This window comes from Ctenopharyngodon idella, chromosome 24 (assembly GCF_019924925.1).
Source record: "Ctenopharyngodon idella isolate HZGC_01 chromosome 24, HZGC01, whole genome shotgun sequence".
Taxonomy (NCBI): Eukaryota; Metazoa; Chordata; class Actinopteri; order Cypriniformes; family Xenocyprididae; genus Ctenopharyngodon; species Ctenopharyngodon idella.
Window position 1 is genome coordinate 21,188,698 of NC_067243.1, and position 50,974 is coordinate 21,239,671.

A 50,974-nucleotide genomic window follows, 5' to 3' on the forward strand; every position below is an offset into this window, starting at 1 on the left:
AAATTCTTATTTTGGTCATACTTCCAAGACGTAGAATCTGTGATTCTGAAGTACAGTATCACCGATGTGGTGACTGACAGCAAACATTAGATTCATTCGCGCTGAGGAGCCGTGCCGATGCACAACCCACATAAAGATGAGAATTCTGCAAATAACTGCAATTGCAGGGTTCAAACAGAGATGGCGACAAAGAGGCAAAACTTACGGACTGCAGCTTTAATCATTCTTTTAACTAAATAAATAAAGTTATAGTGTGATAAGACGTTTATTATAATTATTATTGTTTATCAAATTATTTTATACATCTGTTTCAAAAAGGACCGACTTTTGATTGGCTGCGCCACAATTCAAAGTGGGTGGGCCCATGCTTCGCCATTGGCGGGTGGATAGTGCCACGGATAACCTGAAGGAGATAGTCGTGTACTTTTACACGAGAGGAGAGTACATCGCCACCTAGGGCTGTCGCGGTAAAGGAATTTCCCTTGCGGTGATTTTGAGTGTCTCAATATGGCGATATTATTGCCATTTTTTTTTTTTTTTTTTTTTTTATATATATAAATAAGTCTTATAGTGTGGTCCGCAGCCATGAAGACGATGGAGATTCAAAAACAAAGCAGGCTTTTTTAATAATCCAAATACCCTGAATGAACAAGCAGAATAATAATGGCGGACCGCAGTCCCGTTCCAGACTCCGGCTTGATTCCATCTGGACCGCAGGACATAAATTGAACCATTTTACCGTTTCTGCAGATTAAAGTGAGCAGCGTGTCAAAACAACAGAGCTGTTCACAACACAAGCACTCAGGGTTGTTTATGGTAATGATCTTTTGGCGCTATATCCTCTAATATTTTTATCTTGAGCCAAACCTGCTTTATTCAAGCCATTTCTACTCTGTACGCATTGCTTCTCTCTAAAGACGTAAAGTGCCACATTAAGAGCTACAGATGTCGCGGTTATTTTAACAACAGCAGAAGAAACACAGTGAGCAGCAACATATATACTTTTGCTAAAATACTGAAGAAAATGAGAATGCAGCAAATACAAGGGCGAGATATTAACAACACCTGGACACTGACTGCTGAAAATGCAAATATTTCTAAGCACATATTATGACAAATTCGAAGCATACATGATGCCAAAGAAAAATCACATCTTCTCACGGTACAAATTCCATGAGAAAGTGCAAGCGGATGGAGAGAGTTTTGATAATTTTGTCACAGAACTGAAATTGCTGGTCAAAGATTGTGGATATGCCAACACAGCAAAAGTAAAGGAGCAATTGCTAAACTATGGACTGGACTTATCACTAGAAAGAGCTGTAGACATAGCACGATCTCACGAAATAGCACAGGGACAGCTAAAATCTATGACCGGACCGCACAGTGTAATTCACACGCTGCAGGTTGCGCATGCATGTTCAAACAAGGCATTAAACAAGACCGTAAAAAAAACTTCCATCAAACCCAAAAGATAAGCCACGAAATCCACAATGTGTGGACAATGGGAAAAGGAGAAATGCCCAACCATTGGTAGACAATGCAAAAGGCGCGTAAGCCAAACCATTTCACAAAGGCTTGCAAAACGCAACAAAAAAACTGAGGAGACAAAAGAGAACTGTTTAACAAAGGAGAACTGTGGTAAATGAATGTGGTAAATGGAATTGAGGAAGTCTCAAAACCACACAAAATTATATTTAAATTAGACACTGAGGTGTAAGTAACAAAATCAGATAAATCATCAGAATTAGTCAACTATGCCCAGCAACAAGAAAGCTGTCAAGATATGGCTGTCATGGCGGTGTGTAGGCAGACTGAAGAAGCAGGCAGATGATGAAATATAAAAACAAACTTTAATAATAATCCACAGATAATCCCCATACAGGCAGGAAACACACCTTAACACCGTGTCCTAACCAGACGCAATGCGATAAGATTCCAGTGACAAGCAATTTGTCTGTCCACACCAGACGTGACTACGAGATGCGACTAATGCCGCGTTCCAGGCAACCCGTAACCCGTGTTTTTCCAACCTTCTACCCGTGAACCCGCAACATTCAAATCTGCGTTCGTGCTGTCATGTTTAGATATAAACAGCTTCACAAACAATCTTTTCAAACACACAGTATCATTATTTCTGAGTTACAAATATTCCAATTGTCAGAGAAGTATACAAAAGTTTATTGTTCAGATATAAATGCTGAGCTCTACATTACCGATCAAAATAAAATATATCACCTTTTGAAAGTAACTGGGTGCTTCAAATAACGAATGTATCGCCACTAGGCGTAACAAAGCAATCGATGAATCCCTTTTTTATGAATCCCTTAATGAATTCAAACTTGACTTTTTTGCACTTTAAAATTAATACCTAATCTACGAGGTAGGTAGGTAGTAGCATAGAGAATGTTAGAAAAAAAAATAGATGTTACCTTTGTCAAAGAGTTTTAGGTCATTTCACCCATCTCATACTATACCTCATACATCTAAGCATTAGTTATGATTAGAGGATAAAGAAAAGAGGACAGGCTATGACAGGGTTAATTTGTGCATAATTGTAATGTTCAATCATTGTTTAAAGGTGCAATATGTAAGAATTTTGCAGTAAAACATCCAAATAACAACAGGCCAGTGTTATATATTTTACTCACTTTAGTACTTACAATATCCCAAATGTTTGCAACTATTTGTAAATCATGAGAAAATTGCAATTTTAACCAAGGCTCCGGGACATGTAAGGAGTCGCCTGTAAATTGCGTCATACCTGCCTTACCCTCGTTTTCCAGTTTTATTTTGGAGAAACCATGGAAACACCAAAGACGCTTTAATATTTACATGTTTTAATAGACAAGGGAACAACTGTTTTGATATATTTTTAGACAGAATACTAATTATTGTTATATAGCTCAACACTTTTAGTATTATTGTTTAAATCTAATTTTCTTGATTTTTTTGCGAGTACCATGCTTTTACCATGCCTCAGAGAAAAACACTATTTTGTGAAATAGCTAACATAGCATAATCAGATGCAGATTTATTTTTAGTAACAGCAATACAGCTTTTTCTCCATCATACAATACGTTTAAAAATTGCATGCCATTTATAAACACAAGCCATCCAGCATTTAATATGATATTCTAAAATCGATCTAGCTTACTGCAGTGTACAACAAGTGTCTCACAGCAGCCACTGAGCGAACGCTATAACATTAACGTTATAACGTTAACGTTATAACATTTTCAACACACTCAAATGTATCTAATATGATAAACAACTGCGTTATCTTATACTCATGACTGGAAAAGCGGAAGCAGCGCCGGGGACTGTGGCATAATAAAAGTTCCGCTGCTCGTGAGGCGTGTGTTGTGCAATCGCTCCAGCGGCCTCGTTCAGCTCCCACAACACTCGGTCCTGCTCTGCTTCATACTACAGTAACGTTAATCGCATCCATGAACATGATTTCTTCCCAAGTCCTATCCCGATTATTTTCCACCGGCTGTGAGGTGAAGACCACACGTCCCAAGATTCTGCGCTCAAACTTGGCGTCATCAAGCTACGCCTTTGTTTTGAATAGGCCTCTAGCGGACAGAAAATCTTACATATTGCACCTTTAACACTTATGGCCCTTTTTTCCCCCAAGTCTCCATTGGTCTTTTTTTTTTTTTTTTTTTTTAATATCACAATAAATATTGTACCATGGACTTTATACCGAGGTATTATCAGTGAGACTGTGAGATTTTGATATGGTTACATCCCTACAGCATGGTAAATGTAGTACGTACGGATTACATTCATACTATATAGAATGTACTTTTTAGCAGTCGTGAAGTAATTACTTATTCAAAATAAGTACCTCAAGAGAGTATGTGATTTTGGATGCAGCCCCGAAGAGAGGCGAACTAATCATTTCTGTTTCCGCTACAGACCGCATAGCCTGGATCAACGAACGACTCGGACTCAAAGACTCAGGAGGTGAACTTATAGGCTCGTTTGAGATAAGCAAAATCTGCACAGAACCGATCACCGGTGATCACCGCAAGATGCATGCCGGTAAGAAATGTGTCCTGAGCGTGGGCTGCCTTGCTCTGATGTCATGCTGACGTATATCAAAATACTCTCGCAACAGTAAGGCAGCCATGCGAAATTGCGCAGTTAGGCACAGTTGCTCTCCACCGACTGCGCTAATCAAAAGCAAGATATGAAATGACTTGCTGACGACACAGCTATACTCCAGTTCGGACGCGTACACAGACTACTTGTATTTATACAACTGAAAGTGTATGCTGGGGTCCGCTCGGTGGATTATTGCACATCAATATTATTGCACATCTGGCTGTCTTCATATTGTTTTAACGACAGATTGTAAAGGTGCGGGTAGTGACGGACATCTTGACACAGCCTCTCTTCATATTTGACGTTCATGTTGTTTTTCCAGCATATGCACAGTTGGTGCTTTTGTAACCTAGTGAAAAAACGGGAGGCACGTACGCGAATGTCCGCAAAGAGCCTCCGCATACACCCTCTAATGAAGATTTTTACGTCACGCGGACCCTTGCGCATGTGTAAAGTATAACACTAGCTTAACACTAGCTTTAAAGGGGACCTATTATGCAAAATTCACTTTTGCATGGTGTTTGGACATAAATGTGTGTTGGCAGTGTGTATACACAACCACCCTATAATGATAAAAATCCAACCACTCCTTTTTTTTTAATCCCCATCAATCATAAGCAGTGTCTCAGAACAAGCCGCTTCCAGATCTCTGGCAGTGTGACGTCACATTAGCCACAGGCCCCGCCCACGACTGTTGACAGACACTGCCGTTTTAACATAGAACCGCCCTGAGCGAGTTCACAGGGAGTTGTACAGTCCGCCATTGCTGCACTGACGAGAACGTCTCCCAAGCGTTTCAGGTGTTCTGTAGCTGGATGGATTAATCCACATAGCTCTCTCCATTTACTCCTGAAATCTGAGCTGCTGAAGACGAGGTGGATTAATTTAGTTTTCGAAGGAAATGCTCCCTCAACTCTACCGAAATTCGTTTATGTCTGCGCAAATCATTTCACACCGGACTGTTTTGTGAACGAATGTCAATACAAAGGGACAAAACAGAGGTTGAGCTAAAAAGTTGTTACTCAAGGATAGATCAGTAACTGTTCGTGATCCAGCTTACAGTCTCCAGAGTGATACTGGATATGGCAGTAATGAAGGTGAGAGCACTTTATTACAGTTCATTGGAGTTGATTTACGTATATTAAGTTTACCAGTTTATTAAGCACAACCCGAAAAGGCATAAGGTCTTTATATTTGTTTACTGTTAGTTGTAACGAGTGTTTCTGTGTACTTTGCTATATATGTTGATAATGCAAGGGAGAGTTTATGGATAATGTTTTAATGCACACTTGCACTGTGTTTTAAGCTCTTACAGTGATTTTCTAGAGTGAAAACAGACGCTTCATATTTTGTGTTAAGTACAATAAACCTTATAAAACTCATCGGTAAACTGGCTTGTACTAATATAGTGGATAAAAACAAGAAAACAACATAAGTTATAACCGTAATTAAACTAAACTATACCTGTTCTATCTCCGTGCAGCATATATTCGCAGTTTCTGACATTATGCGTCCTGACTGAATCCTGACACCGGAGAACGAGCTCTTGAAGCTCCGCCCTCTTAGGCCAAGCGCAGCAGCTCATTTGCATTTAAAGGGCACACGGCGCGTTTTTGCTCAACCCCAAAAAGTGGCAATTTTAACATGCTATAAAAAAAATTATCTGTGGGGTATTTTGAGCTAAAACTTCACATACACACTCTGGGGACATCAGAGACATATTTTACATCTTGTAAAAGGGGGCATAATAGGTCCCCTTTAATGCTCATTGGTTTAAAGAACTACTTTGAAATGAAAATTAGCCCAACCTTTACTCACCCTCAAGCCATCCTAGGTGTATATGACTTTCTTGTTTCTGACGAAGGCAATCGGAGAAACATTAATAAATGTCCTGACGCATCCGAGCTTTATAATGGCAGTGATAGGGTTTAATAAGTACTGAACAAAGTGCTTCCATCCACATCCATCCATCATAAACGTGTACTCCACACAGCTCGAAGTGTTAATAAAGGAATTCTGAAGCGAAGCGATGCGTTTGTGTAAAATATCCATATTTAAACAAGTTATGAAGTCAAATATCAAGCTTCCGCCAGACCGCCTTCCGTATACACGAAAAAAGTGTAAACTGGCGTTGCGTCAATTAATAGGGAAGGCGCATGCTTTGTGAACTGCAAGAGGTTTACACTTTCTGCGTATGTTGAATACGGAAGGCGTTCTGACGGAAGCTCGATATTCGACTTCATAACTTGTTTAAATGGGTTTTTTTTTTTTTTACACAAACGCATCGCTTAGCTTCAGAAGGCCTTTAACACTCCGGAGACGTGGAGTAGGCTACATTATGATGGATGGATGGATGTGGATGGAAGCACTTGTTCAGCTTACTCATTGAACCCTATCACTGCCATTATAAAGCTCGGATGCGTCAGGATATTTATTAATATTTCTCCGATTGTTTTCGTCAGAAACAAGAAAGTCAAATACACCTAGGATGGCTTGAGGGTGAGTAAATTGGGCTAATTTTCATTTCAAAGTGAACTAATCCTGTAACAGCCGTGATGCATCGATTAAAATGTTTGATTTTAAAACTCTAATATCATGTTTTTATGTGTATAAATGTGTGAATATTCCCAAACTCTCTGACAGTGCGATCTCTGGGTTATGTGATTGTTGTCATATTTATAATATATATAAAAAACATCTGTAAGTAAAAATTATTGATAAACACGTCTTATATATATATAGAACAACTGTAATTAAAGTAAAAATGATTGATAAACATGTCTTTCGTATGAAAATAAATAAGTTATTTGGGTGTCTTGATCAATATATTTATTTTTATATAAAAGAAAGTACTTAAAATACATCCAGTTTATCAGCAACACAGCAGCGCACAAGTGTGAATCCCGCGATATCAGCCTTTGATCTCGTAGGTGTCTGATCCACTACGAGAAGACAGAACTGTGCGGCGTCTGCATCTCAAACGAGCCTAATCATTTGTTTCCTGTACCTAGGTCAATACAAAATGAACGAATCACTCTCTGAGTCAACTCGTTCCCGAGTCATATTGAAGATTCGTTCGATTGACCCATGACTAAAATCAATGGCGTGTTTACCTTGGTGGATTTGGGTGCGAAATTTTAAACAAGGAGATAGAACAACATGAAATGTTATACCATAGATTTGAAACGCGCTAAATAGTTTCTCACATTTAGCCTAGCTACTCATACTACTAGTACTACATTTGGATTTTGATAATTTAAGGACCGAAATGTAATGCCTTTTGATGATTGAAAATCGTCTTTAGGTTTGTGAGGAACCGATTTATTTTGTTTTACCGATATGGATACAGTCAGCACAGAAATAGATGATGTAAAGGAGTTTAATTTCTATATAATTTCCTTTGTATTAACTGTAACTTTACCATGAACTCCATTAACTCGGATCAACACAGCCAGGCGCGCACACAATGGAGTTGATTATTAAAACTGGAATGACTCTACTAGTTACATGCTATACAAAGGCACGGGTATATGTAACCCGCCCTCTCTCTGAGCCTCTGAAGGAATTTGATCACACTCTTTCCTCATTAAACTAGACTGGAAACGTCGCCTTAGATGGTGTCGTTGAGTTTCTAGAAAACAGGTAGACTACCGGGAAACACAAACGGACAAAGGATTTGCTCGTGGTCACGGATGTCTCATGAATAAGTGAATATTGTGGGACGATGAAGCGTGCAGGTGAGAGTTTATTTATTTATTCATACTAAGTCACAACTACAACCATTTTATTAATAGGCTACAGTAAGCTGATGTTAACTTTTTAATTCAAGTTGTATCAATTAAAGTCACCACTGGAAAGTTTCGTTTATTTTATGCTTGGTTAAACTGACTTTTTGAAGGCAAAAGCAAAAAGAAACTGACTAGTTGTCACACGGATAAGGTGTCAAAATATTTCTGTAACAAATGAGTTTTCTCTATAAGTGGTTTGTTTGAGTTCAAGCACCTACCTTGAACTGAATTGAAGTGAATTGAACTATTCACTGGATTAAATAGTCTGACAGCTAGTCCTTGTATATTAAATGTGTCTTTTGTTTGTTAATTTAACAGAGTTAAATAGTGGAATATGCTATATAAATCTTGCTGAATTCCATTACAGCTAGGGACTTTCCATGTAGCCTACAGTACATTCCTTCAATGTAGTTATGAATGTAGTAACTGACAATGACAGCACCTTAAAGGTTGTTAAAATAGTTTTTATAATCTATCCCTATCCTTTATGTTTTAGGTTCTGACAGACCCCAAGCCTAATGTTTCATGTTTCAAAAAATACATCAACAATAATAATAATAATAATAATAATAATAATAATAACAACAATGACACTTAATGACTTTTCCCTATTTTTAAAAGTTAAATATTTATATATAATACTACTAATAGAAAGTTCTGAAAATGTTACATTATGTTTCAGGCAAAAAAGAAAAAAAAAACAACATGAATTTTCTATTGTTTTGCACTGCCGTCTGCTGTATTTTTGTAGTTTGTTTTTGTGGTTCTTGTCATGATTATTCTCCTGGATAAAAATCATCTTTCTGAGAAAGTACATTGTGAAACATGTTAAGTCTTTTATTAGATTATAATTCAGAAAAAATATTTTTTTTATTATTATGATGGTAGGATATTTAAAAAGTACAATTACACAAACAGCAAAATGTGTCTTAAGCCCAGGATACACTGCACAATTTTTGGCTGTCCCAGACGAAAGATTGCCATCGTGAAACAATCGTGGTGATTTCTGTGATTGTGGCTCTTAATCGGTGGTCCTATATCGTATAGTGAGAGAGGTTCAAAGACGGCAGTTTTCCCGGTCTTGCGACCAAAGATAGCCTATGATAATTTTCTGACATTGTCAGAAATTCAGCATGATCAATGCACAGTGTGTTTGCTGCTACGACCTACGTCTACTGACCAGTGACCAGCCAATAAAAATGCGACATGAAATCAACGAGACATGGCGCTAAAACTTAAAACTGCTTACCTCAAGCTCTTTTCACCGTCTTCTTTTACCGCTTCCTTTTTTTTTTTTTCAGCATACATAAAAACTACAACTGCCAAAGTGTGATTCAACATTGTCTTTTTGTTTACCACTAGCGCATGCTGATGATATTCTTCTATAGATCGTAGCCTACGAGTCAGTAGGTGTCATCGTACAGTCTACATGCATGTCGTACCCAAGTTTAATAGATCCATGTCGCACAGTGTGTTTTGTAATGATCTTATAGGATTGCTAAAATCGCGCAGTGTATCCCGGGTTTTAGGGACAAAATTTGGTTTTCGCAAACTAGCAAACTAACTGTGTTTCAACCAGTGTGTTCTTTTCTTGTTTTTATGTCTCCATGTGCTTTTTTTTTTTTTCTCAGCGGGTGATCAGAAACCACCTTTGGCTCCAAAACCAAAGGTTCTCCCAGCACCAGTGCAAACAGAACGTCCACCTGCTTCCAAGTTGTGTGTTTACCAACATACCTCACCAGCTGTTAAAAGTAAAGTTAAGCCTGATGTAGCACCAAAACCATGCCTTTTCAAACCTCCCCCTCCTTTCGATTCAAAACATCTCACATCCGAGGAGGGCCATCAGCCTATTTTACAACAAAAGTCTGACATCACAAAGAACGTTGGTGTTCTAAATTTCAGAAATGGAATGCACACTGGGAATAACAAGCCGGAGTGGGATTACATAATTCCAATTTGTGTATGCAATGACCGAAATTGTGCTGATTGCTCACCAAAGGAAAACAACCAAAATGTTAATCAACATGGGAACAGCCTTGATCCATGTAAACCAGGAAATGCCAAAAGTCCCAAAAAGAGTTCATCCAAATCTCCGCCGAGAACACCAGAGGAAGAAAAGCATTTGGTGACACCTACTTTGTCAAAGTGCATCTCTGGACACACCTCGTCCAATAATAATCATTTCCATCCAACTGAAAAACCTCAGAGAACATCCCAGATCCAGAACAAGGAGCCTTTGAAGGAACATCAGAGTGGTTCTGAGATGCAAGCGACCAGGAAACACCAAAAGAACCTTGTCTCTAGTGTTAATTCATCTGTTGATAGTGGTCAAACACCAGAGTCTATAAAATGTCAGCAAACTGCAAGTAGTGTGCAGTGTAGTCCATCCCCTACTAAGCCTCTTAAGAAAGCACCACCAGTAGCCTTACCACGCAAAAAAAAGATGGCACAACCCAACGTTATCAATCAGGAGTCAGCGGGCCTTACCAAGACAGAGTTTACTGTTTTACCTGTTGATGTAAACAATCCAGATCCATTATGGAGAGAAAGTCCTAATGAGATGAACATCAATGCTGTAAGACATTCTAGAGAGAACAAAGATCCTCAGGCCATAAGGAGCTTTGAAGGTACCCAGTGTAAGAGCCAGGGCACCCCAGCACCTGTCCCACAACAGAGGATCCCTAAGCTGCAGCAAAATAAAAAGCAAGTTGGTGTACAGGGGACTGAGAAGAAAGTACAAAATCTGAATGTATCTCCTGAGGTATCAAGCAATACCCATCTGAAGAAGTCATCCCAGAAACCTCAACCTGATGCCCGTAGGCACGATAACATTGGGTCTACAGAACCTTCAGCAGATAGACTTCCTAAAAAGACTCTGTCATTCAAAAGTCCACTGAGAAATGATGGTCACATTGACGTAAAAAATCCTGAAGGACATCCCCTTCTCGCATATGAAGGACAAATTGCCAATCAGAACCAAGCAAGTGATGTGCCAAACAAAAAGACAAGCTTGACTCTCAACCCTAAATCAAAGTCCTTCTCCTCAGCAGATATACGTAAACCTGATGGCCTCAAGAAGACCTCAAGAAGACCTGATGGCCGTAGGCACGATAACATTGGGTCTACAGAACCTTCAGCAGATAGACTTCCTAAAAAGACTCTGGCATTCAAAAGTCCACTGAGAAATGGCCACATTGACGCAACAAATCCTGAAGGACATCCCCCTCTTGCATTTGAAGGACAAATTGTCAATCAGAACCAAGCAAGTGATGTGCCAAACAAGAAGACCGGCTTGACTCTCAACCCTAAATCAAAGTCCTTCTCCTCAGCAGATATACGTAAACCTGATGGCCTCAAGAAGACCTCCTTTCTAAGGATCATGGACCTTGACCCTGTCAAAAAGGTTCCTAAGTTATCTGTCAAGAGTGGGCACTCCCTTGACCTCACTCCAGTTATGAATGAGCAGTCAGTGGATACAGAGGAAAGCCAGAATGAAATCTGCTCTCATAAACTGGCGTCACTGCACAGTGGTCACCTCGGTGGGAATATACTAGGAGTTGAGCAGAGTGTAGATGAAGATCTTGCAAAACATCTAGAGAATGCTGGTGAATCTATACATGAATATGAAGATATTCCAGAATATGAAAACCTGCCTCCTTTTAGCACTGCAAAGGCACAGGATGCCAATGATAACCAAAATCAGTCAACCATGTATGAAGATGATGGTATTTATGAAATTCCAGATGTGCTCCCTGAACACTGTGCAGACACCAAAAAGCAGCAGTTTCTTAAAAGGTAAAATTTTAGGCAATACAGATAAACCAATAACTATTTTCATATTATAAATGGCCAAGCTATCCTAGGTGCATATGACTATCTTCTTTCAGATGAAAACAATCGTAGTTGTATTAAAAAAAATATCCCGGCTTTCAAGCTTTATAATGGGAGAAAAGGGGGTGTGAGATTTTGAAGCCCAAATAAGTGAATCCACACGGAAGCGCAGAGTATAGAGCAAACAAAACACCCGTTTCAAATTAGAAGTCTAAAATGAGAATTTTTAAAGAGAAATGTTGAAGGATTTTGATATGAGAGAAGAGGAGCTTGAGTTTGTTGCCCATCCCTATTCGTCTGAACCGCAAGAGGCATCTAAGCTTACGCTACTCCTACATCCTACATTATACATTGCGTCAGAAGTTACTCTTTTGGCGTAAGTCAATTTGCATAGACTGTCTGCCGAAAGGTAGTTATTATAGTTTTTATTATGGATATTTTTCTTACAAAAACCCATTGATTTGCTTCAGAAGGTCTTTATTAACCCCCTGGAGCTCTATGGATTACTTTAATGATGAATGGATGCACTTTTTTGGGCTTCCAAATCTCACGCCACCTTCACTACCATTATCAAGCTTGGAAGAGCCAGGATATTTTTTTAATATAACTCTGATTGTGTTCGTCTGAAAGAAGAAAGTCATATACACCTAGGATGGCTTGAGGGTAAGTAAATCATGGGATAATTTTTATTTTTGAGTGAACTATCCCTTTAAGTCAATGTTGTAATGCTTAAATGAAGGCATACTGTACATCAGGTCTTCTCAACTCGAGAACCACTTTCCTGCAGAGTTTCGCTTTAAGTTAATAAAGGTCTTCAAAATAACTAGAAACTTATAGACAGATGAGTTTAATCAAGGTTAAGACTAAAGCAGGAAAGTGGACCTCAAGGGCCATGGTTGAGAACCCCTGCTGTATGTTTTAAATATAATATAGATAACTTAATTTTGACATGAATAATTAATGAGAAAGTTGAATAGTTGAGATGAGTAAATTTCATTCCTGAATTTAACTTGAAGTAGCAAAATGAATAACGGAATTTGATTTGCAAAATGAAGAATTTCAATTCAAATTTGAATTTAAGTTGAAATTAATAGAACGTCAAACTAATTGAAAATAACTGTCATATTTAACTGGAAAAGCAAAGTTTTTAGTGAAGGCTAAAAATCCTTGATAAAATAAATCAATACCAATAATAATAATAAAAAAAACCCAGTCTTGGTTTAAAATATACATTGGCCCTAAAAGGTATTTGGACACTTAAAAATTTATGAATGTTTTTAGATGTGTCCGGAAAGTATTCTCAGCACTTCACTTTTTCCACATTTTGTTATGTTACAGCCTTATTCCAAAATGGATTAAATTCATTATTTTCCTTAAAATTCTACAAACAATACATAATGACAACGTGAAAGAAGTTTGTTTGAAATCTTTGTGAATTTATTAAAATGCTTTGTTAAAGCATCTTTGGCACCAATTACAGCCTCAAGTACAGCCTCAAGTCTTTTAAAAAGTATGATGCTACAAGCTTAGCACACCTATTTTTGGGCAGTTTCTCCCATTCTTCTTTGCAGGACCTCTCAAGCTCCATCAGGTTGGATGGGGAGCGTTGTGCACAGCCATTTTTAGATCTCTCCAGAGATCAATTCAATCAGTTCAATCGGGTTCAAGTCTGGGCTCTGGCTGGGCCACTCAAGGACATTTACGGAGTTGTCCCATAGCCACTCCTTTGTTATCTTGGCTGTGTGCTTAGGGTCGTTGTCCTGTTGAAGATGAACCGTCGCTCCAGTCTGAGGTCCAGAGCAGGTTTTCATCAAGGATGTCTCTGTACATTGCTGCATTCATTTTTCCCTCGATCCTGACTAGTCTCCCAGTTCCTGCCGCTGAAAAACATCCCCACAGCATGATGCTGCCACCACCATGCTTCACTGTAGGGATGGTATTGGCCAGGTGATGAGCGGTGCCTGGTTTCCTCCAGACATGACGCTTGCTATTCAGGCCAAAGTGTTCAATCTTTGTTTCATCAGACCAGAGAATTTTGTTTCTCATGGTCTAAGAGTCCTTCAGGTGCCTTTTGGCAAACTCCAGGCGGGCTGTCCTGTGCCTTTTACTGAGGAGTGACTTCCGTCTGGCCATTCTACCATACAAGCCTGATTGGTGGAGTGCTGCAGAGATGGTTGTTCTTCTGGAAGGTTCTCCTCTCTCCACAGAGAAGTGCTGGAGCTCTGTCAGAGTGACCATTGGGTTCTTGGTCACCTTCCTGACTAAGGCCCTTCTCCCCCGATCGCTCAGTTTGGCCGGGCGGCCCGCTCTAGGAAGAGTCCTGGGCTGGATTTCCCGAGACCTTCTTAACTCTACGTTGTTCTTAAATATACCTTAAGCTGTACCTTAAAGGTTAATACGTGTTTCCCGAAATGCTCTTAGTTAAGTATACCTTCTGTAAGTCATTCGTTTTTAAGGTTGGTCTGGACCACTCTTAGCTATACCTTATCACTACTGATAGTCTATTCAATGTAATTCTGAAGTTGTAATACACCCAGTGTTCAATTAGGGGGGCTCAGCTAGAATATAGAGCTCTCAGAATATAGATATAGATTTAGTTTGCAATTTGGATTATTTTTATAAGATCCCATGAGTCCTGATAAATGCAATTTCTACTTCTGGAGTTGTTCTTTTATAAAGACCACCGCTTTCTCACATAACACAGTGAAGCAGCCCTGCGTAGAGGGAATTATCGATTCTCGAGCCATCGATATCAACCAATTCAGCACCACCGCCATGGACAACACTTGGTAACGTCACACTTTAAGAAAGGTTGATTCTAAGGTAAATAGTTCGGGGAACACGCCTAGAAAAGGTATATCTTCAGTTAAGGTATACCTTTAGAGTCTTCGCCTGCCCTGGTGGTTCCAAACTTCTTCCATTTACGGATGATGGAGGCCAGTGGGCTCATTGGGACCTTCAATGCTGCATAAATTTTTCTGTACCCTTCCCCAGATCTGTGCCTCGATACAATCCTGTCTCGGAGGTCTACAGACAATTCCTTTGACTTCATGGCTCGGTTTGTGCTCTGACATGCACTGTTAACTGTGGGACTGTATATAGACAAGTGTGTGCCTTTCCAAATCATGTCCAATCAACTGAATTTATCACAGGTAAATTCTATTCAAGTTGTAGAAACATCTCAAGGATGATCAGTGGAAACAGGATGCACCTGAGCTCAATTTTATTTTGAGTGTCATGGAAATGGCTGTGAATATTTATGTACAGGTGATTTATTTATTTTTTTTTAATACATTTGCAAAGATTTTAAACAAACCTTTTTCATGTTATCATTATGGGGTATTGTTTGTAGAATTTTGAGGAAAATAATGAATTGAATCCATTTTGGAATAAGGCTGTAACATAACAAAATGAGGAAAATGTGAAGCGCTGTGAATACTTTCCGGATGCACTGTAATTAACTTAGATAACACACATCAACAATATTAAAAACAAACAGATTTCACAGGAAATGCATTTTACATGCATTATAATTTCATTTAGGACTGTTTTCTTGTTTTCACTGCAATAATTAGATACTTCCTGGCTAATAGCACCAACAAAACATTAGGTCGATACAAAGTGAAGAAGTTTAGTTTGTTTATGTGACACACCCAGTTGACATGGAATTTAAAGAATGGTTACCAGCATTCTAAACGGGTGTTCCTGAGTCATTTTACATTTGACTGACATCTCATTCATAGTACAGATTCTGAGACATTACTAATGACTCTTCTGCTTCTGTAGCTATGCAGGAAGAACAGAAATTTGGTGTTTTTGGGATGAGACACCCCTTCTGTTCCACTCGTATGCTTTTAAAATCTGGAAGGCATTTTGATTTCTTTTCAGAAATGTGTTGGAAGAAGTGCAAGAATTGGAGGAGATGCATTCGGAAGAAGATGAACGTAGCTCAGAAGAGAAGAATAACACCATCAATAAAGAAAAACAGGTACTGTATTCACATATTAAAGGATATTAAGAAATATTTAGGGTGTTTTCACAATTGGTCCTTTTCAGGGGTCTCAGCACGGTTTGGGCCCATATGTGAACATTTCAAATGATCTGGGACCCTTTTAAAGCGAACCCAACCGAGACCATCTCGGAAGGTGTCCGACTGTGGTTCGCTCTCAGCTAATGCTACGATTCACTAAAAATGTACATTGTGAAATCGCTCCAGGATCACATGGTTTTTCCATTTGTAAATTCTGATTTATTTTGGTCATCAGATGGTTGCTTCTGCTGGCAGATCTCTACAAATTATTCATTCACAACAAACACTTGTCTGTTGTCATTCCAACCGCTTCCAAATTCTGTGAGAGAGACACAACTGTGTGAATGCCTTGTTTATATTTTTGTGTTAAACCCACAAGATATTTCATTATATTATTAAACTACTGCATGTAATGCTTAAAATAATGTATGTTCAATTAGGGTTGTCAAAAGTACCGAAATTTTAAAAATGTGATGATACCAGCATTTCCCCTAGCATTTTGAGCAGCATTTCCCTCTGATTGGCCATTGTGTTCACGCACTCAACAGATATGTCTGTGATTTGGCTACAATGATCAACGCTTCAAAAACATGTTGTAAATAGACATCTTTGACATCTTCATCAAGCGCTTACACAAATACACACGGGAGCATTTGAAAGCAGGCATCTATCAGCAGATCCATCTTTCAGCAGATATATTAGGGAACCGCTGATAGACGCATGCTTTCAAACGCTCCTGTGTGTATCTGTTGAGCGCGTGAACACAATGGCCAATCAGAGGTGTTAAAGAATCTGCTCAACAGCGCTCAAAACGCTAGGGGGAAATGAGTTTGTTTCTTTTAAAGAGGACTCAAGTGTGAAAGCACCCTAAATGTAATGAAATCTTATAACACTTTATAACACTGTATTGTTCCTAAAAGATAAATGTTATATATTCATAGAAATATTACAGAACAGCATATGCAATAAATACTTTCTATATAGTTTGCTTAATTAACTAGAGCTAAATATTTATATTTGAATTTTTTTCTAGACTGAAACGAAGAAGACCAATGTTGAGCACATTGTAAATGAGATCTTGTCTTCTGAGAAAATGTAAGTCTGTTTTATCCAGTCAGACCTTCTAAAAGGAACATTAAAAAAGGAAAAATCTGTATTATTTACTCACCACAATGTCATTCATAACATGTATGACATGATTTTTACTGTGGAACATAGGAGTATAATTTTGAAGAATCTTCACACAGCTCTTTTCCATCCAGCCCTTTTGTTCATACCACATGTGTCAAGTTTTGTGATATGTGGATGTTACTGTCTGGAAAAGAGTTTCATCAAAATCTATTTTTGTGTTCCGCTGAATAAAGTCATGTTTTGGATCTTCATGTTTGCATAAATTATTCCTCTTTTAATAAATGTATTATTTCTCTTAATTATACTTTTTCTCCTTATTTATTTACAGATTTGTGCAAGTACTGAAGCTCCTTCATGTAGTAAGTGTTTACTATAACATGTTGAACTGATTTAGGTGCAGTCACATTAGGTAGGAAACATTACATAAAAGCTCTGCTTTTTCACCCGTTTCATGAGATGTGAGTTAATCAGTCACATGGGTTCTTTTCTAAATCTGCTTTTTTTTTGCTTCATCTGCATCTTACTTTATTATTGAAATCACACTTGCATTCTGTGTTGGGAGTCTGTTAGATTCACTGCATCAGTGTTTTGTTGGAATTTTTTTAATCAAATGGCAATTCAGTAGCTTCACACCATTGTGTGATATATTACAAAATCTTGAAACAGAAGATGCTACCTTCTCATTCCCTGCATTGTTGGGCACTTTTCATGACATTGACTCTATACATTCTCCCAAGGTGAAAATCGTTCAAGTATTTCACCTGACGTTAACACTGTTGGGCACCTGTGGGGGAGTTGAGTAACACTACCCATCAAACTTCAGGGCACTCAAGGATGTCATCCTCCAGGAGTTAAAGTGATAGTTCACCCAAAAATCAAAAATTAAAAATTATTCCATGATGTACTCACCCTCAAGCCATCCTAGGTGTATATGACTATCTTCTTTCAGATGAATACAATCTGAGAAATATTTAAAAATATCCATGCTCTTCCAAGCTTTATAATGATAGTGAAAGGGGGCCAGATTTTGAAGCCCAAAAAAATTCATTCATCCATCATAAAAATAATCCATACGGCTCCAGGGGGTTAATAAAGGCCTTCTGAAGTGAAGCGATGGGTTTTTGTAAGAAAAATAACCATATTTAAAACTTTATAAATTCAAACTAGCTTCTGGCAGACGACCGTACGCATACTGCGCAAGTTGACTTGCGCCAAATGAGTAACCCCCTGATGCGATGTATGACGTAGATGTAGGAGTATTGTAAGCTTAGACGCCTCTTGTGGTTCAAACAAATAGGGCTGGGCAACAAACTCGGGCTCCTCTTCTTTTATAACAAAATCCTCTGACAAATTCTCGTTTTAGACTTGTAATTCATGACTGGTGTGTTGTTTTGATCTGTCCTCTGCGCTTTCGCATTCGTCATTACGTCATGCGTCGGGTCAGGGGTTACTCTTCCGCCACAAATCGATGCGTACGGCCATCTGCCAGAAGCTAGTTATTATAGTTAATAAAGTTTTAAATATGGATATTTTTCTTACAAAAACCCATTGCTTCTCTTCAGAAGGCCTTTATTAACCCCTGGAGCTGTATGGATTATTTTTATGATGGATGGATGCACTTTTTTGGCTTCAAAATGTGGCTTCACTCCCATTATAAAGCTTGGAAGAGCATGGATATTTTTAAATATATCTCCGATTGTGTTCGTCTGAAAGAAGGTAGTCATATATACCTAGGATGGCTTGAGGGTGAGTAAATCATGTGATAATTTTCATTTTTTTGGGTGAACTAACCCTTTAAACAGAATAGTTGTGAAAATTTGAAAAAGTCATGAACTATTAATAGTTTATGGCTTTAGTTTTTCAGGGCCATTTCCACTCAAATCTGTGTACTGAGTAAATAAACCAAGTTTAGGCATTGTTTCCATAAACAAAGAGCTCACCCTCATGTCGTTCTGAACCTGTATGAATTTGATGAATTCTTCTGGTGTGGAACACAAAAGGTCAATTTGTGAAGAATATTCTGGCCGTATATATTAAAACTAAGTGGAAACTGGGTCTGTCAAGCTCCAAAATGAACTAAAGCATTATAAAAGTATCATAAAACTAGTCCATATGATTTGTAGGACTTTCAGCAAACAACTATTTAAATTTTGTTTTGATCAAAGATCAAGGCCTCGGAAAACTTGGAATATTCTGAACAAGTCTTTTGAACACCTATCATGGTGTTTTTACGGTGACTTTGGCCATTATCAGTGCTTCTGTTGTTACTGATGGTAAAATGTCATTATAGTGACTCCTTAAGTAATGATTTACTTTTCTATAGTTTATTCTCACTTCCCTAAACCTTACAGGATTTTCGTGAAGCGGTACTGAAGGCCTCATGTCAGGCGGGAAAAGCCGTAATCGATGAGCGAGTCGTGAAGCAGATCTTGTGCTCTTTGCCTCAGCTGTACGAGCTAAATTGCAACCTGTTGAAAGAGCTGGAAGAACGGGTTGCTCACTGGTAATGTAACTGCACCAACATCAACAAGCAACAATCCTGCATGCCTTCTTATTTATATTTAAAGGGTTAGTTCACCCAAAAATGAAAATGATCCCATAATTTACTCACCCTCAAGCCACCTTAGGTGTATATGACTTTCTTCTTTCAGTCAAACACAATCAGAGTTATATTAAAAAATATTCTGGCTCTTCAAGCTTTATAATGGGAGTGAATAGTAGTCGAGATTTTAAGTCGAGATTTTGAAGCTCATAAAAGCACATCCATCCATCATGAAAGTAATCCATACTGCTCCAGTGGGTTAATAAAGGCCTTCTGAAGCAAAGTGATGTGTTTTTGTAAGAAAAATATCTATATTTATAACTTTATAGACTATAATCACTATCTTCCGGTAACATCAGTCCGCGCGTTCACGAGAGAGTCGAGTTCCAGCATATGACGTAGGATGTAGGAGTAGTGTAAGCTTAGGTGAGAGAAGGCGCCTCTCGTGGTTCAAACAAATAGGGCTGTGCAACAAACTCAAGCTCCTCTGACATTTCTCTTTAAAAATTCTTGTTTTAGACTTCTAATTCATGACCGGTGTTTTGTTTTGCTCTATCCTCTGCGCCTCCGCGTTTGTCAATACGTCATGCGTCGGGTCAAAGTTCACTCTTCCGCCAGAATCGACTTGCGTACAGAAGCAGGTGATTGTAGTTTATAATTATAAGTATGGATATTTTTCCTATAAAAATGCATCGATTCACTTCAGAAGGCCTTTATTAACCGCTGGGGCCATGTGGATTACTTTTATGATTGAAGGATGTCCTTTTTTGGCTTCAAAATCTGTTATTCACTCCCATTATAAAGTTTGGAAGAGCCAGAATATTTTTAAATATATCTCTGATTGTGTTTGACTGAAAGAAGAAAGTCATATACACCTAGGATGGCTTGAGGGTGAGTAAATCATGGGATAATTTTCATTTTCAGGTGAACTAATCCTTTAAACAATGAGAAGTCAGCCTTACCATAGCTACAGTGAATTTGTAGGTCTGCCATGATTTCATAGAAAATGTTACTGTAGAAACTGTAGAAAACCACGTCATGTTTGTTATAGCTAGGCTAGCAAAAGAAATCAGATAAATGGGTCAATGACATATAACAGTGGCATATAAAAGGAAAAAAATGTTTAAAACAAAGTCAAGTTCTTAGAAATGGGAAGGATGTGGTCCCTTCTGGGCCACTTCTCTGATCAGGGCCCTTGGAATCGTCCTACGTTACAGTGCTCATCATAGAACGTGTTTTCAAGTCTTTGTATTTATGAATTTCATTTTAATGTACTTTAAATAAATTTAACAGAAGGGATAAAAAAAAAATGAGACCACATTTGGAAAAATATGAGTAAACATGAGTAAATGATGCTAGATAGTATTTTTATGTGAACTAGTCTATTTATAGAAGTTTCCTTGTTCAAACAGGAACAAGCATTGCGGTGTAGCGGATATATTTGTGAAGAAAGGACCTTATCTTAAAATGTACTCCACTTATATTCGTGAGTTCGACAAGAATGTGGCACTTCTTGAAGAGCATTGCCGGAAAAACCCAGCATTTGCCAAAGCTGTCAGAGAGTTTGAGGTAATAGAACCACTCTGACCTGTTTTTTCAGTTTAATTCATACCACAATACTCTTGTTGACAGATTTTGTAGTGACGTAGTCTCTTGGGTGTTTTTTTTTTTTTTTTTTTTTTACATTCTTAAAAACTACTGACAAAAATTCCCTTCAGGCCATCATCTGTTTTTCTATCTCAATGATACAGAGCAATCCATGCTGCGCTAACCTTGCAGTGAAACATTACATGCTTAAACCTATCCAGAGGATTCCACAATATCAACTTCTCCTAACTGGTGAGTTTTTACACTTTAAAAAGATTTTATGAAGGAAATAGGAGTGCTTTCCCATACAAAAAATCACTGCCACAATGCTAGGGTGTTGCTATGCAGCTGCTAAGGTGTTTTGACTGTGGCAGTGCAGTTGCTAGGATATTGTGGGTGGTTTCCAGGGTGTTGCTATGTGGTTGCTAAGGTTTACTGAGTGGTTTTTAGCACATTGTGTGGTTTTGGGGGGTTGCCAGGGTGTTTTTATGTGGTGTCCCAAGAGGTTTTAGCTCATTGCAATTGCTAGAGTATTGTAGGTTGTTGCCAGGGTGTTGCTATGCAGTTGCTAAGGTGTACTGAATGGTTTTTTGCACATTGTGGTGTGATTGCTAGGGTGTTGGGTGGTTGTCTTGATGTATCTAAGGTGATATGAGTGTTCAAACACATTGCAATTATTAGGGTTTGGGGTGGTTGCCACAGTGTTTTTATGTGGTGCTCCAAAGGGTTTTAGCTCACTGCAATTGCTAGAGTATTGTAGGTTGTTGCCAGGGTGTTGCTATGCAGTTGCTAAGGTGTACTGAGTGGTTTTTAGCACATTGTGGTGTGATTGCTAGGGTGTTGGGTGGTTGTCATGCAGTATCCATTGTGATATGAGTGTTTAAGCACATTGCAGTGCAGTTACTAGGGTTTTGGGTGGTTGCCAGGGTGTTTTAATGTGGGGTTCCAAGATGGTTTAGCTTATTGCAGTTGCTAGAGTATTGTAGGTGTTTGCCAGGGTGTTGCTATGCAATTGCTAAGGTGTACTGAGTGGTTTTTAGCACATTGTGGGGTTTTGGAGGGTTGCCACAGTTTTTATGTGATGTTCCAAGGGTTTTTGAGCTCATTGCAGTTGCTAGAGTATTGTAGGTGGTTGCCAGGGTGTTGCTATGCAGTTGCTAAGGTGTACTGAGTGGTTTTTAGCACATTGTGGTGTGGTTGCTTGGGTGTTGGGTGGTTTTCATGCTGTATCTGAGGTGATATGAGTGCTTAAGCACATTGCAGTGCAGTTACTGTACTAGGGTTTTTGGTGGTTGCCAGGGTTTTTATGTGGTGTTCCAAGAGGGTTTAGCTCATTGGTGTGGTTGCTTGAGTGTTTGATGGTTTTCATGCAGTATCCATGGTGATATGAGTGTTTAAGCACATTGCAGTGCAGTTACTAGGGTGTTGGGTGGTTGCCAGGGTGTGTTAATGTGGTGTTCCAAGAGGGTATAGCTCATTGCAGTTGCTAGAGTATTGTAGGTGGTTGCCAGGGTGTTGCTATGCAGTTCCTAAGGTGTACTGAGTGGTTTTTAGCACATTGTGGTGTGGTTGCTAGGGTGTTGGGCGGTTGTCATGCTGAATCTAAGGTGATATGAGTGTTTAAGCACATTGCAGTGCAGTTTTGGGTGGTTGCCAGGGTGTTTTTATGCACCGTTCCAAGAGGGGTTAGCTCATTGCTATGCAGTTTTTAAAGTGGTTTTTTTTTTTTAGCACATTGAAGTGCAATTGCCAGGGTGTTGCTTATCAAAAATATACAGAGCAACCAGTGTAGCCTGTGATTCCCACAACAGATAACTTTTATTAATTGGTTCTTTTAATGAATACTTGAGGTACCAGTTTGAGTCTGAAACACTGCCCTGAATAATTTACACTATTAGCAGACAGAGAATTTCCTTCATAAGCAAGCAAAATGGATATTATAACTGAAATGTATACCAAAATGAATTAGAATTCAGTCAAATCGAATTGGAATTAAAATTGAAATGTAAATCAAAATCGAATCTGGTTTAGTGATTTTTGTGACTGGGTATAAACGCAGATTTCCTAAGTAAGAACAAGAGTAACAGTGATGCTTGACTTAAACAACACAAACAAGGACACACACACACACACACACACACACACTTTCAGATGACCAGTTGAAAGATCCAAATATCTAAACACAAGGACATATTTTCAGAACATTTTTGTATGTCAGATATGTTGGCGTTAATGCTTTTATTTTACTACAGCAAACACATAATCAGATTTACAAAGCATAAATCTGATTTGTGTGCCATAGACCACATGTTCCTGCATGTTTTGTGTAAGCTGTACAAGCTTAATGGTACAAAAATGTGAAAAATGTATTTATTAATGTTAATGCACTGATTACATAAGGTTTTTTTTCTAACTAAGGATTATTGTAGATTATTAGATTTACATTACAGTCGACTTCTATTAAATGGTTTGAAACTAAAGGCAGCGTCATGGATAACAGTCAGCCTTTTGGATCAGATGCAAGCAGGATAATGGCCACTGAGCTTAGAATGGAAATTGGCTAAAAATGAGCTAGTGACATGGCTAAATGGCAACTTCTAATTGTTTATTATTAAAAAACAAATTTTTTTTTTTATATATATATATATATATATATATATATACATAAATTGTATGCATTTTAAATATTTTTTAATTTCTCTCATATATATATATTTAAATATTTATTTTTTCCTCAGATTATTTGAACAATTTAGATGATGAATCCCCAGACTACAGAGATGCAGAAGGTGAAAATAAATGCTATCGAAATCTTTCATTATCAGTAGGGGTGTAACGGTACACAAACATGGCGGTTCGGTACGTACCTCGGTAGTGAAGTCACGGTTCGGTATGGGTTTGGTACAGCAGGGGGAGAAAACTAATCGTAAAATTGCTTCTTTTTTCTTCTTTTTTTATTAAGTGGTTTATTGAACAAATTGTCTCCTTTTTATTTTTATTTTTTTTATTTAACATTTTCTTAAAGATAAAAAAAAAATCTATCTCAGCTAATGCAGTAAACTATATACAGGGAGCCCTTTCTTACATATTACTATAAAATTAAAGGTTACAATTAACAACAGAGACCAAATATAATGAATATATAAGCTAATATAGTGCATATATTTAGTGAAACGCTCCCCTCTAGAGTTAATTTCTCTAGTGAACTAACATGCTGTGGACACTAAATGACTTGCCTGAGGTAAATGTAATGCTACGGGAGATATTATTCTCAAGCTGTTTTATTGATGTCTTTCTGCGGTTGAAACACTGGTTGTGAGATTACACGTAAACATATCTATGCATAGATCCTCTGTTTTTCTTCTAATGCGCTTTTTCCTGTTGTTAACAAACAGCGTTGCATTACTGTGTTGGATTGGAGTGTGGATCGCCTGTGACTGACTGTATTTGTCGTCTGACTGTATGCACCGAACTGTGACCGCTTGGAATGAATACATGTACCGTTACACCCCTAATTATGAGGCACACCTTTAAATCATCTAAATACATGCAGTACAATAAAAACTTGATCTGAATCTTCTATAATATGAAAAAATTACATCTTTATAAATCTTTACAGCTGCCCTAGTGATAGTAAAGGAGGTGGCTAATCATGCAAATGAATTCGTAAGACAAGAGGTAATTCAGAATCAATGTTTTACTTTCTAAAAGAACTGTAACTTTTTTTGGTAAGTCTTGAGAAATGCAAAGTTTTGTTTTTAAACAGGATAACTCCCAAAAGCTCTATGAGGTTCAGTGCCGCTTAATTGGGAATCACGTGCTTGTCCAACCAGGAAGGGTAGGTTAAAAATAACAGTTCACTCTTGTTGAACTATTAACTACAGCAAATGTTTTTGTAATATCAATGTTTGTATGTTTCTTTAGGTTTTGTTAAAGGAAGGGATCTTGATGAAGCTCTCCAGGAAAGGGATGCAGCCTCGAATGTTCTTCTTAGTAAGTGACAGTTGTTTTTTACAGCTAAAAAAAAAACAGCTTGTTATGCTGCTTGATAATAAAAACTGGTATTTCTTACATTATTATTTTAATGTATTGTCTTAATTATAAACGCTAGTTTGTATCGCAAACACTTGGATATTCTTTTTGTTATTTTCCTATAGTGGCTAATAAATCAGAAGTCTCGCACATTCACAGAAAACAAACCTTAGAATACAGAAAAGAAAATCGAACCAACTTGTGTTTTTTCTATGTTGATTTTATGTGAACTTTTGCACAGGTACACTTATATATACACTTATAACAACCCTCAAATATCTTTGTTAGTTTTTCTTGCTCTATAAAAACATATTCTTTTTTTATTTGAACAGTTAAACAATAGTCTTCTTTGTACCACGCCAGTAGCATCGGGCAATTTCAAACTGAACCACATACTGTCATTGGCTGAGATGAAGGTAAGATATTTATTCTGAACTTATCATAGTAAAATGAAAGTCATTTATTAGGTAACGCTTTATTTTAAGGTGACGTAGTTACTGAAGTTTCATGCACTTACTATAGTAATAAACAGGGGTGCACATAAGTGGTACGCATGCGTGGTAAAAATAAACGCTGCGCACCAGAAAACATGGAGAGAAGCGCTTTTGAGTACCAACATTTTTGAGGACCGGTTCACAGGGACACGTTTACTTAATGGAGTAGGATTTTTCTCCATCTCTGGTAAGATAGCAATCATGATGATAAGGGTGTTCTTTAATTATTAGGTGTGCAACGGATCGCAGTTAATCCGTGATCCGTACGGATAAGATCCAACGGTTCGGCATGCATGTGATTCACGGATTAACTGCTAAATTTAGTTTATCATTTGGACGTGTTTTGTCTCGCCAATTAATACATTCAGATGATTTTAAAAGCGGAAGAAGAGGTGAAAATCGGGTTATCTGTGCGCACAGCCTCACACCCCTGAAACGCGCGCACGCAGAGAGAGAGAGAGAGAGACAGTCAGACAGCGCTCAAATTAATTCCTCTTTTGCGTTTACTTGCGCTTGAACGGACACACACAAAATGATGTCAAAATACCTGTCTCAGCAAGTATTCTCTCGGTTATGTCACAAGTGAACAGTTCAGAAAGAAACCGGATGTGTGTCAGTTATTCGGTCTGTGCTTTCCTTCTTAAAGTGACAGCAGCCTAATATTCTTGCTGTTGTCTGTGTCATTAATGTTAGTAAAATACTTGTAAATATTAATATATACATTTCTATAGCTCTGATTGATTTTAAAGTATCATTTGGCCGCCTGCGCATACTAAAATGGGTCATCTGATGAGCAGTTAAAATTGATTCAAGAACGTGGACGGAGCAAGTGTTTAAAATGCATATGCATTGTTCATTTGAAACCTTGCCCTCTTTGGCTTGCTGATAACCTGAATGTACGAGGCAACACTGAAGTAAGAATGCACTGTTTATCTTTGGACCAGTCACACAGAACGTGTTTTTGTGGTTAAAATCGTGAGACGCAGGTCTTTAGACGGCTTTTTTAAGAAGTTGAACTTATTTTAACTTAAGCGCCGCGTTTTTAGAACACGACGCTGCAAAATGATGGATGTGAGATGCGAGCGCAGTGGTCAAAGTCTGCCTTGCGCCTTTACTTCAGTAGAAAAGTAGAGCAATGGAATGGAAAGACCCATTCTGTGTAATTAAAGTTGCATTCATTAGTACTAAAATAGTATAGGCTTCCGTCGCATTTACTTTCCAAATTGTCACTGGACAGTATTGAAAATGTGAAAACAGTAGCATTTTATTTGAGTAAGATAAAAAGTCCCATATCATGGAGAGGCATATTATAAAATCTTCAGTATAAATCTAGTTATTAAGAATAGGGCCTATCTATCTACCTATCTACAGTGCTGGTCAGAATTATTTGCCCCCTTAGTAAATGTGTTTAAAAAATAAATCTGCATAAATAAATCTGTTTGTCCTTTTGATATTTTATTAAAAAAATGTGCAAAAATCTAACCTTCATTGAAGTAAAAGAATTGAAAAGTGGGGGGGAAACGTTTGGAGAACACCTGACAAGAGATCAGAGATCATTCAGAATCTCTACAGATCCTTCAGATTCCCAGATCCATGTTGGTGCTTCTTGTCTTCAGATTTCTATAGGGTTCAGGTCAGGAGACTGGGATGGCCATTGCAGAAGCTTGGTTATGTGCTCAGTGACCAAGAACGTTTGAAAAGTATCTGACACGACTGGAACTTCAAACGGGACCGGTTCTATGGTCAGATGAAACAAACACACAAAAAGAGCTTTTTGGCAGCAAACGCTTAAGATGGGTTTGGTGCACACAGGGATAAAAAAGTACCCCATGTGTAAAATGAAATACACTGCTGTTATCTTTAATGTTGTGGGCCTAATTTTCTGCTGGAGGTCCTGGACATCTTGTTCACATACATGGCATTAGGATTCAATCAAATACTAACAGATGATAAATCAAAACCTGACTGCTTCTGCTAGAAATCCAATAATGGGCCATGTTTGGATCTTCTAACAGGACAGCGATCCAAAAACAAACATCAAAATCAAAACAAAAATGGGTCACTGAGCACAAAACCAAGCTTCTGCCATGGCCATCCCAGTTCCCTGACCTGAACGCTATAGAAAATGACTGGAGTGAACCGAAGAGAAGAAGCACCAACATGGAGCTGGGAATCTGAAGGATCTGGAGATTATCTTGGGAAAAGGACGTTGCAAAAAGTATTGAATAAAAGGGGGCAAATAAGTGTGGCCCACGTGTTTTGGAGAAAAACATTTATTTCATAATGTGATTTTCACACTCTCAATTCTTTTACTTCAATGAAAGGTTAGATTTTTACTAATTTTTTGAATAAAATATAAAAAAAAAAAAATAAAAAAAAAAAGGATAATCAATGAAGATTTATATTTTTACAGCCATCTTTGATCATATTTAACAAGGGGGCAAATAATTCTGACCAGTGCTGTATCTATTTAATGTATTTAATGCACGCCTGGTCAGGAGGAAAGTGATGAGGACAGCTTTTAGGATAAGTGTGTCACGTAAAATGTGAGTACCAAGCAACATCTCCAGTTGCTCCCTTGAGAACCAGACCAAAAAAGTTATGTGCACCTCTGGTAATAACAGTAATTGATGCATAATTACAGTCAGTTAAACCTAAACCAAACCTTAACCCTTACCTTAACCCTATAGTAAGTACATGTAGTTAATTAATATTACTCAGTACTTATTTGTGTTATTACACTGTAACAGCGTCATCTTAAAATGAAGTGTAACCATTTATTATTTTTATTTTAAATTAATTAAATAATTGTCATCAATAATTTTAGTAAGAAGTGCAATATGTATATACATTTCAGAATGTCTTTTTTTTCTGTTATTGTCTGTATTTTCCTCAGGTTAGTAAACCTAGTCAAGAGGGGTATCAAAATGAGCTGAACATTGAGAGTGTTGAACGATCTTTCATTTTATCTGCTAGGTGAGAATCTTTAAAAAGTTTTCAATCGTGTGGGTCGATTACGCGACACTCATTTTTTTTTTTTTTTGTCCTATTCATTTACTCTTAAATGGATAATTCACACAAAAGCAAGAAGGTTATGTAGGTTTGGTATGACAAAAGAGTGAATAAATTATGATAGAATTTCAAGTGTTCCAAACAATATGTGAATCCCGACCCTTATTTATTTCATGCCCCATAACAAATCCATACAATTGAATGTGTATGTTTCTGACTTACAAACTCTCATGGTTTTTTTTTTTTCTGCGAAGCTCTGCTGCATGTCGAGATGAGTGGCTACAGGCTATTTCTACTGCAATCGACGATTATACCAAGAAAGAGACCACCTTCACCTCAGTTAGAAACCCTGAAATGGTAAACCAACTGATTGAAATGACCTGTACCTGAGTTTAAAATCATAAACGTTATAATAATTCTTCATGTGTGCAATTTTGCTGTCAACTAAATCAATGAAATTTTCCAGACAACCCAAGACGTTGTGGATACTGGGGACCAGCTAGGAAACAAAGCCCCAATATGGATCCCAGACTCAAGAGCCACTATGTGTATGATCTGCACCTGTGAGTTCACCCTCACCTATAGACGCCATCATTGCAGAGCCTGTGGGAAGGTGAGAAGATCTTGCTCCCTTTAGTTAACGAAGACCCAATTTACATCTAATATTAAATTCCATTCTTGGTAGTTCCGATCATAAGCAGCAAAACCAGTGTGGCAATGCATGACCACTGTATGATCCATTTCGATTTTTCGATTAATAGTTTTTTTTTGTTTTTTTTTAAATGTGGTCAATTCGAGATCGATTCTCAAAAGCCAGGAATCGATCTTTATTTCCGCAAACATTTAAAGGGTTCACCTAAAAATGAAATTTCTGTCATTAATTACTCACCCTCATGTCGTCCCAAACCCGTAAGACCTTCGTTTGTTTTCAGAACACAAAGTAAGATATTTTAGATGAAATCTGAGGGTATCTAATCCACACATAGGCAGCAACGATATTGCACCTTTAGAGGTCCAGAAAGGTACTAAAGACATTGTTAAAACTGTCGACATAACTGCAGTGGTTCAACTTTATTATTATGAAGTGACGAGAATACTTTTTGTGCGAAAAAACAAAACAAAAATAACACCTTTGTTCAACAAATTCGTCTGTCCCCTGTCATACTGCTACGCTATTTTCGTTACAAAGCTTCAGTGCTTACGTCCAAACGGTGGCTCAGTATTGGCCGGCTCTGGTCATGTGATCAGCACGACGCATGCCTGAGCCCGCGTTCAGACATAAACACTGAAGCTCTGCAATGAAAATAGCATAGCAATATGACAGGGGACAGACGAATTTGCTGAACAAAGTCATTATTTTTGTTTTGTTTTTTTGCACAAAAAGTATTCTCGTCGCTATATAATATTTTGTAAATTTTGAACACAAAAAAAGTTACGGACTGCATCTTTAAAAAAATATTCTGGCTCTTCCAAGCTTTATAATGGGAGTGAACAGTAACCGAGATTTTGAAGCTTAAAAAAGCACATCCATCCATCATAAAAGTAATCCATTCGTCCAACCACATCCAACCAAGCTGTATTCATGTTACCGTAACTCTTGAACCGTTTGCACTATCAAAATAATTCAAACTGCTCCTGACAGTAGACAACATGCGCTTTACGCCAATATACGGCTTATTACGGTAATTGTATGCTTTCCGTCAGCAAATGACAGCGGCTTTCAGGGAAAGCGGGAAGGAAGAATTTGAACAGAGAAATACGGAGCGCGGCAGTTTACAGAGTTTTCGATTACAAAACATTATTAAAAAATGGACAAAAACATGGCGAAAACAGGGTATACAAGAGAGGAGGCGATTGAGTTTATTTTTGATGACACTTGGGAGGAGGCTGAGCGGGACTCTTCAGTCCCGGAGTCTGCATATTCAGACGTTGAGGAGGCGTATGCTGCTGGTGTTGATCCAGACGTGGATTGGTAAGTGAAACTTGTCCTTTTTTTTCTAATTACACTGTGAGAAATGTCAGTAAAATATACATAGATTCAGTGTTTCAGTTCAAAACACCACTGTTTCATGCATTTTAGAATGTGCTGTGCATTTGTATGTGTGCATGCATGCGCATGTATGTGTGCGTTCATGTGTCGCATGCATGTGTTTGCGTTCATGTGTATGCATGCATGTGTGTTCCTGCATGTGTGTAAGCGTGCATTCAAGTGTTTTCATGCCTGTGTGTGCATTCATGTGTTTGCATGCATGAATGTGTGATGTGTGCGTACATGCGTGATGTGTGCAGGCTTTATTTTTGTTATTTCATTGTTGTGTTCATTGTCTGTTTTTTTTTTACAATGTTGCTTTTTACTAATGTATAGTTTCATAATGAAAATACATTTATGAATATATAGTGAGTTTGTAACACAAGGTTGTATTTTTTTCCAGTGTGGCTTCTGAAGAAGCAAATGGGCCATCCACATCCTCCACGACGACACCTCAGAGGGGCCGTGGGCGCAGCCGTGGACGCAGTCGTAGCCGTGGACGCAGTCGTAGCCGTGAGGAATCACGTAGCCTTTCACCAGTAACACAAGGGGAAAGATGGAAGACGGAGGCAGAACCTGATATACTGCCCAATGTTCCAAGGTTTACTCCCAAGAGAATGCCTGGAGTGCAGCCTCCACTCATATTTGGAAAAATGTCTCCGCTTGATATTTTCAGTCAGTATTTTGATGACAAAGTCATAAAGATCTTGCGTGAAAACACAAACAAGAATGCGGTGAGAAATCTGGAGAGGGGTAGGAAATTCACATGGGCTGAAATATGCCCTGAAGAAATGAAAAAGTACATTGGTCTGCTTCTCTACATGGGTGTGATGGATCTGCCAAAAGTGAGGGACTTCTGGAGGAAGAAGACTTTGTTTCATGTTCCCTTTCCCGCTACTGTGATGTCCAGAGATCGTTTCCTAACAATCTCCTGCAATCTGCATATCAGTGATCCAATGGAAGATGCAGAGAATGACAAGAAACGGGGCACAGAGGCGTATGACTGTCTCCACAGAGTGCAACCACTCTTGGACATTATGAGGAACCGGTGCATGTCTATTTACCACCCTAAACAGCACATTTCTGTTGATGAGAGGATGGTTGCCACTAAAGCCAGGGTATCCTTCAAGCAGTACATGAAGGCCAAGCCCACTAAGTGGGGCATAAAACTTTTTGTGATGGCTGATGTCAACGGCTACACCATTGACTTCAAAACCTACACCGAGAAGTCAAAATTTTCATCTGGGAAAGGCCTGTCTTTTGATGTTGTCACATCACTGGTGAACCAAGACTACCTGGGGTCAGGTTACGTGGTTTATTGTGACAATTTCTATACAAGCCCTCTCCTCTTTCGACACCTGCGACAGCTGGGATTTGGTGCATGTGGGACTTACCGAGAAGGAAGAGCTGGTGTTCCTTCCACCAAACAAAATGCCCTGAACAAAAGGTCACCAAGAGGCTCCATTCGCTGGATCAGAGATGATGACCTTTTGTTTGTGAAGTAGATGGACACAAGGGAGGTCTCCATGTGTACAACTGTCCACACAGTGTACAGCGGGGAGACTGTGCCTAGGTGGCAGACAACAGAGGATGGGCAAAAACAGAGGGTCCCTGTTCCCAGGCCAACTGCAGTTCGGCAGTACAATAAGTACATGGCGGGAGTTGACACCTCTGACCAGATGCTAGGAACAAAGTCAGTGCACCACAAAACGCGTAAGTGGTACATGACCGTTTTTCAGCACTTCCTGGACATTGCAGTGACCAACAGCTTCATTTTACACAAAGAGTTGTGTGCCATCCATCAGAACAAGCCCATGACACGGCAAAACTTTCAGGAAGCTGCTGGCTGCTCAGCTCACAGGCGTTCCCCTGGATGGCAGCCCCAAAGAAAGATGCGATCATCTGCCTGTTCCTGTGAGTGGCATTCAGGACCCATCGAAGAAGGCCAGCATGGGTCGGCGTCGTTGCGTACAATGTAAAAAGAGCACCCCATGGAAGTGCCAGGAGTGTGATGTGGGCCTATGCTTGCAATTAGATAGGAACTGCTTCAGAGAGCACCACATTTGAGTGACTGGATTGAATTATCAAAAAACACCTGGAGAACTGGGGTAAAAAAAGGCTCCTGAGTGAAAACTCTGCAACCCAGTTTCACAAAAAAGACTTGTATATATGTATTATAGTTCATTTTTGAAGTTTGAAGTGTTAGATTCTTTCGTCCATGAGTTTTCAGATTTTTTCTACATAAAAAGCAGTAAAATTTATTCCCGTTTTTAAGTTTTTTTTTCTATTTAAATTCTATTTTCAAACTCAACACACACATTAATGTTCAATAACTGTAATTTATTGAAAGCCATTTGTTTTCTGAAAAAAATGACACCTTCCACTTGAAGATAGCACATTGTGTTATAATTTTAGTCAAAAAACCAAAATATGTGAAAACGACCTATTTTAGCTTCAGGTTCTAAAGGGTTAATAAAGGCCGTCAGAAGCGAAGTGATTGGTTTTTGTAAGGAAAATATCCATATTTATAACTTTATAGACTATAATCACTAGCTTCCGTTAACGGGGCGTTCACGAGAGAGTCAAGTTCGGGCGTATGACGTAGGATGTAGGATTAGCGTAAGCTTAGGTGAGAGTAGACGCCTCTCGCGGTTCAAACAAATAGGGCTGGGCAACAAACTCAAGCTCCTCCGACATTTCTCTTTAAAAATTCTCATTTTAGACTTCTAATTCGTGACCGATGTTTTGTTTTGCTCTATCCTCTGTGCTTCCGCGTTCATCAATACATCATGCGTCAGGTCAGAGTTCACTCTCTTCTGCTCGTGTTTGGAAGCCAGTGATTCTAGTTTATAAAATTATAAATATGGATATTTTTCTAACAAAAACGCATTGTTTCGCTTCAGAAGGCCTTTATTAACCCCCTGCAGTCGTATGGATTACTCTTATGATGGATGGATGTGCTTTTTTGGGCTTCAAAATCTCGGTTACTATTCACTCCCATTATAAAGCTTGGAAGAGCCATAATATTTTTTTTAATATAACTCTGATTGTGTTTGACTGAAATAAGATGGCTTGAGGGTGAGTAAATTATGGGATAATTTTCATTTTTGGGTGAACTAACCCTTTAAATACATTTGAAGAAATATTTAAAGATTGTAAGAAAAATGTTACTTTTTACTTGTTTTCTTTCAATCTTTCTTTTGCATAGTAACTGTTCAATGGTGTGCGCATCATGCATTCTTTTCTCTTGGCATGTAGGTTGTTTGTCAGGCCTGTTCAACCAACGAACATCCACTGAAATATCTGAAGAATCACCTCGCTCGAGTTTGCGATCACTGCTTCTCCATTTTGCAGCAGAACAGTTCAGGTTCATCATGCAAACACACTCACACGGAAACTCTGTCTGCTTTAAGCCAATGTATTTGTATTGATTTGTATTAAATAAGAGCATGTGTGACTCTTTACTAATACTAGGTGACCAAGCATCCAGTAATATGCCTCTTTCACCTACTAGCAAGTCCCCTGGTTCCTTTCCATTCAGAAAGCAGAAGAAAATACCAGCAGCCCTAAAAGAGGTGATGATCCAAAGAACTGCAACTGTGTTTCATATGCCAATCAAAGCTGACTTAATCTGACCTAATGTCATAAAGACAGTTTCCAGTTCACAGTGTGTTGAGGTTTGTCTCGCTCCAGCCATCCACAACTGTCTTGAGCCACCTCTGGCATCTTAAAGACATGAAATATGTGATGTTTGATATGTAAATCTATAATTTTGTGAAAATAATGGTAGTATGTGTTTTATCAACCATGCTTGAGCGACTGAAGTCAAACGTGATATCTTTTTACGAGCATTTTTGGCAGGTGAAAATATGCACTCTGACCAGTGTATAATTACATTTTTGTGGTTACTGAAGCATCTGAAAACCCTGTTGAAATGAAGGGTGTTTCTCCAAGGTAGGCAGAAAAAAATAATCTCAAAAAATTTGGATGAGAAATACGCCCGGTTTCACAGACAGGGCTTAGATTAAGCCAGGCTTAGGCCTTAGTTCAATTAGGACATTTAAGTAGCTTTTATAAACATGCCTCAGAAAAAAAACAACAACTGGTGTGCATCTTGAGACAAAACAATGAAACTGACATGTTTTAAGATATGTCTGTGCGAGTTGGTTTTAGTTAAAACAGCTCAAACATACATTTTAGTCTGGGACTAGGCTGTGAAACCCGGGGATAAAGTAATATAACATTTGATGATGTTTCTTGAGCACCAAATCAGCATAGTAGAATAATTTCAGAGGCACGAAGACTGGAGTAATGGCCGCCCAAAATTCAGCTTTACAATCACAGGAAAAAATTGCATTTAGTATTCCACAAGAATCGAATCATTTAAAAAATGTAATCATTTTATTTTTGTCAAATAAATGCAGCCTTGTGAGCATAATAGACTTCTTTCAAAAATATTTAAAAATCTTTCAAATTTCTGAACAATAGTGTGTGTCAGTAAATTTAATCTATTCATTAATTTTAGGTTTCAGCTAACACAGATGGTTCCTCGATGAGCGGCTACTTGGAGAGGACGAAAGCCAACAGGAAACAGTGGAAACGGTTCTGGTTTGTCATCATGAACAAAGTTCTGTACACTTATGCTGCCAGTGAGGTAAGAATATATAAATGCAGAAATTTAAATAAAATGAAATACTGAGCATAAATGAGTACACCCCCTCTGAACATAAAGATGTTTTTATTAATATATATATATATATTAATTATCACTATTACAATTCATGGAAAGATGAAAACATTTAAAGTATACTTAATAAAATGTCATCAATATCTGTAAAATAAGTAAATTAGCCAATTTTGCTTAAATGAAGGGTTGCAAAAGTGAGTACACCCTTGATTAAAGGGTTAGTTCACCCCAAAATGAAAATTATGTCATTAATTACTCACCCTCATGTCGTTTCAAACCTGTAAGACTTTAGTTCATCTTGGAAACACAAATATATTTTTAATGAAATCTGAGAGCTTTCTGTTCCTCCTTAGACAGCTACGTAACTGAAACTTTGATGCTTCAAAAAGTTCATAAAGATATTGTAAAACTAATCCATATGAATTAAGTGGTTTATTCCAAATTCTTTGAAGAGACTCGAATGCTTTATATGACGAACAGATTGAAATTAGGCGCTTACTCACATATAAACATTGATCAGCGAACATAAACAGAAGCTCAGCTGAACCTGAATGACATGTGAGAACAAACCTCTTGAGGAAGCTCAAACGTGCTGCGTAACACGAGAATGAACCTCATTGGTTCTTGAGGAAGTTCAAATTTGGTTCGTAACACATAAATGAACCTCAGTGGTTCTTGATGAAGCTCAAATGTGCTGCGTAACACACGAGAATGAACCTCATTGGTTCTCACACGTCATGCAAACATGCTTGAGCTTCCTTTTGTTTACCACATGTGATGTGCGAGTTGATGAATGTTTGTGAATAAAAGCCTAAATTCAATTTCTTCATTATATAAAGCGATCATTTCTCTTCAAAAAATTTTGGACTAAATTACTCAATTCAAAGGTGTATTAAGAAAATAAATGGAGTCCATTTAAATATTTGGTACAATAAGGTTCATTAGTTAAACATTAGTTAATGTATTAACTAACAAACTAACCATGAGCAATACATTTGTTACTGTATTTACTAATGTTCGTTAACGTTAGTTAAGGAAAATACAGTAGTTCATTGTTTGTTCATGTTAGTTCACAGTGCATTAACTAATGTTAACAAGATTTTTATAATGTGTTAGTAAATGCTGAAATTAACATTAACAAAGATTAATAAATGCTGTATAAGTGCAGTTCATTATTAGTTCATGTTAACTAATGAACCTTATTGTAAAGTGTTCCCAAATTTTTTGTAGAATTTGAGGTTGGACTGAATGCTACTCCTGTTTCTAGTGCGTCTGGTGTTTTGGAATGATAGTATCTTTCCACTGTCTCTGTGATTTAAGAAGTTTCTGAGAACAAAAATAGTCATTGATGTGTAAATCTGGCCAATCATGTTAATGTGTGGTTTCTGTCATCAAACATCCAGCAAATGAGTGAGCAGTTTTTTTTTTTTTTTTTTTTCTTTTCAGTTTAGTTTCAATAGTCTTTTTGATGTTTTGAAAATTAGGTTTTTCCCTATAACTTTTTTTTTTTTTTTTTTTTTTTTTGCAATAAACAGTAAATCTTCCAATATAGACCAACTGCTTTTCTTGTTGTTTTCTCTTTTACATATTATGAAGTGAATGTTTTGTAGTTATTCAGTGCTTTTCCTTAATTTATCTGATGTTTTTGCATGATATAGTAAAAATCGTGTTACGCTGTTAAATTTTTGCTTTATGACCACACTTTATCGTATTTAATCAACTAATGAATCCACTGTTACCAGTTCATTGCACTCGATTATATGTATTTTATACACTATTATAAATATTTTCAGTTTAGAATCTTTATTTATTTTGCATTTATATATTATTTTATTTGTTGTATCTAGGATGTAGCAGCTTTGGAAAGTCAACCCCTTCTCGGATTCTCTCTCCGAACAGAAAAACCAGAATCTTCATTGCATTTTAAACTTTATCACAAAAACACTCTTTACTACATTTTTAGAGCAAGTGACAGCCAGATCTGTGAAAGGTGAATGTACTGTAATACTCAAATCATTTAGTGTTTGTAGTCTTTTTCCGGCATATAAAAAATAATCACATATACATTTTTTTTTTTTTTTTTTTCCTCGTAGATGGATTGAAGCTATCCAGGAAGCCACGGTCCTCTAACCTTCTCTTCCTTAACAACATGTGATGTTTCAGACCAGATCTTCATACAAAAGACACATAATACCATATTTAAGTTATCTCATGACTAACTTGTTTATATTTGTGGCTCACCACATTTTCATGTCCAATTGTTACAATGAAAAGTGTTGTGAAGTGAATATTTTTAGTTATCAAATACTTCGTAATATATCTGATAATGCTTTTGCATAATATATTAAAAAATCATATTATTAAGCTGTTATATTTATGCTTTATGGCAAATCCATTGTAACCAGTTGCACTCAATAAATGTATTTTTATAGTTTTTTCTTTCTTTTCAGTATTTTGTCATTTTATAATTTTTTTTATATATTTTTATACTTTAAAATATTGTATATTGTACTCTAATCAGTTTAATATAATTGTACAATTATACATTTATTTTATTCAACTATTTATTATCACTCATCAGGCTCAGGTGAAAGTATTTATAGTATTACAAGCCTTACGTGTCACTCCGAGAGAATAACTTGAGGTAATACTATGGTAATACCTCTAGCAGGACAGGTAGGGGGTTGAGACTGATCTGAACTGGGTCAGGGGTCAAACTGCCTACGTCACAAGCTCCTAAGATGGCGTTTTGATGACGACGGGAGAAGTAAGGACCCCTGCCCTTGTTTAAAAGGTATTTAAAAAGAAAATATATTTCTTTTCGTTTATGTATGATATAAATAAGTGCGTTATGTTGAACTGAGGAACTAATGTTTATTATTAAAACACCAACGGCATTAAATACATTGTGCGATCCGCTTACCCACAGCTTGTAAGGTATCATTTCCTGTTTTTTTTTTGTTTTTTTTTTTACTTTAAATGAGCTTTAAAATTGTTCGGTCTTTGTCTCTTTGCAAACATCTATACTATCATCCATACTATTCAGGCGTGGCAGAGAGTATAAATTATTATTTTGACATATACGCTCGTAAGCACGTCTGTAAAGGATCAGTGTCCGCAGTTCCGCATTTATTAAGATACAGATACATGTATTTTTACTTCGAACCCACCGTGTGCTTTAACGAGCCCGGGCTTGTTATTCACGGATATGTTGTTTTCGACGAGTATATGTTGATGTTTTCTTTTATAACCTTTTGAAATGAAACCAAAACACATTTTAAAACGCGTGTAGTTTCGCAATTTTAATCAAAGACCAGCCCCAATTAATTAGCACATGCGCGTTTGGTCGTAATCTGTAACCCGTAGCGTTTAAATGTTGGAATCTTGTTTATGGATCAATACAACACTGTACCCGACTCAAAAACGGGCGATGACTGTTAATATACTTTAATTATGACCATTATGTCCATGTGTTATTTAAAATTACCACAGCTTCTGCTAAAATGCTGTAGTTTGTGCAGTTTTTATCAGTACTGTAAAATCCTAATAAACCAATTGTGTTTCTAAAAGTAGTGTAAGCTTTATAAATCTTTTTTTTTTTATTGTTAGCCAAAACAGTCAACAAAAAGGTTGATATAAAGTAACCAATGTTTTAATTTAGTAATAGCTTGAGTGACTATTCTGGCAAAAACTGGTTACAGTTGGTGTTTTTGGTAAGTGACATTTTTCTTTTCTCTATCTTAGGGAAATTTTTAGCTGTAACATACACTTTTCAGGCCAAAAGCATTGTAGTTGGTCACTGCACTCTCAAACTACTCATTTGGAGTATGTGAATATTTTGCAGTCAAATTTTGTGTTTAAAATCGGTGACTTAACATCAATAATTGTCTATTGAACCATAATTTCTGATTCAGTTATGTCATGGCCAATGATTCATGGGAGTAGTTCGCATCATGAAAGAATTAAGTAGGCATGAAATGGAAATTTACCTCATTTTCTAAATACATCTTAATGATTTTATTGTGAACAATTTTCTCTTTTTTTTTTTTTTTTTTTTTTGATAATTTGATTCACAATATGGAAGAAGTGATCTGTCGCTTTCTTTTAGGGTTGGCTCGATACCACAATTTTGGCTTTGGTATGAAACCAGAATCTAATACCTCAGTATCGATACTAAATACAGCTATTAAATAACTACCATAGGTGACTAAGCGGCTGAATTAAAAACAGTTTTATTAAGAACACTGCATGAAACTCTGCAGTAACAAATGTTGCTTGTTTTCAAGCATAAATATATAATAAACATAAATGGCATTTTACAGTGCTCCATACTAAAAAACTTAAATGAGACAATTAAAATTGTATTTTTTTTTTTTTATTATTATTGAACTATTGAATTATACAAAAAGTGCAATCTTCCTATAAAAAGTAACACTGTACAACACAGAATAAGGGGCAGATCTATTAGTTTGCATTTACGCTCCAAGACTTAAAGGTGCAATATGTAAGAATTTTGCAGTAAAATATCCAAAAACCACTAGGCCAGTGTTATATATTTAGTTCACTTGAGTACTTACAATATCCCAAATGTTTGCAACTATTTGTAAATCGTGAGAAAATTGCAATTTTTAACCAAGTCTCTGGGACGTGTGAGGAGTCGCCTGTCAATTGCGTCATACCCGCGTTTCCCTCGGTTTCCAGTTTTATTTTGTAGAAACCATGGAAACACCAAAGACGCTTTAATATTTACATGTTTTAATAGACTAGGGAACAACTGTTTTGATATATTTATAGACAGAAAACTAATTATTGTTACATAGCTCAACACGTTTAGTTTTATTGTTTAAAACTAATTTTTTTTTTTTTTTTTTTTTTTTTTTGTGTGTGTGAGTACCATGCTTTACCATGCCTCAGAGAAAAACACTATTTTGTGAAGTAGCTAACATAGCACAATAACATGCAGCTTTATTTTTAGTAACAGTAATACAGCATTTTCTCCATCATACAATACGTTTTAAAATTAATTGCATGCCATTTATAAACACAAGCCATCCAGCATTTAATATGATATTCTAAAATCGATCTATCTTACTGCAGTGTGCAACAAGTGTCTCACAGCAGCCACCGAATGAACGCACAGAGTAATGTTATAACATCTTCAACACTCTCAAATGTATCTAATATGATAAACAGAGCTGCGTTACCTAATGACCGGAAAAGCGGAAGCAGCGCCGGCGACTGTGGCATAATAAAAGTTCCGCTGCTCGTGAGGCGTGTGTTGTGCAATCACTCCAGCGGCCTCGTTCAGCTCCCACAACACTCGGTCCTGCTCTGCTTCATACTACAGTAACGTTAATAATCGCATCCATGAAAATGATTTCTTCCCGAGTCCTATCCAAATTCTTTTCCACCGGTCTTTGAGGTGAAGACCACATGTCCCAAGATTCCGCGCTCAAACTTGGCATCATCAAGCTACGCCTTTGTTTTGAATAGGCCTCTAGCGACCTCTAGCGGACAGAAAATATTACATATTGCACCTTTAATGCACAATCTATTTTGAATACAGTATCGGGTTTTTTTTTGTTTGTTTGTTTGTTTTTCTCGTCTGTTGCTATGGTTATCACTGTCAATCATCACAGTTTTGGATTTAATACACCATTTAAATAAGGTGGTCAATCCAGAAACTTTGAAATGTGCAGTTAGAAGCCTGACAGATGTATATTATATACAAAAAGCGAGCAAAGAGCGCTCCCATTACAATCACTGAAGCTCAGCACCACCACCTAACTGACTTAGCGAAAACTCCCGTTATAATCAATGAATCTGATAATACAGCACAATGAATCTCTTTACATGCCGTTCCACACCCGTAAGACCTTTGTTAATCTTCGGAACACAAATTAAGATATTTTTGTTGAAATCCGATGGCTCAGTGAGGCCTCCATAGCTAGCAATGACATTTCTTCTCTCAAGATCCATTAATGTACTAAAAACATATTTAAATCAGTTCATGTGAGTACAGTGGTTCAATATAAATATTATAAACCGACGAGAATATTTTTGGTGTGCCAAAAAAAACGACTTCTATAGTGATGGCCGATTTCAAAACACTGCGTCAGGAAGCTTCAGAGCATTATGAATCAGTGTGTCGAATCAGCGGTGTCTAATGCTAACTCGCTTCTGCGTTTTGGCCTACAAATTGATGTCATACCTGCACCACTCTATTATCGTGTAGAGTGTGTTTTATCTGTTTGATCCATATTGTTCCTCCTTTGTCACAGTTGTCTATCGATTTGGGTAACAAGCATAATTAAAACAGCAACATCAAATGTCCCAGGCTCTTGGCCCCGCCCTGCTTCATACCACAGTAATGTTAATAAAACTTTAATACATTAGCTCACCCATGAACCCGATATGTGCCTGAGTCCTGTCGGATTGCTTTCCATTGACTGGCTGTGGAGGTGAAGACAACAAGTCCCATGATTCCACGCTCATTCACAGCATCATCAAGCTACACCTTTGTTTTGAATAAGCGACCCCTAGCGGCGAAAATAACATATTGTGCCTTTATTGACTGACTTTATTTATAACTGCATAATATGATGAAGTGAAGTCGCATTCTTAAAATAAGTAATCTAAGCATTTTATCATCTGCTTGTTGTTCCCTAGATTTTTTTTTAGTTAATGGTGCACTATGCAGGATTGCATGATGCAGGATTACTGTTTGTAAACACAACATTCAAACTTGGTCCCTCCTCACGGGTGGAATACCGCCAGAAGCGCAAGCCGTGTGTCGTGATTGGCTGGGGCTACACACCCACTGGCCAAAGGTTGTAGTCCAGAAATGTCCTGAGCACAGGAATTCAAGAAGAAAATAAGAAATTACAGGCAGAGGACAATGTCTCTGTAGACACAAACACAACCACACACTTCTAGTGCACCATAAGCAATGATTGAAAGGCATTATTTTTGTATTGAGTCTATATTGGGGCAGTCGTGGCCTAATAGTCAGAGAGTCAGACTGGTAACCAGAAGGTTGCGGGTTCGATTCTCAATAATGGCAGGAAATGACTAAGGTGTCCTTGAGCAAGGCGCTTAACCCCCAGTCGCTCCCCTCACTATTCCTAATGTGTGTGCACTAATTGGGTTGGGGTTGATTAAATGCAGAGGACAAATTCTGAGTATGGGTTATCATTCTTGGCCTTCACATGTCACTTAATTTTTTCCTGAAATCCTGCATAGTGCACCTTTTAAGGCAAAGCAGATGTTATTGATTATCCGTGAGGGTTTGTGTCACACCAAAATAACATCTAGTCATCCTTTCTTACAGTGACACCAATGCAAAACATCAAGGGTAGGCGATGGAGCTCCCCAACTACGCCAGTCAACTGCTTCTCCAGCTCAATCAACAACGCTCCAAGGGCTTCTTGTGCGATGTCATCATCATGGTTGAGAATACGCTCTTCCGAGCCCACAAAAGTGTCCTCGCTGCCACCAGCCACTACTTTAAGTCTCTTGTCCTTCATGATAACCTCATCCACCTCGACCCTGATATGGTGGATCCAGCTGTTTTCCAGCAAATTCTGGATTTCATTTACACCGGCAGATTGTCAGATGAGACTTTTGAGGGTCTGGACTTGAGCTCTCTGCTCACCACAGCTAACTTTCTTCAGCTCAATGACCTCGCAAACCTGTGCTCCAGTAAGATGAACCAAAATGGATCCCTCAATAGTGTAGCTGGTGGGAGCTCCAAATCTTCATTTCGCCTGTACGAAGACCACTCATCAGACACTGAAACATACACGTGTATGACTCCTCCCAAAAAAAGGCATAATGCTGAAAGTAAATGTATTGCAAGGAAAAAGCAGGAATTGGGGTTGGATTTGTCTAAGAAAAATTTTCATTCTGAGACAACAGTCAATGATGAGTTTTTTCTTTCTAGAAACATCTCCAACAATATGCAGCTGGGAATAAATGGGAAGTGTGTTCCAAAGAAAGAGAAGTGGATAATTCCTTTGGATGGAGCTCAGGAAAGAAAAAGGGAGGGATCCCGAAGAAAATCCAAGGTCAATGGTTACATTCCTCTTAGCAGGGTTGGAAGTCAACTAAGCCAGAATCAGACTTTCACTTTACAGTTGTCTGTAAAGAAAGAGAAAGGAATTGGAGGGAAAAAAGATGAAACTGACGGCCAAAAACCAAACAATGGCAGCACCAATTTTGTATACCAAAAGGAGACCTTTCTCAAAGAAGCTGAAGGGGACAACCCTTACGTTTGTATACCATGTGAAAAGGGTTTTCCCTCCTCTGAGAGTCTCAAGTCCCATGTGGAAAGTCATTTGGATGAAGACCTTGATGTGAAGGTTGAGGATGAGGAGGAAGAGGAACGCGATGGAGACGCTGGAGTCACCAGAGTCTCGCATGAAGCTGCCGAAAGCCTGGAGCAAAGTCCGCTAAAGTCGCTCAAAGATGTTGACACGTTGCGTCCATTCCCTTGCAACATTTGCGGCAAGATGTTCACACAGCGCGGTACTATGACCCGCCACATGCGCAGCCACCTCGGCCTAAAGCCATTTGCATGTGAGGAGTGTGGTATGCGCTTCACCAGGCAGTACCGTCTCACTGAACACATGCGTGTCCATTCAGGGGAGAAACCGTATGAGTGCCAGGTCTGTGGTGGGAAATTTACGCAACAAAGAAACCTCATTAGTCACATGCGGATGCATACCTCAGCATCTTAGAACAGGTCAAAGAGCCCTAAACTTGGATAATGCAGATACCAACAGTTCTCCAGAGTGCTTTGGTTTAGGTTCTTTTAACTAGGGTTCAGTTTTCCAACAAGTTCTCCAGAACACTACAAAGTTCCAGCTAGATCTTCTTTACAGAGGTTTTTTTATTAGCTAATTTCATCCAAAAAAGTTCTAGAATTCTAAAAAGAGTCCTCTAGCTCAAAAAGGAAACCACTGTAGTCTAATCTAGGGTAATGTTTTGGCCACAAATCTTAGAACTTAAATTTTTTTCTGCAGTTTACTTTTTGATCTAATTTAGGGTTTAGTTTCAGCCATAAATTCTTACACTGTCAGTCCAAATCCTATTATTTGTGTATCCAAATTGGAATCCAAATTAGTGACTGTCCATACTGTGCATCACAACTGTTTGGATCTGATTTGTGTGTCCCGTGGCTCTTTCGTTTACTGGAATATCTGCATTGGTTTCTATGACAATGACATTGAGTTAGTAGGCATACGCCAAAAACAACAGCAACATGGAGCAGTTTGCAATACAGATGTTGTCTTATGTACAGCATGACAATTTGTAGCCGGTGCGCAGGACTACTGCATCTTATGAGGCAGCGGCAGATATGTAGGAGGCTGATATGAGCGGCTTTGTTCCGTGTTGTCGTCTCCACCGGTCTCAAAACATGTCTCCATTATATTGTCACTTTCTGCTCGTCCAGCACTTTGCAACAACACAACTTTGTTTCTGCAGCGACTTTCAGTATGTTTCTTATAACAATGTGTTTACAAATAGGCTCGGATTCTAATCGGATATCCACAAAAATCGGATTTAGACTGACATTCTGAACAAGGCTTAGGAGTAGCCAACTTGGAGGGCTGCCTTCCTGCAGACTTGGGTTTCAACCCTGCTCCAATCAACTGATTATCTGGATCAGGTGCATTTAATTAGGGTTGATTAGCCCTGAAGGAGCAGGGTTCCTCAAATCTGGCCCTGGAGGGCTGCTGCCCTGCAGAGTTAAGCTCAAACCCTGGTCAACCTCACCTACTTGTAATTGAAGACCTTAATTGGATTGTTCACGTGTCCTTGTTTAGGGATTGAGCTAAACTGGGCAGTGGTCTTCCAGAGCCGGATTTGAGGAACCCTGATCTAGAGTAGGGGAGCAAAACTCTGTTCCTGCAGAGTTTAGCTTCAACTCTAATTAAATGCACCTGATCAAGCTAATCAAGTCATTCAGCATTATTTGGTATGTGTGTTTGAGCAGGGTTGGGACTAAACAAGGGGTGTCCAAACTCAGTCCTGGAGGGCCACTGTCCTGCAGAGTTTAGCTCCAACTTGCCTCAACTCACCTGCTTGGAAGTTTCTAGTATGGGTTGGAGCTAAACTCTGCAGGACAGTGGCCCTCCATGAGCAGGATTGGACACCCCTGGACTAAACACTGCAGGACTGCGGCCCTCCAGGAGCTGAGTTTGGCACCCCTGATGTAGAGGGTTCTTTGTAGAATTCTAAGAATTTGTGGCCAAAATGGAACTCCAGATTATCTCAAAAGGAAACCTCTGTACACTATTCAAGGGTTCAGGTTTGGCCACAAATCCTCTAGAACTCTATATGAAGATGGATTTAGTTTACCTTTTGAGCTAATCTAGTATTCAGTTTGGATCACAAGTCCTTTAGGATTCTACAAAAGAATCCTCTTACTCTACACTCATTTCCTTTTTGAGCAAATCTAGGGTTCATTTTCACCCACAAATTCTACAAAGATTCTTCTATGCTGCAAATGAAACTTCTGTAGAGAAGATCTAGAGCATTATTTTTAGCATTCTTTTTCTACTCTCAAAAAGAAGACCGCTGTTGTCTAAACTAGGGTTCAGTAAGGTTTCTCTACAGTTGACTTTTTTTATATAGTTAATCTAGAGTTCAGTTTTTCCTGCAAATCCTCTAGAATGCTACAAAGAATTATTTTGATCTTCGTAGAAGTATGGCGATGCCATTTCCTGATAAGTATAAAAATGCCAACTTCAGCCAATACCTGCTGTTATACCTCTTTCTATAAACCTTCTTATTCTTCTTGTGCATGAGTTATTGTTATTGTTAGTGTGTAGCTAAACAAATATCAAGTTTATCCACTTAGTGATGTAGTTTGTTCTATTAAAACGAAAATTACCTCAAATAGCTAGTAATTCTCTCAGAACTGAAACAACCGAATGTTCCTGGTGATGCCAGGTATTTTACAGCAGTGACTTGCGATACCTCTCGAATGTAATTTAGGAATTGTGATATAGTTTAGGCTTCAGAAACGCACCGCTATAAAAAAAGCTATCTGGTTGTTTACTTGAATACACAAACTTGCTACCTCAGATTAAACCAAACCCTCTGATTAGCCTGTATGAGATTTAAGACTACATTGGACAAGATAAACTACGTGTTGTCTTCCATAATTAAGTCACTCTGTCTAGATTAATTAATGAGCTTAAACTGACATCTGATCCAGAACAGAGGAAAACACACTGCCTGTTTTAATGTACACTTTTCAGGGGGTCGGGTAATACTTCACTGTAGGGTTGCGATCTGAGCTGGTGAAGTCATATTGCTTGAGCAATTAGGGTGTTTTGATGTACAGTTCCAAAGAAATATTGAATGTTGAAATGCTGAAGAAATACTGTAAAACTATATAACCAAATCTATATTCTTGCTAAATATTTAAGTCTAATTTATGCTTCTTTCAATTCAGGTTTATATTATAATCATTTTTCTTTTTTTTTCAGGGGTTTTCCTTTGGGTTTTTTGTTTTATTATTATTTCCCAATGCTTCAACCAATGGCTTAATTTATGCAGCATGTTGTCCATATTTTCTTGTGGCATGTGCATTGTTCTTATGAATTTAAAAATGTTAGGTTTAGCAGATTGCATTCACGCATTTAGTGTTGAAATGAGACCAAAAGCTTAAAGTCAAAACCTACTGTAAATATCTTTGGGTATCTTAATGTAAATGACATTTTATTGTTATCAGTTGATATATTACTGAAACTTTTACTTGTTCAGATATGAAATGATTTTCTTACTGTGTTTGAATATCTCTAAACCATGTTTATTTTAAACTACCTCTGGTTGGGTATTTTGAACATTGTACCACAGGTTTTCATCATGCTGGAGGGCTTTTTAAACAATACCTAATTTTGAGTTTGTTTTGTAGCTGGTCGTCTGTTCTGGTAATATCAAAAAGGGTACTTTAAATAATAGATCAATTTGTCGAATTATTATTTAATTTGCTGAATTGCCATTACAGGCACTCTTTGTTCAGTTTGTGCTTGCTTTTTTTCCCTTTCTTTTTGCTTTATATTGAGATGATTATTTGACATTGTCTGTAAATCAATACAATTCTAGAATATTCAGGAACTTTTTATTACATAATGGGACTTGAAACTGAACTTCAAAACTGTGACAATACTTTCATTTGCATCCTCTGCAAACCTCAGGGAACATTTTAGGGACACATCCCAATGAACTTTTTGAACCATAAAGCGCCATTAATCAATGTTTTTGCAGCTTTTTTTTTTGTTTGTTTGTTTGTTTTTTTTATTCTCTACAACTAACACAATGCGCCTTCAGAAGGTTAGGCAGCTCTTTCCATAAGCAGTACAGGTTTGTGTGTGTACATGTATGGTTTTGATGTGGTTTTCAAATGCTTTTGAAATGTCAAGTACTTTGTTCAGAAATAATGATACTAAAGTATTTGCAACCTGTTTATGAAAACCAAAGCACATTTTCACTCTTTGAAGAATTTAAGGTCCTGTTGTGAGTAACATTGTTCTCAGTTATGACATGAAATAAAATTAAATGCTGATCAAATAACTGCACCTTCCCGTTTGATTTTTTTGTTTGTTTTTAATTGATGTGAATTTGTAAATAAACAAACATATTCTATGCCAAAAAAGTAAAATATCTCAACATAAAATATAATTTTTGAAAATAAAAATTCACAAACTCGGTATGTTTACACGACAACGATGTACTAAAGTTTTTCCTTTGCTTTTTTTCATGTACAGACAACAACATTGTCAAAATGATCCCCCCATGAAAACTAAAAACGCTGTATTCTGCTGTCAGGCCAGTAATTGGCGATGCCACTTTGTATAGAAAAACTATAGACCGCCTATAGACCGAACACATAATACGCATGCGTATGACATCACCGTTTTCACAAAATTATGTTTTTGTAGTTTACACTGAGACAAGCGGTATCGTTTTCAAAAACTTCACTTTGAAACCCGTTTTCAAAAGTTTGCGTTTTCAGGCCCCCAAAACGCCATTGTCATGTAAATGAACGACCAAAATGCTTAAAGGATTAGTTGACTTTCAAATGAAAATTTCCCAAGCTTTACTCACCCTAAAGCCATCCTAGGTGTATCTGACTTTCTTCTTTCTGATGAACACAATCGGAAATATATTAATAAATATTCTGACGCATCTGAGCTTTATAATGGCAGTGAGCGATCCCAACAAGTATGAGCTGAAGAAAGTGCATCCATCCACATCCATCCATCATAAAACGCGTACTCCACATGGCTCTGGGGGTTAATAAAGGCCTTCTGAAGAGAAGCGATGCGTTTGTGTAAAAAAATAAAAAATTCGTATTCAACTTAGAAGAAAGCGCAATTACGCTACATCCTACGCCTTCCGTATTCAACTTACGAAAAAAGCTTAACTGACGCGACGCCAGTTCTTTTTTTTTTTTTTTTTTTTTTTTTTTGCAATCTGGTGGAAGCTGGATATTTTACTTCATAACTTGTTAAATATTGATATTTGTTTTACACAAACGCATCGCTTCTCTTCAGAAGGCCTTTATTAACCCCCCGGTGCTCATACTCATTGGTATCGCTCACTGCCATTATGAAACTCGGATGCGTCAGGATATTTATTAATATCTCAGATTGTGTTCATCAGAAAGAAGAAAGTCATATACACCTAGGATGGCTTAAGGGTTAGTAAAACTTGGGCTAATATTCATTTGAAAGTCAACTAATCCTTTAAAAAAAATTGTGTTTAGTTGAAAATGGTGTGTAAACAGCCCTTAAAAAAACAAAAACTTTTAAAATGGATTTTACTTATAACTTACATGTTGAATGAAAAAGTAGTCTAGCACTAAAAAGTTGGAATGGAAATTGTAGGCAGTATACAGTATGTACTGCACAAAGTGCAGTACACTACTCCATTTCAAACAGCCAATAGCTCTAAGTAACAGTGTTTACATATCTTGTCCAGTAGGTGGCAGCCAGACTCCACACAACTGCTGGAAGTGATCACCATTGTTCATCAAGCTTTGTGAGATGCAGTTTGAGGAAATTGTGGGCTTTTGGAGTGGGAAATTTGGGAATACTATAGTTTGAGAGCTTCTTTGTTGTACTGACAGCCTCATTGCAGCCTTCATCTGCTAGTAGAAACCTACCTGTTACAGATCTGCATCCCCACACAAGCAAGTTGAGTCCTCTTGTCCTAAACCTTCACTGAACTTAAGATAAGGCCCAGTGTTTTCACATGTAAATGGCTGTGGCGTATTGTTAGCACAGAGTGCCTCAGAGGGGTTCTGCCGAGCTTTCTTACGGCTTCAGGGTCTTATCTGATGGTGTGCAGGCCCTGTAGTGTAGGACAAGCAGACAGGGTTCAGAGAATGTGGCAGGCACAGGTCGCTCAGAGAATAGAACAGCTGGCAGCATCCCACGTGCGGCTTCCAAAAAGAGAGAGCAGACACTCTGAGCAGGGTGGGAACTTGCATACTAAGAAATCTACAAACATAGAAATCCCCTTTGTGGCATTATCAGAGAGGGGACAGCTTGTGCTATGCACATAGAGACAAGTACACAGTGAAAGAAACATTCAGACCAGTTGAATAAGAAGTCTTTGCTCACTTTGTTCTTATCTCACTTTTGCATAGTCTTTGCATAGTTAAAGTTTCAGTGACCCGCATTGTTTTGGTTTCTTATTTTAACCTTTCAAACAAATTTAAAAGGTTAAAGATGCTAATTCACTTTTTTTGGACATTTTATGTCAGACATCATTTTCACAAAGGAGCCTGATACCTAGTTTTTATTCACTGGTTCTCTACATGTTAAAGTTACAAAGGCTACTTATATGCCTTAAAGTCTTCAGAAACAAAAACACTGATTTGAAATATATATACTTGAGATATATACTGTGTGTGTGAGTTTATGTAAAATATGTAAACTGAAACAAAGGAATCCACACAGATAATAAAATAAAACCCATTAGGAGATCCATGAAATTATTTGAAAAGAAAAGCTGCAAGCAGCAATTATCGGGGTTCAAGCGCTTTAAGGCCTTTACGCACATGTGTAAAAAAGGTATTATGTTTTAATTAGCAAGCCTGTAACCATCTTGATCATAGATGAAGAAGACCATTTACAGCCAATACAGGCAATTTACCATAGAAAATTTAGTTTTTAAAGCTTGTTAACATTAATCGAATGGTTGAGCTAGTTCGCCAAAGTTGTTTTTTTTTAAATAATCTCCAATATTTAACGAATGATTCAATGGACAGAGGCGGTCCTAGAGGCAAAGTTGCTCAGAATGAGGAGTTCTACCATGTGGTCCAGATGTCGTGGGCGTGTGCGAAAAATCGCGCGACCCACGATCCTTCACCCATGCGAAAAACGCAAAGGTGCCCTCCATGGCAGATTTCTTTCAAATTTCTCACAGGCCTCTAGGGTCGTGAGTCAAACAGGCCCAGTGAGTTTCATTCCGAATGGCCTCTATCAACCTCGTTTGATAGCTGCTTAAAATTCATTGGCCGATGGCTTCCATGTTTTTTGAGATACGTCAATGTCCTCATATACAATCATGGCACCTTGAACGAAGACACTGCATGCCAGTTTTCAAGACAATCGGACAAACGGTGAAGTAGCTATAGCTGTTTTCATGTTTTTTTCATGTTATAGCACCACCAAGTGGCT

General features: G+C 37.9%; 2 protein-coding genes across 4 annotated transcripts; both read left to right on the forward strand.

The window, feature by feature from the left end:
* The first annotated feature begins 6,528 nt into the window (after positions 1 to 6,528).
* LOC127507224 (FYVE, RhoGEF and PH domain-containing protein 6-like) lies at positions 6,529 to 37,722 on the forward strand. Of its 2 annotated transcripts, XM_051884192.1 has the most exons (22): positions 6,529 to 6,609; positions 7,706 to 7,847; positions 9,530 to 11,693; positions 15,618 to 15,717; positions 16,793 to 16,854; positions 17,219 to 17,249; positions 19,242 to 19,393; positions 20,845 to 21,001; positions 21,184 to 21,271; positions 23,758 to 23,808; positions 24,639 to 24,697; positions 24,786 to 24,857; positions 24,944 to 25,012; positions 25,384 to 25,467; positions 28,442 to 28,521; positions 28,812 to 28,914; positions 29,024 to 29,170; positions 33,845 to 33,953; positions 34,061 to 34,161; positions 35,112 to 35,240; positions 37,121 to 37,263; positions 37,367 to 37,722. In XM_051884192.1, exons 2-22 carry the CDS (start codon positions 7,835 to 7,837, stop codon positions 37,401 to 37,403), a joined length of 3,951 nt encoding a protein of 1,316 aa, XP_051740152.1. In that variant the 5' UTR covers positions 6,529 to 6,609; positions 7,706 to 7,834; the 3' UTR covers positions 37,404 to 37,722. The 2 variants fall into 2 exon arrangements, 1 of the variants encoding a protein (XP_051740152.1); XR_007928287.1 differs by lacking the exons at positions 6,529 to 6,609; positions 37,367 to 37,722 and having other exon boundaries at positions 7,066 to 7,847; positions 34,101 to 34,161; positions 37,121 to 37,138.
* A 187-nt stretch (positions 37,723 to 37,909) lies between these two features.
* hic1l (hypermethylated in cancer 1 like) lies at positions 37,910 to 47,863 on the forward strand. Of its 2 annotated transcripts, XM_051884193.1 has the most exons (3): positions 37,910 to 38,067; positions 42,604 to 43,939; positions 46,772 to 47,863. In XM_051884193.1, the coding sequence occupies exons 2-3, from the start codon at positions 42,635 to 42,637 to the stop codon at positions 46,883 to 46,885; spliced, it is 1,419 nt and encodes a 472-aa protein (XP_051740153.1). In that variant the 5' UTR covers positions 37,910 to 38,067; positions 42,604 to 42,634; the 3' UTR covers positions 46,886 to 47,863. The 2 variants fall into 2 exon arrangements, with proteins under 2 accessions (XP_051740153.1, XP_051740154.1); XM_051884194.1 differs by having other exon boundaries at positions 42,604 to 47,863.
* Positions 47,864 to 50,974: the final 3,111 nt, after the last annotated feature.

Excerpts from the sequence above, each read along its gene's own strand:
- hic1l (XM_051884193.1), top strand. The coding sequence starts at position 42,635 with ATGGAGCTCCCCAACTACGCCAGTCAACTGCTTCTCCAGCTCAATCAA. Across the intron at positions 43,940-46,771 it reads AGAAACCGTATGAGTGCCAG|GGGTTTTCCTTTGGGTTTTT; the intron begins GTCTGTGGTGGG and ends TTTTTTTTTCAG.
- LOC127507224 (XM_051884192.1), top strand. Across the intron at positions 16,855-17,218 it reads ATCTTGTCTTCTGAGAAAAT|ATTTGTGCAAGTACTGAAGC; the intron begins GTAAGTCTGTTT and ends ATTTATTTACAG. Across the intron at positions 21,272-23,757 it reads ATATCAACTTCTCCTAACTG|ATTATTTGAACAATTTAGAT; the intron begins GTGAGTTTTTAC and ends TTTTTTCCTCAG.